This window comes from Pinus tabuliformis, chromosome 6 (genome assembly GCF_031772625.1).
Source record: "Pinus tabuliformis cultivar Carrire ecotype Pingquan chromosome 6, CPIR1, whole genome shotgun sequence".
NCBI classification, from domain to species: domain Eukaryota; kingdom Viridiplantae; phylum Streptophyta; class Pinopsida; order Pinales; family Pinaceae; genus Pinus; species Pinus tabuliformis.
The window spans coordinates 834,790,157-834,862,245 of record NC_142292.1 but is presented as its reverse complement, the minus strand read 5'-3'; the positions used below and the strand labels follow the sequence as shown (position 1 = coordinate 834,862,245).

The 72,089-nt window shown below is 35.9% G+C and overlaps 1 protein-coding gene across 1 annotated transcript; it reads left to right on the top strand.

Annotated features, from left to right (window-relative positions):
* Positions 1–15,680: 15,680 nt before the first annotated feature.
* Positions 15,681–42,979, top strand: LOC149261453 (NADP-dependent malic enzyme-like). The gene is made up of 19 exons (XM_089422275.1): positions 15,681–16,139; positions 17,416–17,536; positions 17,793–17,867; positions 18,678–18,829; positions 18,963–19,068; positions 19,804–19,869; positions 20,150–20,245; positions 20,349–20,420; positions 20,722–20,805; positions 21,005–21,103; positions 21,985–22,032; positions 22,149–22,202; positions 22,316–22,414; positions 22,601–22,690; positions 22,888–22,965; positions 23,139–23,213; positions 23,485–23,575; positions 23,699–23,827; positions 42,720–42,979. The coding sequence occupies exons 1-19, from the start codon at positions 15,988–15,990 to the stop codon at positions 42,806–42,808; spliced, it is 1,776 nt and encodes a 591-aa protein (XP_089278401.1). The 5' UTR covers positions 15,681–15,987; the 3' UTR covers positions 42,809–42,979.
* The last annotated feature ends 29,110 nt before the right edge of the window (positions 42,980–72,089 follow it).

Below are 72,089 nucleotides of genomic sequence, written 5' to 3'. Positions count from 1 at the left end.
AAGTGGACCACGCTGCGATAGGAAAGGGACCAAGATGTGTCAGAGTTCACAAAAGTTTTCCATACCCTTCACACGAACCTGGGTATCAGGGATTTTGAGCAACATTTGCTACTCAAGTACTATTGTTGTCTACACAAGTACATCCTAGACAAGATGGAGTTCTTGGACATCTCCTCGCTTGGCGCTACCTATCGATACATTGTCAAGATCGAGCAGAAATTTAAATAGAAGAAGCGAGACTTTGGATATGCAAATCTGAAGCAAGGGAAAGGTGCCTCGAAACCACAGAACAAATGACAAAGCCAAGGTGGGGTGATCCAGGACAACCCATCAAAGCCGCAAGCAAAGAACGACACCATAAAGACAAAGAAGGACATAGGGAAATGGTGTGATTTCCATAAGAGCCCCACTCACAACACAAGTGAGTGTCATGCCAAGCAGTCATTGGTGTTTGAGATGAAGGCTTCTGAATCAGATGCATGTTATGACTTTGAGTTAGAAACTGACAAGGGGAATGACAATGGGAAGCATATTATCGATGTGGACCCTAGTTCCACCATTGCCACCACCAAGATCCAGAAGGATGAGCCTGAATATCCTGAGGAGGGGGAGAGACTCTTCCACTCACAGATGTGGGTGAAGGGTTCTCTGTTGTAGTTCATTGTCGACAGTGGGAGCCAAAATAACCTCATTTTAGCAGAGGTCAGGAAGCGATTGGGCCTATCGACCACATCACACCCACAGTCATACACCATCGAATGACTTCACCAAGGGCAAGATCATCTCTCAACCAACAGTTTCGCCTTCCATACAACATCAAGCCCTTCATAGATGAGGTATTGTGTGATGTTACTACTCTTGAAGCTTGTGATGTATTATTAGGACACCCATACTTGTGGAAGTGACATGTTGTGTATGATTTTAGGCCTTGCATTGTTATTATTACTTTGGGAAATAAGTTGTATAGGATACTAGAGGTAGCACCGCCTACCACCATTTATTTGATCACAACGAAGCAATGCAGTGAGATCATTTCCTAGACCAGGAACTTTTTTTCCTTATGATTTTCCCTTAGGGAAAGAATAAGATTGTGGCCACAACCTTCAGACATGGATCCTCCACATGGCAGCAACAGATGGACAAGGTTGTGGTGGAGTATAGGGACATCTTCACCTCACCCACAGGGGTACCTCTATACTGTCAAGTCAAGAACTCCATTGATCTAACCTCGGGCACGTTGCTACCCAATGGACCGATCTATTGGAACTCTGTTGTGGAGAACAATGAAATCAAGAGTCAGATTCAGGAGATGTTGCAGAAAGGGCACATCAAGCCAAGTTCATCACCCTGTGGGAGCCCAATCATGTTGGTACAAAAGAAAGGACCTGGAGACTCTATATTGACTATCGTGTGTTGAACAAAATCATTGTCTAGAATAGGTATCCAATCCCACGAATTTATGACCTTTTGGACCAACTCAAGGGGGCCAAATATTATGACAAGATTGACTTGAAGTCCAGTTATCACCAGGTACCGATTGAACCCTCTGGTGTGTGGAAGATTACCTTCAAATCCAAGGAGGGCCTTTTTGAATGGATGATCACGCCTTTCGGGTTGACAGATTCCCCTGCAACCTTCATGATCCTGATGGACGACATCTTGTGACCCTTCACCAACTCATTCATGGTGGTGTATTTAGATGACATTCTAATTTTCATCTAGAGTTTGGAATATCAGTTCCACCATATTCAACAGGTCCTCCAAACCCTGCGACAACACAAGTTGTGTGCCAATTTGGAGAAATGCACCTTTGGTATGACCTAGGTTAAATATATAAGGTACATAATTGATGAGTAGGGTGTTCACGTGGACCCAGCCAAGATACAAGTCATTCAGGATTGGCCAACCCCAACCACTCTAACAGAGCCTTGTAACTTTCTGGGTCTTGCATACTTCTACCGCAGGTTTGTGTTGGGGTTCTCTCATATCACTTAGACTTTGAGTCAAGTCACCAAGGGAGGAGCGAAAGAAAAGCTCTTTTGTTCTGATTCCCAATAGAAGGTATTTGTCGAGTTGAAGCATCACCTCTGCTCTGCACCAATTCTCACATTACCATACCTGTAGTAACCATTTGAGATCAAGACAGATGCCTTAGACTATGCTATTGGTGCAGTTCTTACTCAGTAGGGGCATCTAGTGGCATATCATAGAGAGACACTTTCAGACACAGTTTGACAGCATCCCACCTATGAAAAAGGGATGTATTCCATTGGGAATTTATGTCGACAATGGAAGCATTACATTATGGGGGAGGAAACGTTCATCCACACAGACCACCGGCCCTTGCAGTTCATACAGACACAAGGGAAGTTGCAGAATGATTACCATCATAAATGGTTTGCATAGCTGCAATAATTCCATTTGAAAATTAAGTACAAGAAGGGTAGCACCAACAATGTTGTAGACTGCCTCAGTCAACCATCGGTCATTGCACTGACAACTATGCTCGACTCTTGTGGGAACGAGATTGCGGGGTGACTACATCTTTACAAGAGAAATCTAGAATTCGACAACACATAACAGACTCTCCTAGAAGGTAAGAAAGTTCCTAATTTTCACCTCCAGGATGCCCTGTTATGCCACCTGGGAAACTCTGTGTTCCTTCAAGTTAGTATGCTAAGATTATTTGGGAGGCATAGTATAGTCGGGTCACTGGAAATTTCGGGGTAGAGAAAACAGTGGTAGTACTGGAGAAGTATTTCTATTGGTTGAACCTTTGATAGGATGTTGGGAAGTACATCAGGTCTTGCACTGCCTACGCCATTTCCAAACTGGCCATTAAGAAGCAAGGCCTATATACTCCTCTGCCTACTCCTAGTCGACCTTGGGAATCCACCTCCATGGATTACATGTTGGGCCTTCCTTCTACTAAGCATGACAACGACTACGTTTTCGTGGTCGTCAAAAAGATTCTCTAAGATGGTCATTCTAGCAGCCTTTAAGAAGAGTATCATAGCAGAAGCCACTGCTAATCTCTTCTTTGAATTATTGTGGGTGCAGTTTGGGATCCCACAGTCCATTATCTCAGATTGGGACAGCAGGTTCTTGAGCACATTTTGGTCGAGTCCCTGGGCGATGTTGGATACCAATCTCACTAATTCCACGACTTTCCACCCCCAAACTGATGGCCAAATAGAGGTTGTCAACAGGATGATCGTACACATTTTGTGCATGTAGAATTCAAAGCATCCATGCACATTGGATGAAGGCCTCCCTTATGTCTAACACAACTATAACAAAGCTCTCCATAGCTCAACTAGCCACAACCCTTTTCAGGTGGGATTGGGATTCCAACCACTATGTCCCATTGATGTGGCCATACCATTTACAACTACTCAAGAAGATTCAGTTCATATCTAGTCCGAAGTTGATAGCGCTAACAACTTCATTGAGCACATTCATCACATCTGCCAACAAGTCCATGACATATTGTACAAAGCCAATGCTAAGTACAAGCAGTGACATGATCAACATCGGGTGCCACACAAGTTCCAGGTGGCGACAAAGTTTGGCTACATCTGCAGAAGGAACACCTTGCTGGGCTCCACTGCAAGCTTTGGCCGCTCCGATATGGGTCATACACCATCACCAAGGTTGTAGGGTACAATGCCTCTGACCTCAACATTCCACCATTCCTTGGCATGCACCTAGTATTTAATGTGGACTGCCTTCGGCCATACTTTCCACCATTGTTGGACACATCCAACATTGCAAAAGAAATCACACCAACGGAGTTCAATATAAACTACATGCAACAAGACACAATTGATTGGATCATGGACATGTAGATCAAGAACACTTGCCAATAGAGAATCCAACTATATCGAGTTTTCAAATCGGGCCAACTCCTTCACTAGGGACCAGGTTCAACAAAAATTTTCTCACCTCATGGAGGTTCTGCACGCACTGGGGACCATTGCTTCCTAAGGATGGAGGACTGATCCAGGTGTATATTGGTGGCCACCCGCCTATTCCACCTAGACCTCGAGTTAGCTTCATCAGTTTCCTTGTTTATAGCGACATTTACTATTTTTAGTTGTTTTTCGGGTCCTGAACTTTCGGGGTAGTTTTGACCCCCTAAACAACGTTTTTTTGAGTTTCACAATAGGCCCATAGCCATAGGAAAGGGCTTATGGAAAATCATGTAGTACTTGAAGAGATATTTCCAACGAGCTATCATACGCACCAAGCAAAGATCATATGACCAAGTTATGACCCCGGGAAGTTGGTTGCCCAACTAACCCCAACGGGGCCCACAAACTCTTGCCATTCCATTTCTTGGGGTTAGGGTTTTGGTTGTTTAGGGTTTTCCCTTGTTGTTTAATAATAAAAACCCCCTTGAAACTCATTGTAACATAGTTCAGAGGCATGTATCCGCCACATCTCTTCTCATAGATTAGCTACCATCGCCCAAGCTAGTTTATTTCCATTTCTATATGTAAGCATATTTAAGTTCTTTGATATTAATGAAATGAAGTTTTATTTCTGCTGCATCTCTGTGTTTATGTGTATATCTGTATTTTTTGTGTTCCTGCATAATTCTGGATCATTGAGCTCCATGCTAGGAATATTTACAATAATTTCACATATTCACATCATGAGATCATTATATCTTAGCCCACATGGCTTGATTGAAATAACATTGTAACAACCATTGGTTGATTTCCTATGTAAATAAAAAAAATAAGACCAAGGCCATGGGACACGTATTCCAAGCTGAATGTCGGGAAACAACATAGTGACAGGGATCACTGGTGATTAATAAATGGTTATGGAAATTGGCAAAGACATTGGCAAAGGATTCGAAAGGCAAAGAGGCGTTAATTGGCATTTATTTATGAAAATAATGGAAAATAGGAGAAAACAGAGATGAAAGGTCACATAATTGCATGAGGAGGAAATTGAAGGAAAATTAAGGAAAAATGAAGAAAATAGAGGCCTCAATGATAAAAAGGCTTCTGAAGATCAGTTCACGACTTTTGTTGGTTTAGATTTTGTCAGTTGAACCTTTTGTTAGTTTTAGCTTGGAGCTCTCTTCTATTATATCTCTTTCATACTCTTGCACACTTAGAGAAATCTTGGAGCATTCTTGGAGCACTCTAGTTTTCATTAGATTTGGAGAAAGAAGGCAAAGGAAAGAAAGAAAGCCTAAGGGAATAGTGGGATCAACAATTACAATGGGATTTCCATGGAAGTATCGAGTTACATGTATGATTGCCTTGCTAGTTTTGGAATGCATGGTACATGCATGTGGTTATTTGGTCATGATCTGTCGTTGGCATGGAGGATTGCTGGATTGACAATGTTTTTTCCTAGCCTTGCCATTTCGTGGATAGCCATGGTGTTGTGGGTTTTTCCACTTGTCGTGTCATATTGGTGCTCAAGTTCCTTATGGTTGTTGGTTGAGTTACTAGTTCTTGGAGCCATTGGTTGGAACAAATGCTCTGGAGCCCTATACCAACTTGGGTTGAGTTACTAGTCCTAGAACCTAGGTTGGAAAAACGCTCTGGAGCCAATGGTGGGTTGAGTTACTAGTTCTAGAACCTTGGTTGGAAAAATTATCTAGAGCCCTAAAAGGATGTGGGTTGAGTTATTAGTTCCTGTAGCCATGGTTGGGACAAACGATTTGGAGCCCAGATAGCTTGGGTAGAGACCAATCTGGTTGGTGTTAGTGATGTCTGACTGTGAGGTGGAATCAATGGTTGAGGGTTGGGGTGGTTTTGCCTCTAGAAGCCCTAGTTTGGTTTTGTTTGGTTTATTTCATGAGATCCCACATTCATGCTTGGAATATGGCTTGGGGTGATTGGCTGAAAGAGATTTGGTTCAACCCAATCTATGGTTGGGTGGTACGTGGAAGTCCCTGACTTGGTTAGATTTTGCATATGTTAATAAGAGCTCTTTTCCTCTTATATTTTCATGATTAATTGTACTTGTTATTACGTGGCTTTGATGGTTGTTCTAACATGATGTATATGTTGATTCATCTGTTGTTTATATGATGTATATTGGCTATGGCTCTTGTTGTGTTTTGATTTGTTGATGAATGGTTAATAAATGAATGAGCTAATATATGTTATTGCAACTATTTTGAGAGGGAATTAGACCTTCTTGATGATTCTTAGATAATTATCAGACCCCTAGTTTCACATATGCATTCATGACCTGTAGATTACATGTCCTCAAAATGTTTGACAAAATGACTGTCATGGTTAGGCTTGGTTAGGTCAAGTATTTGATTAAGTTTTGTATGAATTTCTTTGTATTAATGTCAATTATCATTTTGGAAAGTCTCACTGAGTACTGGGTAGTGGTCTAGAGGCTGACATGAAATTTAGGCTCAGAATCCGGGGCCACATGCTCTAAACTAGACATTTTAGGTTACAACTATTTGGATGCAGGCTTGTGCATGTGGTTGGAGGATTCCAACCACATGGAGGACATGTTTTGGGAGAATTTTGGGACCAAGTAAGAGATAAGGGTGTCCAACTCAGGTTTTGGCCACCTAGGGTGGTTACTCAGCCTCTAAATGACCTGTAGTCCCTATATGATGTTATGAGATGTTAGTTTGCCTTCTATAGTTGACCCCACTTTCTTAATGGGACCTAGGATGTCATGTCATGTCATAATAGATATTCCTCTCATGTTTACCCTAACAGGCTGATGAAACTAGGTAGATATCAGGGTGGTGCTTACAAAGTGATATCAGAGCTCTCAGGTTCAACACTTGGACTGGATGGGTGGAATGTGTTTGTCATGCATGCACGTCAGTTCTATATGTGTTCGTTATGCATGCATTGTGATTGTCATTGTTGTAAGTAGTGTCATCATGTAGAGGTTGATGATGTCAATGTTGATATAATTGACATGTTGATTTCATTATATATGTCTATGTGTGTTGTGCTAATATGGATTGATCTTGCAGATGCGATAGCCTCCCCTAAACTTCACTAAGGTATGTTGATTATGTTTATATTTAGTTTATCTAACATTGTATGATTGCAAGAAGTAGAGGATCAAATATGAAAAGCAAAATGGTGGACTACAGTTCATGTGATTCTCCCGACAGATCAGATGAACAACATGGTGATGAGTACTCCCTTGACATAGCAAACACATTGAGAAGTTTGAAAACAATGATCAGAAGTTGTAAGGCAGCTAATGACAAAACAATTCAGTCATATGAAAGACTTGATAGAGAACAAGAGAAATAAGCAGAGGTGAATGCAGTCATCCTTCAGAGTCTATCAGAATTGCAGAGGCAGGGATCACTTAGGATCAGTCATGGACAGGAGGAAAGGACCAATGGGGCATATGAAAGAAGGTCTCAATTAGGATAAATGTTTGACAGGGATGATACAATCAGAGATGGTAGGTTCTTGTATACACCTAACAAGAGGGGTAATGACCATGGGTTCTATTCTAGTTCTAGTTCAGAGAAATAGCATCATCATCACCATCACCATCCGAATAGGAGGAGTGAGAAGAAGTACTTACCAGAGGAATTCAAGAAAGCAAAGGATCCTACATTTGATAGAGAAATGAAGAAGTCACAGGATGAGTAAGCTTGGTTTATTGGGATGAATAAGTTTTTCTAGTTGCATGAATACTCAGAGAATATGAAGGCTAGGATAGCTACTTTCATTGTTATAGGAAAATCAAACATTTGGTGGGAAGATGTAAAGAATGTCAAAGGAATTTGGGAAGAGGAGTTAACTTGGAGTCAGTTTGAGAGACTTTTAGGAAGAAGTATCTATCTAAGAGATACTATGATGACATGGAAAAGGAGTTATATGGGTTAAGGGTGGGATCTATGCCCAATGAGGAGTATACTAACATATTTTTGGAGTTGTTGAGGTATGTACCTTATCTTAAGGAGGAGAAATAAAAGATTCAGAGATTCATTAGTGGGTTTCCAGAATCATTCAAGAACAAGATTGAGTTTGATGAGCCTAGATCGTTGGAGGAAGCCATCAGAAAGTTGAAGCACTGTTATGAGCAATCAAAGTGTACGATTGATTCTAAGCAAGATTGGAAAGGTAATGATAAGAATAAAGGAAAGTGTATTAATAAGAGAGGAAAACCACATGATATAGATGACAAGGAGAATGTAGCATTGCATAAGAAGTTCAATGCAACTGACAGAGGATAGGAACTTCAGCCTAAGGAGCAGAACAAGGGTGATGGTAGGAAACCTTTACAGTGTTGGACTTTGTGGCAAGGATCATCATAGGAAAGATTGTCCACAACATTAGGGTGGAAAACTGCAGATTTATAGTGCTCAAGAGGCACAAACAGTTGGGGATGTTGGACAGAGTATTCCTCATATTTACACAAATTTGATAACAGGAAGGATGATCATCAGGCATCTATTATTGAGATGGAAGATAAGCTTTGTGATCAAGTTCTTTCTATTTTGATTAACCCTGGATCTTACTATAGTTATATTAGTCTTGACCTGGTGGATAAGTATGGTTTGAATAAAGAAGTGCATGCAAAATCTTGATTAGTGTAGTTGGCTATAGGTACTAAGAAAAGAGTTCATCATTGGGTAAGAGCTATGCATTTGAGTTGAATGGTATGTATACATCAACACATCTCAATGTGCTTTAGTTGGGATCATACAATATGTTGTCAGGTATGGATTGGTTGTACATTCATAGGACTAAGGTGGATTGCTATTATAAGGCTATTGATTTCTTATATGACGACTAAGAGAAAAGAATCTTGTAGGGTGAGAAGAAGCCTACATCAGTGGGAATGGTTACAACTATGCAAGCGAGGCGCAGTGGTAGAAGAGGATGTGTATTGTTTGTGGTTCATATTTCCAGTGATAAAGGTAAGGATGTTGAGGATGCTGAGGTCTTGAAGAGGTACCCTGTTTTGTAGCAGTTTCAATATGTATTCCCAGCAAATATCTCAGAGTTAACGCCTCACAAGAAATTGGAATTTTATATTGAATTGATGCCTTGAGCAAAGCCATCATAAAAGGAACCATACAGGATGAGCACTCCAAAGATAGTGGAACTAAAGTTACAGTTGAAGGAAATTATTGACAAGGGATACATTAGGCTAACTGTGTCGTCTTGGGGGCACCAATATTGTTGGTAAAGAAGAAGGATGTTAATCTTATGTTGTGTATTGATTACAGGCAGTTGAACAAGGTGACGATTAAGAACAGGTACCTTTTGCTATGGATTGATGACTTGTTTGATCAGTTGAAGGGAGCAATAGTGTTCTCGAAGATTGACTTGAGAATAGGATATCATCAGGTATGCATCAACGAAGAGGACATCTACAAGATTGTTTTCCGGACCAGGTATGGGCATTATGAGTTTGTTGTGGTTTCTTTTAGTTTGACTAATTCTCTGGCTACTTTCATGTGTTTGATGAATAGTGTGTTGCGTCCTTATCTGGACAAGTTTGTGATTGTATTCATTGATGACATATTGATATATTTTAATAATAAGGAAGAACATGAAAAACATTTGGCAACAGTGTTGAAATTTCTAAGAGAGCATCAATTGTATTCCAAACTTAGTAAATGTAGTTTCTTTAAGAAAAAGGTTCATTATTTGGGGCATGTTGTTTCCAAGGAAGGTATAGCAGTGGAATCGAAAAAGATCAGAGCTATCATGGAGTGGGAAAATCCTAGGAATGTGGATGAGGTAAAATCATTTATGGGATTAGTAGGTTATTACAGGAGGTTCATTAGGAACTTTTCATGGATTGCATATCATATTACAACATTGCAAAGGAAATGAAAGAAATTTGAATGGGCAAAGGAATGTGCAACTAGTTTTGAGTAGTTGAAACAATTGCTTATAAATGCTCCAGTATTAAAGATTGTAGATCTAGATAAAGAATTTGTGGTATGTACAGATGCTTGCAAGAGAGGATTTGGTGCAGTCTTGATGCAGAAAGGATATGTAGTATGCTACGAGTCAAGGAAATTAAATGAGCATGAGTAGAACTATGTAACACACGATCTTGAGTTGGCATCTATCATCCATGTATTGAAGATGTGGAGACACTATATCCTTGGCAGGATGTTCATCTTGATGAGTGATCACAGTGGATTGAGATACTTGTTTGACGAACCTAATCTGAATGTCAGGCAAGCTAGGTGGTTGGCCACACTCTGTGAGCTCGAATTCGAGATTAGGTACATTAAGGGTAAAGAGAACAGGGTTGCAGATGCTCTTAGCAGAAGAATACATGTGAATCACATAGCAGCTATGATTTCATATGGGACAAATTTACAGGATCAGATCTTACAGACAGGAGAATACGATGAAAGGAACCAACAACTTAAGCATAGGTTACAATAGCAGGGTACATGTGAACAATATGTGGATTATCATCTCAAGGCATATGGTTTGGTCATATTTAAGGATAAGATATATGTGCTAGATAATAGCAAGCTCAAGAAGCTTATCTTGAGGGAATTCCATGTCAAGCCATATTCAGGTCACCCGAGATATCAAAATACATTGACGGTGGTTAATAAATTCTATCATTGGCCAAATTTGAAGAAAGAGGTGGCAGTTTGTTGCGAGGTGTTTGGATTGTCAACAAGTAAAAGCAGAGTGTAAGCATACAGGTGGTTTATTGCAACATATTCCAATTCCAAAATGAAAATGGGATATTATTTCCATGGACTTCATTACAAGTTTGTCGAGGACATCTAGACAACATGATTCTATTATGGTTGTGGTTGACAGGTTGAGTAAGGTAGCTCATTTCATTCTAGTGAAGTCTACGAATTTAGCTAGTGAGGTGGCATAGGTCTTCATGAGGGAGATAGTGAGGTTACATGGTATTCCTAGGAAGACTATGTCAGAAAAAGATTCAAAGTTCACTTCCAGGTTTTGGAAAGAGTTATTTACAAGTTTGGGTACAGATTTGGCCTTCAGTACAACTTATCATCCACAGATAGATGGACATATAGAGAGGGTCAATGAGATTTTGGAGGACATGTTGAGAATGTATGTTATGCATCAACAACGGAAGTGGGAAGAGTATCTTCCACTAGTAGATTTTGTGTATAACAATAGTTATCAAGATTATTTGAAGATGAGTCTGTTTGAGGCACTTTATGGGTGGAGTTGTAATACTCCTATTAGTTGGAGCGATCCAGTGAACATGGTGTTGATTGGACTGGACATGCTGGCAGAGATGGAATAGGAAATGTAGGTTATCAAGACAAATTTAAAGATAGCACAGGACCTGAAGAAGAGTTATGCAGATCAGCATAGAGTGTTGAAGGAGTTTTAGGTTGGGGAACATGTATACTTGCACATCAAGCCCAAGAAGAGCTCCTTGAGGATTAGATCATGTGCCAAACTAGCACCTCAGTATTGCAGGCCTTTCAAGATTGTTGAGAGGATTGGACATGAGTTAAAAGAATTAAATTTTTCATTTAGCTTTTTTATGAGGGGGGTTTCCGAAAACTCGTCATCGTTTTCTTGTCTAAATTATAATTTGAGTCGTTTTGTCAGTTTTACAACCACTTTTGTGAGACCGTAATAGACGTAGCCAAGTTGTTTTATCGTTTGTTCCAGACCATTTTCAAAATATGCATCCTATAATGCATGCCCTTTGCATGTCAAATTTTTTTTTGGATATCTTTTTTGACCTTTTTGGTCTTTTGATACTTTTTTATTACTAAAACCTTCATACTATGGTGGTCATTTTATGGTGTTTTTCTCATTTAAAAAAATAAAAAAATTGAAAAATCTCGTCATCTTTTTGGGGGTATTTTTGAAGTTTGATACTTTTTTGTCTTTTTAAAGTGTCTTTTCCATACGGAAATGACCGTAGCCGCTTTGTTTTATAGTGTTTTAAACAAAAAATTTCATGTTCCATCAACTATTTTGGGTTTCATAGCGTGACTTATTCGATTTTGATGAACTTTTTTACCTCTTTGGTCTTTTGAGACATTTTGTCTCTTACAAAACCCCATACGTACGGTTATAGTTTTTTGTATTTTACAAAAACCAAAAAAGGGGCCTTATTGGCAGCCTACCGACTTGCACTGCCTCTGATAGTGAAAGTCTGTGATGTTTTCCATATGTCATTTCTTAAAAAGTATGTGAAAGATGTTGATGTGATTGATTAGTCTGTATTGCAAGTGAAACCAGAAGGAGAATTCTAGCTAGAACCCTAGTGCATTTTGCAACAAAAGATGCTCATGCTCCAGAATCAAGCAATTGAGTAAGTTAAAGTGCAGTGGAAGCACTTTGGGCCCGATTAAGCTACATGGGAGATGGTTGATCAAATGTGGGCTATGTATTGTTCTCTATTAACTGGTAGAGCAGATGTATTTTGGTATATGTTTTGATGGTGCGTTTTTGGTTATATTTATGTATATGCATATGTATGTAAATACCACATCGAGTTGTGTTATAATGCTCCAATAAGTGGTATGGTGTTCATGATATGTTGGTTATGTCTTCAACAATATGATATGATGTAAATGCTGCAATGAGCTGTGTTATAAAGCTCCATAGGCAACATGTGTTTTTTTCTAGTTTATAAGTGTCATTAAACACCGAGGACAATGTTCTCCCAAGGGAGAGGGGTTTGTAATAGCCTCTGGTTGATTTCATATGTAAATAAATAAAAGTAAGACCAAGGTCTTGGGACACGTATTTCATGCTGAATGTCGGGAAAAAACATAGTTATGGGGATCACTGGTGATTAATAAATGACTATGGAAATTGAAAAAGACTTCAAAAAGGAAAAGCGACATTAATTGGAATTTATTTATGAAAATAATGGAAAAGAGGAGAAAAGGGAGATGAAAGGTCACATAATTGCATGAGGAGGAAATTGAAGGAAAATTAAGGAAAATTGAATAAAATAGAGGCCTCAATGATAAAAAGGCTTATGAGGATTAGTTCACAACTTTTGCTTGTTTAGCTTTTGTCAGTTGAACCTTTTGCCAGTTTTGTCTTGGAGATATCTTATATTATCTCTCTCTCATACTCTTGCACACTTAGAGAAATCTTGGAGCATGCTTGGATCAGTCTAGTTTTCATTGGATTTGGAGAAAGAAGGCAAAGGAAAGTGGGAAAGGATAAGGGAACAACGATATTAGTAGCTACAATGGGATTTCCTTGCAAGTATTGATTTTCATGTATGATTTCAATTCTAGTTTTGACATCCATGGTATATGCATATGATTATTTAGTTATGACTCGTCATTGGCATGGAGGATTTCCTAGATGGACAATGGTTTTTCCTAGCCTTTACATTTCTTGGATAACCTTGGTGTTATGGATTTTTCCACTTCTTGTTTCTAATTAGTGCTCAGGTTCCTTATGGTTTTGGGTTGAGTTACTAGTTCCTGGAGCCATTGGTTTGAACAAACACTCTGGAGCCCTAAAACAACTTGGGTTGAGTTACTAGTCCTAGAGCCTAGTTTGGACAAACACTTTGGAGTTGTTGGTGGGTTGAGTTACTAGTTATGGAGCCTTGGTTGGACAAATTCTCTTGAGCCCTGGAAGGTTGTGGGTTGAATTATTAGTTCCTGGACTTGCGGTTGGGACAAATGCTTTGGAGCCCTGGACAACTTGGGTATAGACCAATCTGGTTGGTGTTAGTGATGTCAGACCATGAGGTGGAATCATTGGTCGAGGGTTGAGGTGGTTTGGCCTTTAGAAGCCATGGTTTGGTTTTGTTTCGTTTATTCCATGAGATCCCACATTCATGCTTGGAATATGGCGCAGGGGTGATTGGATGAAAGAGAGATTTGGTTCAGCCCAATCTAAAGTCCTTGACTTGGTTGGATTTTGCATATGCTAATAATAGCTCTTTTCCTCTTGTATTTTTATGAGTAATTGTACTTATTATTATGTGGCTTTGATGGTTGTTCTAGCATGGTGTATATGTTCATTGTTGATTCCTTTTCTGGTTATATGCTGGTTATATGATGTATATTGGCTATGGCTCTTGATGTGTTTAGATTTGTTGATGAATTGTTAATGAATGCATGAGCTAATAGATGTTATTGCAGCTATTGTGAGTGGGCATTAGACCTTCTTAACGATTCTCAGATAAGAGTGTACATAACCATCCCTTAACTAATACATGGAAGTTTGGCGAGTAACCCTGAATCGAAATCCAATTATCATTTATCTAAGAATTTAGTGATGTCAAACCAACAATATTTCCTAAAAAATTCCCTTTGAATACTCTCTTGAGGAGTGCCAAAATCTCCTTTAAACCTACTTCCTCACTAATCACCATGGCTTCACCTTTAAGAGCTCTCAGAGGTTTATTTCGGGCCTTAGATGGGCTAAGAAAACTAAAGCTAACAAAGGGTGAAGGAGGCTTAGTAGCACCCAACTCTAAAAGAAATTGAAGATTGAGGTGGGAGACATGAATTTTCACTGCCTTTACTACCCTTGAAACACTCAACTTTGGGAGATGAAGTCTCATGATATAGTGAAGGAACATATGGCTCAAATCTATCCCGAATTAAATCCTAATGTGAGCAAAACATGTCCCCCAAACACAAAGTGCCCTCATTTTAGTTCACCTCATCGATTAGCATTTTGCTGAGATCTGCAATTAATGTTGCCAGTAAATCCTCTTGCTGCAAAAACCCTAATGCATGACACCTATGATTGGAAACATAGATTAGTGTAAAAGCCAACAACCACAATTATGGAGAGAAGGGAGAGAATCCCTTGAAAAATACAATCATCGCAGCTCAAAATGTTAGTTTTGCACACCCTGTACTTCCTTCTTACATGTCTGAAACAACGTTGAGCCCCAAAAATGTAGAGCTTATTATGGCTCCCTCTTTAATTATTTTGACAACTTATTATAATATTTATTTCCCTCATTTTATTTTTTTTGGACATTGGTGAATCAATAACTCACTGGAGTAATCTAGGTGAGGCCTAAGATCAAACCTAGTGGCTGCCATTATAACACCAAGAGTATATCCAATAACCCGTAAGCTAGATATATCAGGAATTTATGACTTAGCAAGAGTTGAGACACCACGAGGGTGGGGGAGCCTACTCCTCGAGCCTTATAACAAAGATGTTCCCTCATGGGATTTGAAACAAGGTAGAGGGGATAACATCCCATTGCACCAAGAACTTGATCGTCCAACACGGAGACAATATATAATTCCTTTATAATAATAATAAAGTTATTACCAAATTAAACACCAAATTAATGTATATAACCCTCTGGGTTGTGGTACAGATCCCCCTACTAGATTTATAAAGAAATACTTTTTCTTGGATTATATCTACAAAAACTTATATAAAATATAAATTAATATATATAATTCCTTTGTATAAAAATACATGTCTTTTTTTTAAATTTTCCCATTAATCTTTTTAAATTTTATTTATTTTAAAGCGGCATCTTTCATGGCACATTCCCTGGCCTCATTTTGGTAAGTTACTAATCAATGGTACTTTCGTAGAGAACCTAAGGTATACGCAAAATCTAGCAGTTACACCGACGCTGTTTATTGGCCAACCATATATGCACACGTCGCCATCCCGATACAGTTTTTTCCAACTAATAAGCAGCCCATTGGTCGCTAATCAAGCTTCAATTTGCTGACTAGGCCACGGTCTTTAAAGTTTATACGAGATTGAAAATATGCAACTTTTCCAATGGATGACCAGCGCACAGGTCTCTAACCAAGCTCAAATTTGCTGACTAGTCCACAATCTGTAAAGCTTATACAAACTGAAAATCGATTGACTGACCAGAGGTCTTCATATAAGCTCAGATTTGCTGATGGGTATTCAAACATCAGCGATACAACTTGAAGTGATGAAGGTTGCAGGGAATTTGAAGCATTGAACAACAATATCAATATCTTTGTGATATTTTTGAGGGCTTTCTTGTGTTCTGAAAGTTAAGAGCCCCTTTTGTTGGGAAGGCAGATTGGCAATGGAAAGCATATTGAAGGATGCCAGAAATGGACCCAGTGGCTTGGTGGTAGATAACAAATCCACAGTGCGAGGTGGTGTGCAAGATGTGTATGGGGAAGATCCTGCTATTGAAGATGAGTTAATCACTCCATGGAGTGTCTCTGTTGCCAGGTCAGTTTTGGTACAGAGAGTTGTGTGTTTCGACATGTTTTAGTTTTATGACTGAGTTCTACAGATAGGTAATTAGAATGAATGATAAGTCCAATTTTGTATGAATGGTGGGTGTTAGGTTTGAGTGTGTTGTGAGTCTGTTGTACTTTTATACAGTTTGATTATCGAACTTTGAAAGATCTGCTGCCACTATTATACTAGATATAAGTATTTCCTAAATGCCACAAATGGGCCAGTTACAACATGACTGGGAGACTTGAACCCACCCAGCTGCACTCAAGCTAAGATACTTTGAGTCTGATTGAGTGTTATTCTTTTGAACTCTTTATTCAGTAGAAATTCTCCTAATTTAATAGGACTTTGATCATGATCTTACCCAAGCTCTAAGAGAAAAGTTATGTTATCTGACCCTAGGATTGGGAAGGGTGGGGATGACCTTATACCTTCATTATCCTCAAGACCTTTACTTACCTTCATCAAAAAGGTTGAGGGTAAGGGTAAGATATTTCAGGACCAACCCAACCTGGTTGGACCTTTTGCAGCACCTGAACTTACTGGAAAGCAACGCCCCAGCCAGCAGAGAAGGTTGTTATCTTAGCTGACTGAAAGGAGGAGGAGATGGTTAAGATTAGGAAGATGTTGATTATGGTCTTGAACAGTATTGTTATTTATGCTTGGAAATCAAAAGCTTAATGTATTTGATCAGAGTGAAGATAATACACCAACAGGGTCTTGAGTGGTTGGTGAAGAGGGGGTGGTAATATTCCCTACACCCTCATCAGGGTTCAATTTCCCCTGGGGTGTTGTATGTTTTGTTGTAGCAGTTAACTCGGGCTGGACGTGGCTTTAGACATTCAATGTGACATCTCACCTCTTGAGAGGTTGTGGACTCTCACACTAGAGAGGAAGTGCCTTGTCAGTTCCGGAACGATCTGAAAACTTGATTATTTCCTCATCTTTATGGCTTAGAAATATTGGCTTATTGAACGAAGTTAAAGATCAAATGAAGAATTTTTCTTTTTAGTTCAGCGGTTAGTAAGTGTTCCAGAATGATCCTAAAACTAGATTATTTCCCCATCTTATTGCTTGGAAATATTGACTCATTGAACACAGTCAAGTTTGTTTTCAAATAAACTGATTTTCTTTTTGGTTCAGAAGTTAAAAAACGTTCCTGATTGTTGGGACGCTTTGGTTTATCTCTCTCTGGTTGAATTTGATGTTCCTAATTTGTATAAATAATCCGCCTGGGCCTTATTGTTTTCTTGTTTGTGAACAGTGGATCCACCTTATTGCGAGATCCTCGCTTTAACAAAGGATTAGCATTCACTGAGAAGGAGAGAGACACTCACTACCTGCGAGGTCTTTTACCGCCTACTTATATTTCACAAGCACTTCAAGTAATTTCCTCTCTGATCTGCATACATTTGGATATTTGTATGGAATGTTCTTTAGTTTCATATGTCCTCTTCTTGAAAGTAGCAAAATAAGTTTTATTGTGATTTAGATGGGTCAATTCTCTTTCCAAAGTATAGGAAGTGCAAGAATGCTCTTTTCTTTTCCTTATTCTTTTGTTACCATGTCACAGATGAAATTTATCTTCTTTAATGTTGAACGAACAGATTGGCTGCTGAACCTATTGTTACATTTCTACAGGAAAAAAAGGTTATGAATAACATTCGCCAATATCAAACTTCGTTGCAGAAATACATGGCACTGATGGACCTGGAGGTATTTCTATAGAAAGTTTCAAACTTTTCTTAAAACCAGAGTATGGTCAGAGACTCTCAGCATTTTTCTATTTTCCCTCTAATATCGCGAGAGGTTAGACTCAGTATTGTTGGTTGCAGTCTCTTCTGCGTCATCCGTGGCTCGTGGTTGTTATCTATTTGATCATGCAAGCTATCTTACTACAGTAGCATATCCCTCTGTTAGGCATTTTGTTTCACATTAATACTACTATTTTCTAAGTCACAATCACTTTATCTGCACAGGAATTTTATAATAGAATCAACTACTGAGGTCATTAAATAGAGAGAAGCAATTTATATTCTCATTTGAGATAATCCTTAAACCATGAGAAGCAAGTAGAATCATGAACATAGAGAAGTTTTTTCAATTAAAGATACAAACTGCAACTGAATGGGGTATGGGTATTATGAGTGATACATCATATATTTGATCCATGGCATCTAACTAGCTAAGCTTCACCAGTATTTACATATTAGGTGGATCACCAGAAATCTTGGATATTAATATCTGTGTACTCTATAAGGAAATTAACATGAATGATATCTATATTGTAATATAGTGGTTGACAGAGAAGCCATAAAATTGAGGTTTTAAGTTGCACTGTTTTCCATAGAGGAAAAAGCTATAGGAGGTAAACATTTCTATAATTTTTCATTAATTCTTTAAAGTTACTTTGAGCTCAACGTTTTTATATATATAAACAGCTTCTTAGCTAATACTGCTAGAAGAAAATTGCATGATTTGTTTTTTTGAGAGGATAGTTTACTGGGTGACAATTTCTCTTGGCAGGAACGGAATGAAAGGTTGTTTTATAAAGTCTTGGTGGATAATGTGGAAGAGTTACTTCCCATAGTTTACACTCCAACTGTTGGTGAATCTTGTCAAAAATACGGGTCAATCTTCAGGCGTCCACAGGGCCTTTACATCAGCTTGAAAGAGAAGTATATACATTGTATCCCTTTCCTTTTTAAGTCTCTTATGTCTAGGTCATCCATGCTCCAATTCCTTTTTATTAGGCTTATCCTTCACGTCCGTTTCGCTACATTGAAACTTATTAGGGTATGACTTTGGCAGAGGGAAGATCCTAGACGTTTTAAAGAATTGGAACGAAAGGAGTGTCAATGTTATAGTTGTCACTGATGGGGAACGCATTTTGGGACTTGGGGATCTTGGATGCCAGGTAACTTTCACAATTACCTAGATTTTCTTCGTTGTTCATTGCCTGCTATCCATGGGTTTTCTCTTTCTTTCTCCTTTACCTGTAACTCTATTACAAAGAAACACAAACTTCCCTCCATCTATTCTAAACTTTTCGCCTTTGTTAGCTTGTCATGCAAGTTGGAATCTGTAACAATGTGTTTGATCCATGATACCAAGGGATTCCCCATAATGTCGGTCTTCATGATACTTTTGAAAATAAGACATTTAATATGCAAAGAATGGGACAAAAACTATTATGTCTGCATTTAGTGTTGTCATTTTAAGTTAGGGTTCTCTATCTGTATTGTTAACATTATTTTCCCTACATTTTTGCTGGCTTTTAATGTAAAGCAAATGCTGGTATGTGTTTATTTCATGCTGCAAAGGTACTTGTTCCATGCTTTTCTCATTTTATTTTTACTGTTCTTTTTCTTCCTTTTATCTGCATATCTATGAAGGGATACAAGTAATAGAAAATAGTGTGTCAAAAAAACCAGTATTTGTGTGCATTTAGTCCTTGTCATTTAAACTTAGGGTGTTTATATTATTTTTCATCTTTCTCCATTTTCGCTTGTCTGCTGTTTTTATTAAAACCTATATTTTCCCATTAAGTGCCTGGTATTTTTACTAGAGTGTTTGATTTTCCTTTTATTCTTTCTCCATTTTATACTTGTTTGATGCTTGTCCTATCTACTTGACACGTTATTACTGACAGGGCATGGGCATACCTGTTGGGAAATTAGCTCTATACACTGCCCTTGGTGGAGTTCGTCCTTCATCGGTATGCAGCACAGGAATTTATAGTTTATTGTTTAGCAAACATAAACATTTACCTATGCATTTGGCTAAATTGGTATATTGATTCTTTTGTAGTAGTTTAGTCTACTAAACAGCTTATATGTGATATATTTTAGAGCTCCTTTATTTCTATTAAAATGAGGTATGCTTGTAACTGACAGAAGCAGGTTTTCTGACTTATTACTGCATGTATTTTATGTCTTGTAGTCAGTCAATTATTTTGTATTCTTATTCCTTTGACTACTCTACTGGTATGTGAACAGTGTCTTCCAATAACAATTGATGTTGGGACCAACAATGAAAATCTCTTAAATGATGAATTCTATATTGGTCTCCGACAAAAGCGCATTACTGGCCAGGTTTTCTTCTATTTGAATGAACTAGTGCTTGTTTAATTTATTTACTTCAGTTCTCAGAGAAAAAAATAACTTGCTGCTGATGATATGTTTCAATGTTTTGCAGGAATATTATGACTTCCTTCATGAGTTCATGTGTGCTGTCAAACAAAACTATGGAGAAAAAGTTCTTATCCAGGTCAGTTGCTGAACAGTTTTCTCCTTTGTCATGATTAGGTCACGATTGATTGTCATAGCATCGTGTCTAAACACATTTACTTTGTATGATAGCTACTTTTTTATCATTTTGCTGGAACTTTGACAAATACATACTTTGGAGCAGGAAAATTCTTGCTAGTTATTGCAACCATGCAGGAAAATTGAGATTTTACAATTTAATAAGCCAGTTTGTGATTGCAGTATATTTGCAATAGACCAAACAAACATCGTAAAACATGCACAATTTGTTGATTAAATGACAGCGTATGTTCTGATGACAGTTTGAAGACTTTGCCAATCACCATGCCTTTGAGTTGCTGGCAAAATACCGGACAACTCATCTAGTCTTCAATGATGATATTCAGGTTTGCCTACAATGACTGATCATTTTGGCTATTTTCAATGCAACCCACGTAACAAAGCCACAGCTTGTCAATGAACGAAACAGTATTTAATTACTGAGATTTAATGATGTCATTCATGTTTCTTTAAAGTTATGACTATGTTGAGATTAATGATGTGATTATCCAATTTCTGAACAAGTATGCATCTTTTTCATTTCAGGGAACAGCTGCAGTGGTTCTGGCAGGTTTGGTTGCTTCATTAAATGTGACTGGTGGCACGTTGGCTGATCATACCTTCCTCTTCCTAGGAGCCGGAGAGGTAAATCCAGTTGTTTGAGTCAACCATGCAAATGATGCAGAGATGAATTACTTTACATCAACTGAAAATAACGGTGACCTTATCTTCCAGGCTCGCATTCATAATTTCTAAGCCAGACACCAATGCCTCTTACCTGCAGAACTGGGTTTATGAGATTCTTTTGTCTTTCTGCTATGAAATTGAACAGCTTTGCTAATGTTGTCTTTCCAACCATTTCTGGCAGCAATATTATATCTTCTACACAGTTCACACCCGAAAGTTTCAGACAACATTATATCTTTCCAAAAAATTCAGTATTACATCTTCCCAACCAAACACAGTACTATAATAGAGTTTCTGTGGAGCATGGTGAAAACCAAATTTCTTTTAAGATGATGACTCTTTTTAAAGTGATTAGCTTCAGTTGTTGTAACTGTTTACTTTCAATTTCTTCTGATTTAGATTGGAGGTAGCTTCACAGTACTGGCTGCCCGGCTCCATTTCCACTGTCTAATCCTGCCTAAGCTAGTCTTCTTCTGACTTTTTTGAAGTTTGTTTATGTGTTCTATATCTTTATTTCAAGACCATATCTGGTGCTTCCCATCCTTTTCAACAAAAGTTACTTGCTGCTTCTTCCTACGAACTCTACTCTCTCAACACTAGTATAATTCAGTTAAATGAATTAAATCTGAAGAATTTATATAGCATTTTATAATTTCATGTCTTTGTTCTACATATTATAATTTATTCTAGCCTAGCAATCCTATGTGGATCCTTGTGTTGCATCCTTAAGGTGCGTACTTAAAATCAATTAGTATTTAAGAGAACTCACAATCAAATCAACTGAATGCAAATATTGATTGCTCTTCAAAGTTTCTGAACTATGGTGATAATCTTTCTAGGCAGGAACAGGTATTGCAGAGCTTATAGCACTCGAAATGACGAAACAGGTAATGAAGAACATCTGTTTCTTCTGTGAATGCTTGCTTTCTGAGCAGCTAATTTGTTATTTCCCCCCGTGAAATTATTCTCAAGGTTACACACTAAGATATTTCTACTCTTTCAGAGTAATATGACACTGGAAGAGGCTCGCGAGAAGATATGGATGGTTGACTCCAAGGTATTTTAAAATCTAACACAAATATAAAAATGTAAATCCAGATCACTGAATTATCCGTACATTGAGAGCACTTCTAGCAACTGATGTTTTAAGGAATCTCTCTTGTGTTACAGGGACTCATAGTGAAGTCAAGAATGGAATCCCTTCAACAATTCAAAAAGCCATGGGCACATGAACATGAAGCCTGCAAAGACCTCTTGGATGCCGTGAAGGTTCTATCTGAGTTTTTAAAAGATGCCTTTTGAATTCTTATTAATTGAAAGTTTTCTTTCCTAATTTGTCATAGAAATCCAGTATGATGTGAAACACTTTTTTGTTGGTTTCAAAAATTGATTTCATATACTTATGACTGGAGAACGCAAGCAAGTCTCAACATTTACTGGTTACATATGATTTAGGCAATCAAGCCAACAATATTGATTGGGTCATCAGGAGTTGGAAGTACTTTCACAAAAGAAGTAATTGAGGCTTTTTCCTCTTACTGTGAGGTATGATGACGTTTCCCCCTAATTACCTCAATCGAAGAAGGAAATGAGGGAATATGAACTGATATATCTAGCTGACTTGCTATTTCCACTCATTTGATACTGTGTTCTCAGTTAAATATATTTTTAGGACACATTAAAGGATCAAATTGTTGATTGAGAAAGGTCAATGCTGCTTAAATTGAACTGTTGCCTTGCAGAAACCTGTTATTCTGGCTCTCTCAAATCCAACTAGTCAGTCCGAATGCACTGCAGAGGAGGCATATACGTGGACTCAGGTATACGTCCATACTAATTGATGAATTCAGCTGAGAGTGACTCGAGTTAGTTATTGATATCTTAAATATGCTAGATTATTAAGCCTTGAGGGATTCATCATGGATGTTCATTTCCGTTAATCTTTAAGTCTAATAAATGAATTTCATTGGTACTCACAGAGATCTAATTGCAGGGGCGTGCAATTTTTGCCAGTGGAAGTCCATTTGATCCTGTTGTCCTGAATGGAAAGACTTTTACTCCTGGACAGGTTTTATGCATTTACACATTAGGTCTAGGGAGAGCGAAGGCTTGTTAGGCTTGATTATATTCACTGGAACTGGAATTTATATGTTGTGATTCTCTTTGTTGATGCTGGTAAAAGATGTTGGATAATGACATTTTCCCTGATACAGCAACCCAGTGCCTGGATTCTTTCCCTTAAAATTGGTATTTCCTTTAGTTTGATAGGAGAAAATGAAGAGCATTCAAGAAGTTTCTCCGAGTCTTCACACTTCTGTGTTTTCTTGTCTGCTTTACAGTCCAACAATGCATACATTTTTCCTGGCTTTGGCTTAGGAGTGGTCATGTCGGGAACGATTCGTGTACACGACGATATGATGTTGGCAGCTGGTACGGATTTATTATTGCCCTATTTTCTTTCTCCAGAATTTAAATTTTCCTGGGTTTGGATCAAGAATGCCTTCTCATGTTTAAAGCTTCGACGCCTATATTTTGAAATGTGCGGTGAAACAGCTGAGGCTTTGGCTGAGCAAGTCACTGAGGAGCATCTTGAGAAAGGGCTGGTTTACCCACCGTTCCGAAGTATCAGAAAAATATCCGCTCATATTGCAGCAAGAGTTGCAGAAAAATCATATGAACTCGGTATGCATCACTTGTCACTTACTCTAGGCAGTTGGTATTAAAATGCTGAAAGAATGTGAACTGAAATGGACAATTAGTGCAATTTAATTGGTTGTTACGTTGTCATATTGTTTTTCATTAGTTTACTGAAAAAACTGGGAAAGATGAGCCAGAGAGATAGGTTCGGATGTCACGAAGTTTTGAGGATTATTTATTTATTTATTTTTGAATTTTTAAAAATGTTTTTGTATTAAAAATTAAGATATTTTTTTCCAATATTATTTAATAATAAATATCTATAATTAACATTTAAAAATTAATAAAAAATATTTATATAAAATAAAAATTTAATATTTAATATATCTTTTATATAATCTATTTTGAATATTAATAATTTTATTTTATTCTTAATTAATAATATATTTAATTTAATTAAAAAATTACTCCAAGAATACTTTATTTCCATGAAGTAACATATTTAATTTAATAAACCATAAGAAGATTAATTGAAAGTTAGTAAATCTTTCCTTTACGGAATTAACACATATCTATTACAAGGTCACATAGCTAGCGGTTCCTGCAGGGTAATTCAATTATTGAATTTTGAAATGTATGAATTAACTATTGTATTTGAACAAGGGCTATTTTGTAGATATTTTTGTTTATTTTAAGTATCCTTAAATTAGAGGCCCATGTCACAAATGTTATCAAATGTATTATTATAATAAATGTACATAAACACATGTTATAAACGTTGACTAGGGCCAACTTAATTTTAAATATTAAATTAGTTTATTTATACGTAGGGCCCTAATAACGTGAAAGTGTTTATAAATAATGTTATAATATCAAATAATTGATATTAAATAATTTAACGTGAATTTTAGTAAATTAACCATTAGTTATACACGGTTTTCGATAATATGTACTTTGGCTGATTTGTACATAAACACAATAATATTATTAGATAGTGATAATATTAAAATATTATTGCTATTATATGTGTTTAAGTAAATTAACCATTAGTTATACATGGTTTAGGATATTATGTACTTTCGCTGATTTATGCCTAAACACAATAATATCATTAGATAGTGATAATATTATAATATTATTATCTCCATAGGCTATTATATGCATTTAAGTAAATATACATTTGTAAATCCAAGTTATAGTGGTTAAACTTCAAAATTTTAGGTGTTCTAGACGTTTTTGATGGTGCTGAATCCATTTCCACCATCAAAACATGATTAAAAACTGCCTTTACAAGATTTTTTGAAATTTTTTTTCTCTTCGTTAGACGACTCAGCCTCGTTAAACAACTCCTTAAAATAGTTAAAAACCGACCATAGACAATAATTATAATGATAAGATCATAAATGCAATTAAATAATAAAAATGACTAACTGCAATGGATAAAATCCAGCAGAGACGAGCGAATTTCTCTGAATGTACATCTACATTTAATGCTCAATATCATACACAGAATAGGAGGATATTTCCCAGGATTTGAGGTGGAGAGCCCAAGAAAAAACGAATTTAAAGCTACGAATTCAATCGGTGGGATCTGGTGTTTTTAATCCGATTCGACCGTATATTGATATTAAACCCATGGTCGAGAAATTCTATGGAAAAACGAAATTTATTTTCCCAATCCAATCGGTGGAATCTGGTTTTGTGGAATCTGGTTTTTTGAATCTGATTTGACTATATATGATGCTAAATCCATAGTCGAGAAATTCAAAAATTAATTGAAAGATTTTCTCCAGCATGGTTGTTGGGCTGATGCTAAAGGTGTTATTTTCTCCATAAAATTTTAAAATATATTATTTTTTTTAATATTAAATTATATAATATTAATTAATAGTAAAGTACATTTACTATCGTTACATAATAAAAGGTGGAAAAATTAAATTAATAGTATTTTAAATGAATTTAAATATAATTCAAAAATAATAAATTTTAATTTATAATGTTAAACTTTAAAAAAGTTTCATAAATTTTTAAGCAACTAAACTTTAATGTCAACATTGACCCTACTCCTATTATTAGGAGGAAAAATAATATATTTAACTTACATATTATTTTGAGTTGCATCTTTTCTTCCGGGAATAGACACATATTTATTATAATATATTTAGCTTACATATATTGTATTTGGTTTGCAATATTTTCTTTCTTTTAGAGAATCAATACATATATTATAATATATTTAGTTTATATATTGTTTTTGGTTTGGGATATTTTTAATTAGATATTCTTTATATAAATTTAAATATATAGAATAATTGTTATTGAGTTTTCACCTTTATTATATCAATTAAGAGTGTGTGAAGATTTATTATATATCAATTAAGAGAGTGAAGATTTACTAAATGTTATCTCAATCACAACCTTGAAAATTTGAGGAAGAAGAAGAGGATGTAAACCCTAGATGAATCGGTGTTAAAACCCTTTTGAATATCTTGGATGTACATAATTCTCACAAATCCATTTTCAACTTAGTTGAAGATTTTGCAATCTAAGTTTTAAATGAAGTGTATGTGCACACATGGTTTAGCAAGATCAAGTTAGGGAAACACATGTACAAGTAGGAGGATAAAATAAATGTGCCCCCACATTATTTGGATGGGGTGGCTTGTATATGGGGTGATAAATGGATGCCAAAAAACACTAGAGGGAACTTTGACAAGTTTGCAGATGCATCAATTGAGATTGTAGATCATAGTAGGGATAAACCTTAGGATATTCAACTTGTTCACCTGTTATAGAAAGCAATTGAGAACGTAGGTCATAAAGCAATTGAGAATGTAGATCATAACAAGGATAAACCTTATGATATTCAAATTGTTCATCTATTATAGAAAGAAATGATAACCAAAGAATATATAAAGAATTCCCATATCTGGGATTCAAAGTGGAAATATCTCTAAATCTAATGTTAAAGATCTACATCCAAAATTTCAAATAGGAAATTTGCAATAAAGCAAGTATATATGAACTTTAGACAAAGTTATTATTATATCTAAAGTGAATTCACTTTATAAATAATAAATGCATTGTAATGAACTTATGGTTGAAAGGAATGATTATTTTTCTACTCAAGTTCAATTTTCATTGAATTCAAATCTAATATAATAACTTCAACACTGTAGAAATCTTGTAGATTCACAAGCTCATGCAATTTACTAAAGCACATGACAAGAATCTACTTCTACTTTCAACCAGTGGAAGCCAATAGATCGATGAAAACAATAATAGCAAGAGGAAGACAAATCAATGGCACATAACACAATAAATATTCGGGGAAAGCCACAACTCAAAACCCCACTATCTGTATTGCATTAAATCAGAAATCCAAGATGATAATACAATGCTTGTTCTCACAAGAACAATCCCAACACTCAGTATGATCAATCTCCCAGCTCACAAGCAAGCTCAAGCCAAACCTTAACCTCTTCTGCTACTCTCCAAGCTCCCATTTCCTTGCCACCTTGGTTAAAGAGTTTGGATGAATAGTATATGCTTTGCTCATTGACCTTGAGCTTAACCTGCACAAGTATTTCCTATCCTCCACATGATGACTTCCTTTGGCCAATACTTAGCCAAATTTCCAAGCCACCAAGCTTCTAATTCTTTGCACAATTCCTGAGAGAATTAGCTTGTATTTAAAGAGAAATTCCTCAGTTCTCGAATGCATGCACTATCAGTGCAACTTAGAAAAATCTAAAACAAATAGTACATTGTCCCTGCATTGTAGTCTCAACTGGGTCTTTCTCAGAATCAACATGCATGAGTTTTTGATGAGGGAATCTTCAATTAAGTGGAGTAGCACTAGTTGAGTTCACTAATGCATCAACTCATACTGAATTCAGTAAACTGAGTTAACTAATTACAACTCATACTGAATTCATCGTGGACCCCTATAATATAGGGAGAACATATACATGACTTCAGAAAGACTTCCAATGCGAAATTCCTAAGCTAACTAAGTCAACTCACTCTAGTTAACTATTACAAGTTGCTATGAGAATAATTTTAATTCAAGGACAAATTAGAACATATACATGACTTCAAAAAGGCTTCCAACGCGAAATTCCTAAGTTAACTAAGTCAACTCACTCTAGTTAACTATTACAAATTCAACTCACTCTAGTTAACTATTACAAATTGCTATGAGAATCAGTTTAATTCAAGGACAAATTAAACTAGAATTTTTGGATTCTATTTTTATCATTTTTTTGTTGCTATTTTCAATAAACACTATTAAACTCTTAATTTTTATTTATAATTAACCCATATGAAAATTATAGTAAAAATCTAATATGAAATACTAGTTGGCCTAATAGAAACTTTAGCATAATAACTTAATGAAAATAGATTTTGATGTCCTAATTAGAAATGGGTCAACCAAATAATAGAAAATTTCGACATTAAGAATCCTTGAAAACTAAATAATAGAGATGTCAACAGAAGATAATGTAATCGTAACTATAATTAAAAATATGAAATAAATATACTATCAACTGGGCTTTTGATACAATAGACCTAAACCAATTTGCTATATCACTTTACTATGGAAATTTCAAAATGAAATCTAAAATTTGGAAACCAAACTAAATCCAAAATTCAAATTTTACAAAGTACTCACGGTAATAAGACTTTCAAAATCTTTATAGCAATGTCAAAAAAAATGAAATAGTAACAAAATATCACAAATTTAAGTTAAAATTGGATTTGTATTTTGAAATTAAATAATTAAAAATAGATATATGGTCAATTTCCAAAGCAATGCTTATATTGTTTTTTTTTAATAACTAAACTTCTCAATCAAGATGGTGGCCATACTGGTATTTTCCATTAACTTAAACCTTGGCATTTCTGAAAACCCTAATCGAGGCTAGGGTTTCATCTTCTACCTTCTCATCCCAGACTATTGCTCCATGACCGAATGTTGGAAAGGTAGCGCAACAGCCTAGCACCAAAAAGGTATATACTAACATCCCATTCCCCATCTTTTGACAGTTTCCTGTTCAGTCTAAAAAAGAGCTTGTCTACTACCTAGAGATATTATGCCTCTATCCTTCGAGCAATGGTCTTTGGGCGAGTCTCCAAAAGGTAATGCGAAGTTTGGCCTGTAAAATTCATATTATTGTGATAGGTCCCTATCAAATGTCAATTAGGGACCTTTCCAAAGGAAACAACTTGGACACCAGTAGTTATCAACAGGAAAGCGAGATATCACTGACTATGTCTGGTAGGAGCATTTTTCCCAGGCTATCATGCAAGATTTTGGAGCGGGAGGAGAAGGAATTGTGCCAAAGTTCGGGGATGGTAAAGCTAAACAAAAGTGGGCTTAAAAACATACAAAGGCTTTGGCGGCTATGAAGGAACTAACATTAGGTATAGATGTCAACATGGACAGAGTGGAATCCCTGTCCAAGAGAGCTCTGGTTGGAAAACTGAGTTACATTAAGATGTCATATATGCAGTTTCTCTCATGGACCAAGACGAACTAGAAGCCTCTGGTAGGCTACACATGGATAGTTAATATTTCGGTCAATAAATGGATACCTTTTCATTTCATATCAAAGGTTGACTTGGAGAAAATTCTCAGCAGATCTTGGGTAATAGGCAGAGGTTCGATATGGCTCCAGTGATAGTTAATATTTCGGTCAATAAATGGATACTTTTTCATTTCATATCAAAGGTTGACTTGGAGAAAATTCTCAGCAGATCTTGGGTAATAGGCAGAGGTTCGATATGGCTCCAGTGGTGGCACCTATCTTTCTGCCCAAGGACAAAACTAGAACCTTGTAAGCATTTGTGGGTTATGCTCTCGGGATTCCCACTCGAACTCTGGTCTAAATATATTCTTGAAGGTGGAAAACCCTTTGGGAAGGCTTATTTTCCTAGACGAAGCCTCACCGCATGCTGCGGATAAGTGAATGGCGTGGGTCCTTGTGGAAATGGACATCTCAGAAGGGTGGCTTGAAACACTGAAAATTTCTTGGGGGGAGAAAGTTATCATTCAACCCCTAGATTACTGGAAAATGCCCTTCAAGTGTTTAAAATGCAGAGGAGTTGGCCATTTCCTAAACTCCAGCGAAGCCCCTCCACGTCAGGGTCTTGGCATAAAAACCCTCTGTCAGGCTAGACCTCTTGTGCAATTGGGCTTCCAAAGGCGCACACATCCATAAGGAACCCTTGAGAATCACAAACAAACACAATACAACAAGGCTACTATCCAATCCCCGAGCCCGGAACCTCTGGATATGGAAAATAGAACCGACGTTGGCTTTCTTCCTCATTCAAAAGATCATGGAATGACAACAGAGGACTGGGCATCTAATGGAGCTTTGGTTGAAGGAGACGTTGCAAAAGCGGCGAAGGAAAACATATTCGGCCAAGATTATGGAGCAATACTTGGTGGAGACTCTTCTATATCTCTAAATCCCTCGGATGGCAACGAGGAAATGTCCTGTAAGTTTATTCCTAATACAACTAAGCTTATTGAAGAATTATTAGCTGAAGATTTTTTACTTATTGAAAAATTTGAAATGAATGCACTTAAATTCTCTTCTAGCTATCCTCCTCTACCTAAATCGAAACCTGCAAATTCTGTTGAGAATGTTGATTCATTCTATAACCCTAGTCCTGACAGAACTAAACCATATTCCCCTGGAATCTGTTATAGCCTGGGCCTCGTGCATAAAGGTCAACCTATGAAAATGCTCTTTAAATCCTTCCTAGCCTCTTCGGGTATAGTGCCATCTTTGTCATCGACCTCCGCACATTCTTTTACAGACTCTCCATCCCCTCCATCCCCTTCTATATCTGCGCCTCCAATCTCTTATAAAGATGCTTTAAAACTTTCTTATATCCCTCCGCACATTCTTTTACAAACTCTCCATCCCCTTCTATTTATGCTCCTCCATCCTCTTATAAAGATGCTTTAAAACTTTCCTATATCCCTTCGTTCTCTGAAAGCTCCCCAGCAGAACACTAAAAATGAGCCCTTATTCTCTTTTCAAAACATCACCATAAGAAAGAAAAATAAAATAAAAAAGCCCTCACTAGAGAAGATTCTTCTGAGCCTACTAGGGGTGGTTTAAGTCTCTCGCTTCTTGATGAAACAATCTCTTCTTTATGGGCCCTTAGAGCACTTATGCTCGACTCATCCCCCAAATAATGATTATCCTTTCTTTGAACATTTGTGGGGTAGGGGGACCCACAAAATTTTCCTTCCTCAAGAGATTAATTGACCTCCATTGCCCCTCCATTATTCTGCTACAAGAGACGATGGTATATGGTGAAAAGGCCACATAAACCTTCAAAATGTTGTGCTCGGGTTGGCATCCTTGTACCATGGACTCAAATGGCCTGTCGGGTAGTCTTCTATCTATATCAGACCTTAGGAAAGCCTCATTCAAAGCCTATTCATCTAATTTTGGTATCATCCTAGAAGGTTACTTCAGAGGCTTTCCACTCCCCATCGACCTAGTAAACTGTTATTGACCCCACAGTGACAAAGAAAGGATATGGGATTTGGTCCAAGCAAGTGGTCTTCTCGTGGATCATTCATTTCTCCTAGCACTTGAACTTTACTACTTCAGAAGGGGAATCATGGGGATCATGATCTCACCTTGATCCATTGATCCGTTACTTCTCATCAATGTTGCAAGATCATTCACTATGTGACATATTTCCCTTTCCTTTAGCTCCCACCTAGAGAAATGGTAGAACAGGGGTGGACGATATCAGAAAATGGCTTGACATATTTTTAATGGCAGACTGGCTGGACAAACATTTGGGGAGAATGAGATCTTGGATTGCATAAGACAAACTATTAGACCATCTCCCTATCTTCCTTGCATTGGATTTTGATCCTCACAAAGACAAATATCCCTTCAAATTCAACCATTCATGGTTGGAAGATGAATCTTTTAGAATTTTGTGAGATACACTTGGAAGAATGTCATGATTATCAATAACTCCTCTGCCATGGTTTCCTTGACTAGGAAACTTTCTGAACTAAGGAGGGTTGTAATGAAATGGGAAAAGAATAGGAAATTGGAGTTGCAAGAAGAATTGCTGACTATTGAAGCAAAATATGAGCACATCTCTCGAGACTTCCCATCACTACCTTTCTTGTAGATCTAACTCAGAGATTGAGCTTACCGAAGACCATAAAAGACAAGATCCTAAAAATGGAGCGAGAAACTTGGAGATTAAAAAGTAGGGTGACTTGGATTAAGAAGGGACATGCCAATGCAATTTTTTTTTCACAAATACACAAACTATAAAAGAAATATTAATTCCAGTTGGGAACTTCGAAATGATGATGGTAAGAAGGCCTCAAGCTTAAAGGATCTAAAAGCAACGACTTCATCCTATTTCTCCTCGCTCTTCAAAGACTCGGGGTCCTCCAATATTACTTCACAACTTCAACTCATCCAAGATTATCCTCGTTTTTTAGCCATTAGGAATCTACCCAGATTGGATGCCATGTCTCCCTTGAGAAAATTAAAGAGGTCATGAAACAATTCTCCAAAGACAAAAGTCCAGGTCCTAATGGACTGATGGTCAAACTTTTCCTCTTCTTTTTTCAACTTATGGGACTCGATTTCCAATCAATGGTGGAAGAGTTTAGAAAGCCTAGGAAAGTTTCAACTGACATCAATGCCACATATATAGCTCTGATTTCTAATAGCTCAAAGCCCAAAACCTTTCATGATTACAGGCCCATATCATTGTGCAATCTAGTCTACAAAATCACAAAGGTGATCTTAAATGAAATCAAGCAATATCTTGTAGAAAAATGTCACCAAATCAATTTGGGTTCTTAACTGGCAGGAAGATTCATGATGCCATTGACATAGCACATAAGGCCTTACACTCAATTAAAACAAAAAAAAATAGAAAGCTCTTGTACTCAAGATGGCCTAGACAAAGTTTTCGACAAAGCAAAACTAGATATATCTTAGACTTGTACTTCCTCAGTTAGGTTTAGGTTTGGAAGCCACAAACTAGATAATGGGTTGTGTGACTTCAACGAATTTCTCAATATTAATCAATGGTTCTCCCTCCAATAAATTTTCCAGCATTAGAGGCCTAAGGAAAGGATGCCTGTTGTCACCCCTCCTGTTTCTACTAGTGATGGAAGGATTGAGTCGCTTTCTTTTGAAAGAAAAGCAGGAAGGTAAAATAAAAGGTATAAAAATCTCCCAAAATCAATATATCACACATTTATTGTTTGTGGACAATGTCTTACTTATGGGATTGGGAACTATAGCAGAATGGCGAACATTTCTTAGAGTAATAAAAAAATTCTACAGCGCAGCTGGAATGGAGATAAGTCTAAATAAATCTTCCTTTCATCATTACTCTGTCATTACAAAACCCCTATTGGTTGTTCAGTGATTTATTCCCTTACAAAATAACTCCCTTGAAAATGGTATTAAATATTTTGGATATTTTTTAAAGCCAAATGATTACCATAAAGGGGACTGGAAGTGGTTGATTAGAAAAGTAGAATGAAAGATTAACTTGTGGTGCCACAATTGGTTGTCACTGGGAGGCAGAATGATACTTGTTAAAGCAATGTTGGAAAATATCCGTCTATTGGCTATCTGTAGCCAAGATTCCCTCTGTTATCCTTAAATCCATTAAGCAATTGATGTTCAGATTTTTATGGACTGAGAAAAACTGTAAGGAAGGAATCCATCTAGTTAACTGGTTAGCACTTTCTACCCCCAAAAACCTTGGTGGATGGGAATTCGAAAACCTGACCTAGTTTGCAAAAGCCTTGTCACTAAAGAATCTGTGGAGAGCCTTGTTTAGTGGGGGTCTATGGAGCCAGATCAAAAAAGGAAAATATTTAAAACTCATGTTAGTAGTTGACTGGATCAAAGGAGATGCCAAAAAATCGATCAAAGGAGGCTCCATTGTATGGAAAGCTGTCACCACATCCTTTCCCCTTCTTTAACTGTCTCTCTTGGAAAGTTGGGGATGACAACCAGGTAGTCCTCGGTAAGGACCCTTTCATCGGTGTTGCCCGCGTCTATAAGTTTTCTTCAAATTTAATTAGTTGTCTACATTCTAAAGGATTGTTTCACCTTCATAATATCAGATTTGGTGATGCCTCAATGCTCTCTAAAAAATATTGACTGGCCACATTTGAGTTGGGATTGGATGGTAATCTAGCAGAGGAATGGAAGAATTTTATATCAGAGATAACTTTGAATGGAGTTAGACTGTGCAGTTTTAATGACTCTAGTAGATTTAGAGCTGGATACATCCTCTGGGGAAGTAAAAGGTCAACTTGCCTATGAAGCAATTGTACACTCTGAGATGGAGCTTAATCATAGATGGTGGAACAACTATATTTGGAAATGGCACATCCCAACCAAAATAAAATGCTTCGCCTGGATAGCTCTCCACAATAAAATTTTAACCTAGGACAATATACAAAAAAGAGGATTTGTGGGGCCTAATAGTTGTAGCCTTTGTAGACAACATGAAGAAACTGTGGATCATATATTCACAAAATTATACACTACTTTGGAAATTTGGTTCACAGTTTTACAGGCTTTGGCAATTCACACAATTCTAAGGTGGTCCTCTCGTGAGGAATCACTATGCCCCTGGGCCAAGAAACCCAACTATCTTTGTACTCTTCCCATCTTCGTAGCTTCAGGATTTTGGCTTCTTAGTGTTGGGAAAAACACTGAGAGGGGGGGGGGGGGGGGGGGGGGGTGAATCAATATTTACAAATCAATAACTTTTTCCATTTTATAATCAGATTGATATATGCTACTTCAATGAAGAGAACTCGCATGTGCACACCACTGTTTTTAAGGCAACCAACATATATCCAGTGAACTTATGATTCAATTAATTCATCATATGTTGATCTTGCATCAATATTTTATTAAACATTAAATAGTAACCATGTGCAGTAATAACATAATAAACCATCACACATAAGCAACACACATGAACACCAGGATTTAAGGTGGAAACCCAATGCGGGAGAAAACCCATTTGTTGCTGTTGTCTCTGTCTTCTTTTAATATAAAGAAAATCTGTTTACAATCTTGTACTAGTGCAGATTCATACCAGTACGCAAGCACCCCCCTACAGATAGCTACAACCTTTTCTCATTCTCCAGCTTCTACTAGAAGAGAGCTACAATCCCCTAGCACCTATACTAGCCGATATGTTTACCAGTACATAGGCTTCGACCTACAGAAGGCTCCAACTTTCACTCGTTCTCCAACTGCTACTGGAAGGGAGCTCCAACCCCCTGGCTCTTGTACTGACCGATATGTTTACCAGTACGTAGGCGCCGACCTACAGAAGGCTACTAACTTCACTCTTTCTCTGGGGGCCATGTTTCATAAATTTTCAGACGGGATACTCCTGGTACACAACAACACAATATGTAGGACACGTTTCATCCAAGTTTGAAGCTCAAAATCAATCACCACTGCAATACAACCAATCACTGAAACTCATCAACACTGAAACAAATCACAATCAATCTATCTGAACAATCAGATCACTATCACCAGAACACAGAGTTGAACCTAGAACTCTTCATCAACAAACAGAACCAACTACAACTTCAAACATTATATGTCAGAATGTATACGCTACTTAGAAGAGCCAAACCTGCGTGTATACACGCCTTCACCAAGGTGAACCAGCGTATAGATCTGCAAATAATAACTTATAACTTTGTAGCTATTCCAGACTTCAGACATACCTAGATCATAACATTTAAAAAATAAAACATGTGTTAGCATTCAGATCTAGCCCAACCATTATTAGATCATACAATGATAAGTCATTTTAGGTCTCATGATCCAGATCCAACACTGTATCTAAATGTGCACAAGATATATCAGATCATATCATAACCATAACCCTTGCAACATAAAATATACCTCAGATAGAAGTATTCATGAAAACCCTTTCACTTGCACACTGAGCCCTTTGATCTTCTACTTTGTATATAGTTTTAGCCTTTCTCAATACCTCGGACCAAAACAACACATAGAGCCTGTGGTATTCTTAGAGGGGATCAAGTATCCGTTATTCCACTCAATATTGTGGGCTAATACCATGGTATGGACCCTTGCTATTCATTATCTTTAATTTTCCATCCCATACACGTTTTTCCTCTTGTGAAAGTGCGTGTATACGTATAAGCTCCTTTTGTTCTGTGTACCCGCTTGTATACGTGACTTCGACTAGGTGAACCAGCGTATACTTCTTAAAAAATTATTTTTCTTCAATCTTTGGAGTTTGATCTGTAATCTTTTGCTGTTACCTCTAAATTGACCTGTTGCACTGTGAACTGCATTCATACATCACTGATTCATTTCTGGGTATCATATATGTGAGTTGCCATCAAGGACAACACCTGTACCATAATGCCAACACTTAGAAACATAACTATTTTCAGAACTGACATAATTTCTATCCTTTTACAATCGTCAAAGATTGTTTCTCTCTTCAAAGAATATATCCCTGTGTAATCTAAATAAGCCTCTAAAAGACTAAATCTCCCAATGATACCACTCTATTCTCATATTATATTTTTTGATGGGGTTGCACAAGAGAACCTATGTGAAAGGGAGGGGTGGGGAGGGCGCTGATTAAATTGCCAGAGAACAGATCTGTCTGATATAGAATTAGTATTGGACTTGGGACAAATACCAAAGCAGAACTTATAGTAGGTTGGACTCTCATGGCAATAACAAAGCATAAAAACATTAAAAACATCCCAATACTGGGTGACTCAAAATGTGTAATCGATTGGTTGACAAGTGCATCACAATTAGAAGTTTTAAACCTAGCAGCTTGGAAACTCATAAATAGAGAAATAAGAGGATACTTAAGGAGATCAAATTTCAACACATCTATAGAGAATTTAGCAAATATGCAAACATGCTATCAAAACGTGCACTATTGCTAGATCCTAGGCACATTCTAATTGAAGAGCTTGAGGGAAGTCAAGTCCAAAGTACCTATTCGATGCCCATAGAATACTTGGATTAACTCAAAAATCTTCCAACAGAACAATGGACAGATTCACCTTACAATTTCCAGAACAAAGAAAATTTAATTTAAACAACTTTGAAGATTATCAAATTTCCAAGCTTCATAATTTTTCTCTACTTATACATCTTTTCAATTCCTTTCTTAAAATAGGATGATCATCTTTTTCAATGTAGGACAACGTTTTAGAGTTAATGCAATTATTAGGGATAACTATATGAATATTTTAGAACAACATCTTTTTTAACAAATTAATGCTCACATATAAGGTTGAATTTGTATAGACATTTTCATAACTCCATGCTGCTCTTAGTTCATAAATGAATTTTCAGACAACAACAAGAAATATGTACTTTAAAAAAAAATTCTTATGAATAACAAAAGAGTAAATTAATAATCCATTTTACCATACAAATTAAATTAACAATGATCCATATTAGTAATTATAATATTCCAAAACTCCATATTTAAAGTTAATTAATAAATATATAAAAACTTAATTCTTACAATAAACTCTTTATATATAAAAATATGAGATGTGAAATTTATATATAGTAAAAATAGTATCATTAAGAATTAGCCTAGATCTATGTTAACTCGAGATGAGAGACATTAAATCTCGGGAGGTGTAAATCTTTCCTCAATTTTTATAATGAAAAAAAATATTGTTTTTAACCTTAATCACTATAGATTTATCCTATCTTTGGATAAGCATCAAGGGTATCAGATCTCTTAAAGTGGAAATATTTTTTTAATTGCAAATATTGAGGAAAGATTTGCACCTCGAGATTTAATGCCTCTACGCTAATTCTTAATGATACTATTTTTACTATATATAAATTTCACATCTCATATTTCTATATATAAAGAGTTTATTGTAAGAATTAAGTTTTTATATATTTATTAATTAACTTTATATATGGAGTTTTGAAATATTATAATTACTAATATGGATCATTGTTAATTTAATTTGTATGGTAAAATGGATTATCTATGTTTTATATAGGTTCACACTTTTTATATATAGAAATATTCTTATTTTGAATTATATATCTATTAATCAAATTTAAACATTAAGTTTTGAGATATTACAGTTATAAAAATGAATGATCATTGCTTAATTTTTTAAATTGGATGTGCATATTATAATTTTTTTATTGATTTTTTCTATAATTTAATTAATAAAAACTAAATTACAATATAACAAATTGAATTATTATTTTTTGATTCAACACTTCACTATAATATCTCATTTAATGATATACTGCAATAACTCTCTATACTTGATTAATGTACGTGGATGCAATAACCTCTTTAAAAAATTGCAATCTCAATAAGTGATACTTCAAAATAAGAGTTACTAAATATAGATTATAGATGAAGTTTAAAAAATATATATACATTAAAAATGAATATAAATGTGAACATGCATAATAGTATAGTAACAACGAATGAGAAAAGAAAAAATGCTTCCCAATAATATTATTAGTTGCAAAGTTGTTTCTAAACACACTAGCAAAGGACTCCTGTACTAGGTTTAACCTACCCTTTTCACTACTATCTACTCTATTGACTATCACACAAGCTAATTCCAATAAAATAGTAATTTAAAATAAAGAATTAGATGAAGGAACTAATTTAAATATATTAACATTTGGCTTTTGATAAATCAATTTAGCTTTTTAATTGAAACACTTTACGTTTTTATTCTAAATATAGCATGGACTATATTAGACTATGAGAAATAGATGGATTTAAGGATCTATAATATGTGGTACTTTTATCTTGCCTACAAGTTTCATGCTTTTTTTCTAACTAGTTATTTACAATGTACTACTTACAAAAGCTTGATTAGCTAAGATTAGATTCATAGATGACTAGTGCCTTGTTAGTCAAAAGGACAAGACCGTTAAACATGTTTTTGGGATCGCAAAATAGCCACAAGTTGGTGGTAGCATGCTTAACAACATTCTTTCATGGTAACATACATTAGAGAGTTGTTTTCAAGGGGATTCCAAGTATTTGGTGCTATTGTTATCATGGTGCTTTGTCATTGTTGTTAAGAATTTGCTTTGCAATTCATTATGGAAAATGAGATGCAAGTGCATTTTTAAAAACTATGAAAGCTTAGTTTCCTCCTTTCATAGGACTTCGTGGGAAGAGCTATACTCCTAGTTACTAGCTAATCATTTTTTATCAATTAAGATGCAAAAAATGCTAGTGTACTTGCACATTTGGATCTTATCTTACTTGTTGTGGTGCTAGGAAGGACTCAATTTCTGATAGAGTCCTTTATACATACTCTTATGTGTGTAGTTGTCTCTCTCTATGCATTTTCTCTCTTGATATAAGAAGTATTTTCTTAAAAAAAGGATTGCTTTCATTAAAAGTCATTGGTGTGGGGTATTTATTCGACCAAAGTTTCCTATGGCTTGCACCTAACCCGAAGTGCTTGAAAGGACTCACTTGTATGGTTCGACAACCCAAGTAGGGAGAAAAATGTGGCTTTGGTGAGAATCATGAAACACCCTCATTTTACCATCTAACCAAGGCCTCCCTGATAATGTCCAAAAACTTAATACCTCAACATCAAATCTCTATTGTAAATGCTCTTAACCCTAGTTTAAGGGGCATGTCAAGAATATTTAGAAACCTTTTATTGATATCTACACTAGTTTGACTCGAAATAAAAAATTGAGGAGGATGCTCTCCTTTAACAACTAGATAATGGATTTAGGCCACACAATAAATCTCATGCACCAATATATATAGTGGAGTCCTCTCTCTTCCATGTCGTAATCACTATGTTTGTTTTTGATATCTTCAAGTTTTATGCCTTCACTAAAAGGAAAAGGATCCTTGTTATGCTTCTTCTTGGTGTTACACTAACATTTTTAATAAGAAACAATTTAAGTGATTGAACTTACACCTTAATATTCATGATTTATTGTCCATCAATATCCTTGGCCATAAACACATTCAATGTGAAGGTGTGATCTACAAGGAGGAATTTACATTGGAAGATTGTACCTTGAAGGATAATTTTATGTCATAGTCATTGGGGGAGTAAATGTGTCAATATTAAATGACTTTATTCCTAAAGGATTTGCTTGACTAATCATTGGTATAAATTCCTATCCTTTCACCAAGATGGTTGAGAACACACTATCAAAGGTTTGTACCCTAAAAGCATCTAGGTGGTTGACTCCAAGCATGTTCAAACTTTTGAAGAAGGACCACTTTGGCTTCATTTCTTGCTTGTACTATATGAAGGAAGATATTTATCAACAAATTCATGTTTGAGGCCTCTTCATTTTGCTTAAAAGATATAAGGTGATATTTCAAATAATGTTTATGGAACTTCCACTTAACGGAGACATGAAATATGTTATTGAAATTGACCCCTCTAAATGCCCCACCATAATTCGTCTCTATCGATATAAAGACTTTTAAAAGTTTGAAATGAAAGGGTTGTTGAGGAACCCATGGAAGCTAGGATCACCACTCCCTATAAGAGTCCTTTTCCTGCGCTTGTTGCCTTGAAGAGGAAAAAATATGGTTATTGCTACCTTTATAGAGTACAAAACGCTTAATTGAATCATTAATAAGAAATTAGTGTCCCATGCTTCACATTTATTATTTGAGTGATGAAGTGCATGACATTAGGTTCTTTTCTAAGATCATCCTTTCCTCTAGCTATTATCAAATATTTATATGCCCCAAGACTAAGAGTAGGTTACATTTAGGACTCACTAGTGCCATTACCAACTCTAAGTTATGTTGTTCATCCTATGTAGTGCTAATGAATCTAGGTGTGAGTTTGCTTAGACTCCCTTGTGATATCTTGGCCATTTTATCTTTGTAGTGGGTGTTTGCACTAAATCCTAGAAAGATTCAAGCCATTCGGGAAAGCTAAACTTCTCCACTATTTCTCTTATTCTTCCACTAACTGCAACTTAACAAAGAAGGATCACTTATGGGGTGAGGCACAACAAGCTTTTGATAGTTTGAGGGAATTCATGGTGTCTAAAACCAAGATTGAGAAATAGATGGTCCATCTTCTATTACCATGCCCTAGGGGCTTGTTTCAAATCCTATATGGATTTCTCCAATTGATCTACAAGCAAATCATCATTCTAAAAGCTAATGGGTTGCTCCATATAAATCTCCTTAGTAAGATCACTATATTTAAAGCCACTTTGACATCCATTTGATGTCCCACCATCTAAAATATCGGTGAGTTAACTAGAATTCATTTTTGCAATAGCGGAAAATGGTGCCCTCTTATTGAGGAAATCCCTTTTCTAGCAAGCAAGCCTTACGCCTTTCAACATCACTTTTAAATGTGAATTTGGTCTTATAGATTCATTTTCATTTCACAAATTTCTTTCCTTATGATCGAGAAACTAAATGCCATGTCTTATTCTTATTTAAATTATGATACTCAATTATAACAATCTCCCATTCAAGTTGACCATGTGCATTTGCATACATATCATAATGACATAACTCTAGCCCATATGCTATTAGAGTGACACTACCTCATTTATTCTGTTTCAAATCATTTATATTTCATATATAAATACTAGCTACCTTAATTATGTTAATTACCCATTTAAAAAGACAAATATCTTTTATTAAAATAATTCTTATATCAAAATTACTATTAACTAATTAATTATATTTTATAATTTTTTATTATAAAATAAAATAATTAATAATAATTTATAAAATTTTATTATAAAATACACTGATCTAAATTTTGAAAAATTTACCTAATAATTTATAATTTTTTATTATAAAATACAATAATATAAATTCAGAAAGATTTACCTGATATTTTTTAGGTTTCCAATGGTTTTGTATATTGAAATACAATCCATGATCTATATAAAAGCATTTTGTTAAGTTTAACTACGATCTTATTTGCTTCCTCGTGTTTAGCCAGACTGGTATTGGAATATAAATAAATAATTCACTAGCTTTAATAAACTATCTTATTTATCTCTCCATGTCTTTTAGTAAATTGATTTAAGACATGTTAAACTGATTTTAAGATAAATGGATTAAATATTTTTTTATATAAATATATTTTAAATTGATTTAAAAGTATAAAAAGAAGTTTTATATTATTTTTTAGATTATTTTAAAATATAAAAATAAATTTATTGATTTTAATAATGTTTAATATTACATAATTTGATATAAATATATTAATATTAAAATATATGTATAGTATTTTTTCATTTTAAGGAAATTTTATTGGAAAATTTAAGAGATATATTTTATTTTTAATAAATATATTGATATAAATTAATAATGTGTAATTTAGTGAGATTTTAATAGGAACACATTAAATACCCTACAAGAATTGATTGAGTTAATTGTTTACATTATCAACATGTAGAGCATTTTTAATATAAATTAATATGTTTTGAGTTTCACATTATAAACATGTGTATAGCATTTTTAATAAATAAATATATATATATAAATTTTAATATAAATTAATATGTTTTGAGTTAATCTTTCACATTATATTTTATGTATAGCATTTTTAATATATATATATAAATATAGATATAAAATAATATGTTTTTTTTGAGTTTAGTATTTGTTAACCTAGAACAAAACAAACCAAATACCCCACAACAATCATAATAATAATTGGTTGAGTAAATTCTTTACACTATAATAATAATAATTATAATTGATTCACTTAATTCTTTACACTATCATAATAATAATTATAATTGGTTGAGTTAATTCCATAAAAAGTATTATGGATTGATTTATGTAAATTTTATTTGAATTTTAATGATGTATTTTTTGTGTTTTAATCCAGGTCTAGCGACACGCCTCCCACGCCCTGCAAACTTGACGGCATTTGCGGAGAGTTGCATGTATAGCCCATTATATAGGAGTTATAGATAAGATAAAGATAAAGGACAGAGTTCCAAAGGTTTTCGAGTAGGGTTTATTTTTCTATGTGAGTGCTTTCGATGATTGGAATAACAAGGTTTCGACTTAAATAAATATTTTAAATATATTTTTTGAATGTAAATTTTATATTTAAATATTATTGAAATACAAGTATTAAAATAATTATGTGTTAATAAGTTTATGGTTAAGTTGGGTTTTATATTATTAGTTTGTATTATAATAATGTTTGTATTTAAGCGCGCTTGAGCCAGAGGAGTTCTGGGATGGGTGACCTCCTGGGAAGTCCTGGTTACCGGGTGCAAGCCCCGGAAGTGATGATTGATGCTATGTGATTCGTTCTCCACATTTCACTAGTTTCAATCCCACTTCTTCACCCCTGTGAGCATCACCCGATGCAATGAGTGCTAAGTGAACTATTCAAAAATCATGAGAAATTAGTCAGTTACGACTACCTCTCATGGAAATGGTCATACGTTTGAATGACTTACTTAACGCAGTTGAATCCCAAAAATGATATCTAATATAATGCACTGCGTAAATCCCCCATACTGTAAATCCCCCATACTGATAATTAAAAATTATTTTTTAAATATTTAATTGGATTATAATAAAATAGTTTTATTGCAACATTTGTATATATAATGTTATGTAGATAATTGCGTTACATATTTTATGTTATAATTTATAGATACGGTTGTAATTTATGGATATAGTTGTAATATTTATGGTTGTAATTTATAGATATAATTGCAATATTCATGCATAATGTTTAGATATTTGTATAGTGATTTTTTAATTCTTGAATTTGCAAGAAAATATCCAAAAACAAGTGTTACAGAGTAACATAGTCCTTACCATTCGAGTAGAAATTATGTTTTCAGACAAATTACAAATTGATATATGAAATGGAAAAACAACATCTCTAATTGTCAGTAATCTAATACTCTTACCTCACAACCAAAATCTCTAACCTCAACATACATATCTATATAACGTATATAACAAATTATACCTAAAAGAATTAAATTATATTAACAAATATAATTATGTTATTGTAGAAATTTTGTATAATATTATTAAGTAAATGCGTCTAAACCTAAAAACAAAATCGACATCCTCCCAACTGCTATTCACTGTGGGTGTGCCTCCACATCTAATGACAACGACATAAAGAATCAAATCAATGTAAGAATATTGTTGAAAAGCCCATAATCCATTTGCTCCACCTCCACAAGTGAACGAGGCGGTTGCTTCTTTTCGTCTTAATTAATATAAGAATCACCATAGTCCTCAATTCACCGACTTTCTGTTTTATACATAACCTCACAGAAAATCATATTTAAAACGATATAGAACCAAAAGAAAAATCATAAACGATGTAACAAAACTACACAAAAAGTTACATTAACGAACTCAACTAAAGGTTTATTACTTACCCAAGTGAGTGAATTTTATTGGTTTTTATTATTGATATTTAGAGTGTATTTGGAACTTAGGTTACCGGATCATCTAAATTATTGTAGTATGATGTATAACATAATAATTTGCACGGGTCAATGCTAAATTAATAGTAGTTATTAGGTAAATTGATTGGTATTTGCTACTTATTGGGAGTTACTTCTTAGTATTATATATGTTTTTCTCAACACTTATATACAAGTAAAACTATAAGTGTGTAGACATTTTTTGTTTGTTAGGTAATGTGAGACTTGAGATGACTAGCATGCCTAACTTGTGGCTTGAGTAGCCACAACCTAGGGGCATCTAAGCCATCAAAATCACTTGGATTTTTTCCCATGAAGTTTTGAACCAGTGACCTTTATACCATGGAGTGTCTTAACATAATACCCCGTTTGTTCTATGCCCCATGGGCTTTAAATGTGTAGACTAGTGATTACTACACACCAAAATTTATGCAAGTCCTTGTACTTAACTAAGTAATTAATTTATACAAAATTTATGCAAGTCCTTGTGCTTAACCAATCAATTAATTTATCCACTTCACATTTCAATTTATTAGTTCCGACCAAAGAAAAACTATAGGATTCGATTTGCATATTGACCATTACTAATTTAGCATTGACCAATGTAAGTATAATTTTTTGTGCAATTTTCCCAAAGCATAATTTCTATCTTATGTGGCAGGGACAAGTTGCCCTACAACACTCGTTAAGAGTAGAATACGTTAAAAAAATGAGATTAAAAGGAAATTGAGTTTATCTTAACTCTCCTTGTATAACAAATTTTATAAATTTGTACATTTTAAGGTGTTTTTAGATTGGTAAACTCTCAATTATATTATGAACATCATGACTGACAATATTCATTTTATTTTTTCAATTTGTTTTGGTGGAAAAATATTTTTTAATCAATCAAATTAAAATTATAAAATCTTTTAATATTTCAACTCTCTTCATTTTGTGATTTAATGAGACCCACCCGTAGACCCGACTCTCCATTAAAGAAATTTTGAGGTCTAAAACGGCCCTCTTAAGGAATATTATAAAATAAGTGGAAATAATAAAATAATATTAGATCACATTATCAAATTTTGGAGGTAAAAAAGGAAAAAACTATTTCTTTCAACTTATCTTCCTATGATTTTACTCAAATTTTTAGTGGGAGCACTTATTGGATGCAAATTTAATTGCTTATCCAAGGAGTACCCATGTTGCATACTTTTAATTCACTCTGCTACATGAAAAATGAGAAATACTTGAAAATCGTGATTGCAATAAGAATTTTCATGTATTTATCATTTTTTGTGTAGGAGGGTCCATCAAAAGTATGAAACTTGGGTACTTCTTAGATGATGAATTAAATTATGCATTCAACAAGGGCTCTTGCTCAAAATTTGAGTAAAACCATATGGAGATAAGTTAAAAATAAGAGTTGAAAAAAATAGTTTTTTTTTTTTTGTAACTCCAAAAAATGGTGAATTGTACCCCATGGTTGACATCATCATCTTGAATTTATTGATTCTTATAAAGTTGATTTGGTTGTATATTTTTGTTTTGAGGCCCATTTTTTACCTCAAAATTTCTCTAATACCAATGGATAGTACCAGTCCTTATTTATTGATTCTTATAAAGTTGATTTGGTTGTACATTTTTGTTTTGAGGCCCATTTTTTACCTCAAAATTTCTCTAATACTAATGGATAGTTCCAGTCCTTATGGCACTATCGATTCTTCAGATCTTAATTGACTTCTATGGCTTGAGTTTTTCTTTTTATCAATCTTAGTGTAGATGTGGTTTGTTCTGCACTCTATGGCAAGGTTTTTTTGTCATCATGAGTGGTTAGTTTCGTATCAATCCTGAGCCTTATTTTTTTTGGAGAGTGCATGGTTCTATGTACACTATTCAACAACTCTATGTTCTTTCATGGTGGATATGGGTCGGTCTTGGCTTACATTTCCCAAGTACATGTTGGTTTGGAGGCTATCTTTCAATGGTGTTCTGTTATTATACGACATGGTAGGTTGATTTTGGTGGTTATCTTCTTAGCACAAATGTTGTTTGTTGGTGGTGCACATTTTTCTATTTGTAGGTCTTATGTGGTTTACGGGCATTGGAAATTTTCTTTCTTTAGTTACATGGTTCAATTATGGCTATGCTCCCTTTCCATCTAGCTCGCATACTCCGCTGCCTTCGCCAATCGACTCATTGAATATGCTGTTGTATTTTTCTGTTCCGCTTTGTTTATATTGTTACTCCAACACATATATCTTCTCCATCATTTGCCTCATGATATGTGTTGTGGCACTTGTCTTTACTGTTATGTGGTTCCATTGTCCTTGTTGGCCATGTGGTTCATGTTTCTATCGTCCCTTATATGGTATTATTGCTATATTTCAGTGGCTAGAAAATATGTGTCTATTTCTTGGACCCTTACGAAGAGTATGTATTGTGATATTAATGCTTCAACTCTCTTAGATACTAGTGATATAATTCTCTTTTAGATATTAATATAATTATTTCCAACTTTATATATATATATATAAAATGTAAAATCTAAACATATTAATAATATTAATTTCAATATTTTTTTTTTCTATTTTAATAATTAATCCAAATTTTAAAATTTCTAACTCATCCTCAAATGTTTGTAGTGAAAGCAAGAAGCATATATTCATTCAATTTGAATAATTTAGGATATATATATAGTTACACTTTACTAAAACACATCTAATTTAAATAAAGTTGCATTTAATTTTCAATGATGAGTTATTCGATAAATGTTGTTGATTTAAATTTCATAACATTGAAAATGAATTTATAATTGTGAATCTCTACCTTTGTTTTTAATTTCTAATTAACTTTTAACCATCAATTATTCTTTTCATCATGAAAATCTGGTGCCCATTTAAATAGAAATTATTGTAAAATTGAAATTTTTAAAGGTGTTATAATTAAAGAATAATTTTTTTTGTTATATTTATTATTATAAGCTTAATGATATTGATATCAATGATAATGTTATAATTTTTATTAATCATTTAACGAAAATGTTTAATAATAAAAAAAACAATATCACTAATATATAATTAAAAAAGTAAGTATGCACGCAAGTGCATGGAACATTGGTTGTGCAGTTGGCTGCCACGCTCCCCACCAAGGATCGATCCCGATTTGTATCACTGTGCTGCAGCATTTATCAAGTTTCAATGTGGTTGTAATGTGATGTATTGAGATGTGACTGTTGTCAGCTTGCTATGACATGAATATATGTACAAAAAGATGGCCCATAAATGCTTCTTAAGGGAAGTAGCCCCTCCCATTTAAAAAATAAAAAAAGTAAGTATAAATTTAATTATATGATTTAAAATTGTAACAATAATTTTTATAGTAATAAAATATAAAACTTGCGGTTAATACCATTATACATATAATTCAAAATTTCATAAATATGAACATGAAAAGGGAAGAATGATTTCTCATGCTTACCATCCAAAATATATTATATCCTTTCAATTTATTTAGAATTATTAATTCTTGTATAAGTATAAATTTGGCAAAATGCCATATAACTTAATATATTTGCAATTTATTTACCAATGGGGTTGTATTCATTCGTTGGCTTGTTCACTTCTTTTAGGGAGGGAGCATGCTTGAAACTTCCAAAGCGTATGATGCTTAGTCAACAATCATCACATGCTAAAGTTACTCTATTTTTACTTGAATGACTTATATTTGAGCCAAGGCTTTAGTTGAGAATGTCCTACAACTATGCAGGCAAGACATAGGCTAAGCTAATACTATAAGATGACAACCTAAGCCAACACCAGAACTAAACACTTGAAGCCAAGTAGAATACCAACATCTAATTATAAATACTAGAAGGATTAAGAATTACCCATGTTGCAGTGACCTCTGTGCGTCGAGGGAAAATGACTACCAAGGGTCCCTGCATAGCAATTACATTGAGAGCAACCAAACTATGGTGGTCTGCACCTAGAAGATGGTTTAAACTCCTAGCGAACTTCCTTAGCCCCTTGACGTGTAGAACCAACACCCAATTCTCCTTCCACAACATACATACAACTCCACTCTATTATCCTTGCCCTCCATAGTCGCTGTCAGGGATGCCAAGCAGTTATACTCCCAAATTATTTTTACCAGTAGCCTCCAACTAACCTGGATTTCTCCCAAAAGGTAGGCTAGACCTCATTTTCTAGGACTCCAAGTTTTTTACCTGCAACATTGTGCCTCAGTTAGACTCGTCACCCTCCTTTCCTCCTTTGTATGCCACTTATCATTGCTGATGGGATATAATATGCTGGCAGGCATCTGTATGCATGGGGGTGGCCATGCCACCCCCTCTATTTAATGCAATCCCCTCCACAAAGTGGCAGGAACAACTCCCCAGTCCACCATTCTCCTTGATAGACACCCCCATTAGGGACCCTCTTGACCCAAAGTTAAAGTTAATATTACATTGAATTTGCTGAGGACTGGACTCTCTCCTTGAGGTAATTTTTTTTTCATGTTGTAAGGGCTAAAAAATCCTTGGAATACTATTTAGACTCCTAGTTATGTGGGCTTCCATTTGAAACTCTGAGGATCAATTCTAAGGTGTCTTTCTTTCCCATCTCCTAATTTTTAATGATGATGCTTGTTGCATTACTTGGAGGCCTTATTAGTCTCATTTCGCCTTGTGGGACACTTGCTATCTGGCGGGAATTTGATTTAGACATTATAATATATATCTCGTGGGAATTTAGTTTGGCCATCATAATATCTACATGCATATCTAGTTCCCACAATGATAAGAGTAGAGCTATACGTCAATGTTATGGGGACATTGTTGAAGGAGATGTCAAATCTGTTCATGTTGTCCTATGATGTTGAGGTATTGAATCTTTATAGGTAATCTAAGTCGATTAGAGCTTAGTTGATCGATTAACTAGTTGGGTAAGACAACTAGGAATGAACCGCAACAAGTTTGGTCAGGAATCATTGACTAGGGATAACATGTTGATTGGACAGTTAAAGTAAAGTCGATGATAAGATAAGTTGATAGTTGATTTGATAGGACAACTATCATGTTGACAAAAATTACATTAGTTGAATTCAATGGCAATTGAATAGCTAAAGAAAGCCGCTAATCGTTTGGAGTAATCGAAGGGATTGAAGTTGGACACACACATATTTCACAGAGTAGTGGTCAAATGAAATCAACTACAATTGGAACTTATCTAAAAATGATTACAGAGCTCGAGATTCCCAATATCTTTGCTAATGATATTTAGCCACTTGTACTAATTTGGGAAGTTTTGGATTAGGATTTTATGTGCCTATAAATGGACCATGGTGTAATATTGATGAGAGATGATGAGATAATGAATCTTCATGATCAATAGAGATCAAGTGATGTATGAGCACTTTGGTTTTAGGTGTGGACAAAGATCAACATTCATTGTAATCTGGTTGCAATATTTGTTTAGAATATAAGAGCGATGAAGCTCAAAGGTTGGGTGGTTTTCTCAGTTAAGTATTTCCAAGGTAAAATCTCGATGTGTTGTATGAATCTTTATGGTGTGCCATTGTTTATTTCATATTCTTTAATTTCTCTCATGTGCATTTAAAGGTTTATATTAATTGAGCTATTGGCCTAGTTTATATCTCTAGTCGAATTTGTATTTGGACTTCTAGTATCTAAAGTGTAAATCAAGGTGCCTTAAGCCAAGCATCTGATATTACAATTCATTTTGATTGTTGAGGGATGAATTTATTGTCAAAGGTTGAGGATCTTAAATCTAGATCCATTAAAGAACATCATTCTTTATTAGATCTGAGACAAGCTTGTTTAAGTGAGAGTATTGAGTCAAAATTCAATTAAAGAAGGATGGCTAGCAATACATGAATTGAGATTGAGAAGTTTAATGTCAGAATTTTGAGTTTTGGAAGCTTAATCTAGAAGATCTCCTTGTAGATCGAGAAATTTGGACCACTTTACATATTAGAATACCTTCGACTAACATGTCAATGAAGGAAAGTACAATTTGACTTTGTCTTGTAGATTTGATTGCTAAATCTCTTAGGGGAAAACACTACCAAGAAACCATGGAATACGTTGGGAAACTTATATAGTAAAAATCACTAGTCAGTAAGTTGTTTCTTTGAAAGAAACTCTATCTTATAAGGATGAGAGAGGGTGATTTAGTCATAGAACACCTAAATGCATTCAATATTGTGATAAATTAGTTATTTAGTGTGGATATCTCTATTACAAAACATGAAAAGTGTATAATCTTGTTGTATTCTTTTCCATACTCATGGGATGGTCTAGTCGTGGCTACTTGGAGTAATATGATCACACTGACTCTTGATGATGTGGTGGCATCTCTAATATTTTAAGGGATGAGGCAAAGGAACATGGAAGGATTGACTAGAGATGCATTGTTAGTAAGAGATTGGCTAGTTAACAAAGGAAAAGGAAAATTCTACAAAGGGATATCTAGGTCAAAAGTAAGATCTAATCTCTTGCTAATTCAACAAGAATATGTTGCAAAAGCATTAAAGAAAGGCATTAAAAAATAGACTATAATTTGATGATTTCTAAGTAGTGCAAGGGATTTGATAACCAATCCATTGAAGGGAGAACTTCTTCAGAAGGAGGGGATACATATTTAGCTTCAACAAGTACATTGTCAGATCATGAGGCATGGTTGATTGACTCAAGAGCCTCTTATCATATGACACCCCATAGGGAGTGGTTCAATGAATATGAAGAATATGATGGAGGGGATGTCTATTTGGGGGACGAGTCAATGATTAGGATGGTTGGTCAAGGTTGAGTTTGAGTAGTATTGAAGAATGGTTGGAGTAGAACATTTACAAGGGTACTATGTAACAACCCCATGGCCACCCTTTTGTAAATGTTTTTATAAGCATTGTTGTGTAAAACTTATGTGAATTTATGTAAATAGTAAAAATGGAAATGATGACTAGCCTAAGAGGGACACTAATTTAGAGTGTGGAGAAGAATGGGGAGGATTTATTGAGAATCCCGAGCCTAAGATCTAACTAACATGAGTACTTTTCCAAATTAAAATCCCACAAGAAGCACTATCAGGCATTAAAGCTTGTGTATGGGAGCCATTTTCGAGAAGGGAGATGAGGGATCATAGACGAGTTCACACATTTAAATCATGTATGGGCCACTAATATAGAAAAAGAACAAGGCCACACCCAAAATTAATGGTAGTGTATGACACTGAATAGAGGAAAACTTACACCACTCCTTGGCCAATAGACCTCGGTTAAACATGCCATGACAACTATGGGGTGTTGGGGAAAGAAAAAATAATTTGAGAATGAAGCTGACAGAGGAAGACATGAGAATGGAAGAAGAAGCACTGGAAAGAGTGCAAAAGGATGTTGGAAGGATGCAAGAATAATTTTAGTTGAAGTGTGTAGGTGGAGCAAGTGCTCTGGATTCCCGTGTGTCTCAAGTGGAGCCATTGTAAGGCTCTAGATTCTTTATCTTTTGATTTAGAAGTGGAGGCCAAATATCTAGATTACCACGGAGGCCTTGAGGTAGAATTGCTAGTGTGCTCTGAATTCCTACAAGAGATAGGTGGAGGCAATAGGTTCTGGATTCCTAATGTGTAAAGTGGGTGGAGAATCTTGGATTCTTGTAATGTTATTGAGGGTGGGGCACTATAAGTTCTAGATTCCCTGAACTAGTTGTGGGGTGGAGCTGCAATAACTCTAGATTCATTGAACTAGTTGTGGGGTGGAGCTATAGGTGTCTTAGATTCCCTGCTATTGGCTGTGTTTGGGTGGAGACACATTACACTCTGGATTCTTGGTGAATAAGTGGAGGTTTTATGGACTCTAGATTCCCATGTGAATGAGAAAATGATTGGTGTGTTTATCCCTTGAGAACTTCCCTTCACATGCTCTGAATTAGGCTCAGAGGTGGTTTGGTTGTGAGAATTTTTTTTGTGCGACTAGCATATGGTTGGGTGGAGAGTTGAAGCCCCAATTTCATTTTCCTACCATTAAGCCCTCAGATAAGTTACCTACATGTGTTAATGTGTAAATGAACTCCATGTAAATGTAAATTCTTGTTTCTTATGTGAAATTTGAATTCTTAGATGAATGCTTACCTTAATTGATGCAAGGCTACTTGTAAGACAATGTATGTATGGTTGCTGGTAATACTCTAGTGAACACTAGACAAGTGATGTCTTTATAGTACTGTCTTCCAGAGTCATCGCATTTATGTTTGATTGGAAGTGATGTCTTCTTATATGCTATTGCAATATATATATATAGATAGATAGATAGATAGATAGATAGATATATATGCTTATTGTTGCTTTTTATGTTTTATATATACATCAGTGATGAGGGATGTGTGGAATCCCTGTTTAAAATGCCAACATGCCTTGTATTGAAATGATCTGTGTTAAGAGGCCTGTGTTGTTGCATTGTTTGATGGAGTACACTTTTTTATCTATTTTTAATAGCATGGTTATGAAAATTTCATTTAAGCTTAGGAGAGATCACCATGCTTGACTAAATGTCGTAGGCATCTTGTATACACCTATATATATGTATCTAGATGTAAAGTTCAAAAGGACTCACGTCATGTGCATAATTCGAGGAAGTCAGAGAATGACGAAGGGTTGAGATGGATTTTGGTGCTATCAATTAGTGGGAAATTTGTCATTGATTTGGAGGTTTGGGGCATTTATCCTAGTAAACGCGGGGAGTAGTCTGAATGGCTAGGCATGAGCCAGGACCGAGCAACTTTGGGTGTTCAGTGTTTGGGTCCAAGAAGGGAAAGGAATTAGCAAGAATGTTCTAAAGGTCGAATGCCTAAAGATCTGAGTAATGGGTGGGGCCTAGTATAGTTTAGGGCCCAGTGTAAGTCGGGGCTTACAACGAATAATTCAAGCCCAAAGACCTGAATAACCCATTTGGGGCTTGTTTGGTGGGCCCTAATGAAGGTTAGGTGGCATATGTCTTGATGACAAGCATGGGGCACTATTTAGGGCTAGACCCAAATGACCTGCAACTTTCATGTTCGATGTTGTGTGTAGCATTGCTATGTAAAAAAGAGCCTTAGGGATGAATCCCATTATAATGGGGAATGCTTGCAAATCACAGGGAGGGTCGGTTTGGTGGAACCCCTATTCCGGGGTGATGTGGCGTGTAACAATCCTATTGATGACATGACATGTGTAAAGTTGGTGACACGGACCATCTTGGCGAGGTGGAGTTTCCACATGGGAGGCATGTGGGTGCCATGTGGTAGTTCCTCACTGACATGGTGAGGGTTTAGAGGCCAAACTTTAAATGGCCATAACTTTTGATCTAGGTGTTGTATTTTGACAAAATTTATATTGCAAGAAAGGTGTCGATGAGTCGAAATCAATGGTGGTATTCATTTTTAGTTTCAAGAAGATGAAAAATGAGGAGTTTTCTGACCCCATTTCCATGATAAGACTATCGAGGTTGGGTTATATGAAAGTAACACCTTTCACTCAACCTTGGAAGATACAAGGGGGTCGGAGGGAACATTATTAAGTGGTATTAGAGCATTAGGTTCAATACCGAACCTCTGAAGACGAGTTGGGGTTCTAGTACAGTGTGATAGAATGTAGGATTTGATTACAAATTATAATTATTATATTGATTAATGCTACTTAATGTTTGAGATTTATATATATGTGTAGTCGGTGTATTGATTTTGATATGAGTATCGCTTCTAATGGACTTGCTAACTTGAGATATGATGTTTCAAATATCTTGCACCAATAGACTGATAATGACAAGCCAAGGTGATGATTGATCTTGCTCATAAGAATACAATAAGGAATGAGAAACACGATGAAGCAACATAGCACTGATAGATCTCAACACGGGCATGAAGAAGAGTCAATGGAAAATAGGGGAGAGGCAGATTCTCCTGACTGGATGGATACATTGAGAAGCCTAAGGGTTGAGATAAGGAGTTGCAAGGATGACAAGGGTAAATGTCCTAGGTAAATGTAGGTTGAAGTGAATGTAGTCATATTGCGAAGCTTGTCATATTTGTAGAGACAAAAGCACTGTGAACTTGAATCTAGTTACAAGTTCAAGAAAATTTCTTCAAGCCATTGAAGACAAGAGGTGAGAATTTGTTAGGTCCCTATAATACTAGTGTATTCCCTTATTATTATTGTCATTGTAGCCCCTTATTATTTTTTTGCCCATGTTGTCCCCATATTTTTATTATTGTGCCCCATAGAAGATGATGCAGGAGCATTGACACGAAACTATCATTGTATTTTAGTAGACATAGGGGGTCTTGTGTTTTCAAGGAAGTTGGATTACTATGTATGTAATTATTAATGTTTTGAGTGGTTAAAGTAGGAATTAATTAGATATTGTGAGGATAATTGTAAATGCTCTCGAATGTAGGAGAACATGAGTAATTAATGATGATGAGAGAGTTAGAGATCAATTGTAACTCTTATTGGTCTCATGATTCGAGGAACTAGAGAGGACTCTTAAGGATAAGTAGGATTTAAAAGTGGATTTAGAAGAATTTCAGGAGTTAGAAGTTTTTGAGGCATCTCCATAGTTGCGATTGTGGTTAGAGTTGTCTTAGAGATAATAATTCCAGCAAAAGGAGTGATGGGTAGAATTGTTAGTTAGCGAGTGGTTCGAGGAGAGAACCATAGAAGTTTGTGTTACAAATTTGTATACATCGGAGGAAGCCTTTAGTGGTATTGTGAAGGTGAAAGAGTGTAAAGGCACGAGTGGAGTTAAGTTAAGGAGAGAATTGTGGCAGAACAACGAAGGAACAAAACCTTGAAGAAAGCCGAGTCCACAAAAGGACATTGAAGAAATGACACAAACCCAAAGTAAAGAACAGCAGGGGTAGGAAAGAAAAAATTCCTTTGATCGTAGTTGAAGTCCCATAGTAAATCTTGATCGTCGATCGCCAAAGTCAATGCTTACATCATAGTCAACTGCGGGATTAAGTGAGTGGATAAACTGCGTGCTAGTTAAAGGGTCACAGATCGTAGGATCTAAGAGCCTCATCATTCAACAGATATCGGGCCGTAAGTTGATTGAGCTTGAACTGTAAGGGTGGACCCGAACTTTTCTAAATTGAGGACTTATAATTCTCATCAGGTTCGAAAAGATGTTAAACGTCGCGTAGGTGTTCCACTCGATATCATTTGGACCATCGGATCAAGCAGATCTTGATTAATGGTTATAAAGCGTCGGGCAAGTTTGTTGATGGGAAGAAGCACATCCATCGAATCGAGAGAAAGATTGACGACGGAGATTGAGGCGATAAAGAAATTGGAAAATGCGGACCCGAAGACGTTATAGGCGCGGTTTCATTTTATTTGAAGTCCGGTTGTGATCGCATATCGCATGCGAGAGGCGATGAAGTTGCAGGATGGTTTGATGCGATATTGTGATAGCCGTTGATCTGGTGAATGAAATCAACGGTGGGGAAGGCAGTCACATATCACATGTCAAGAGTTTCGAAGGCATGTTCTAACAACGGAGAAAGATTGTGATTGCGATAAAGGAAAGCATCGGGTAATGTGCGAAGACTGAGGTAAAGGCGAACAGGTATGGTTTACGTGTGTTGTGGAATATTTATATTATGTAACCATTATAATAGAAATAAAGTGCCGATAGAAAGATAGATGAAGGGTTAGAGTATAGAAAGTCTAATGAAATGTTTCTGCATTTAGTTAAATGAAAGGGCCTTAACCTTAGCTTATGAAGGTTTGACCAAGCAGGTCTTTGTAATTCCTAGGACGAATGAGATTATGCATCTTTATATGCGTACTGTGGGTATAGCGGGGTTTTTCCCTGCACCAGAAGCCCACTATTGTTATTGTTGTGCCCTTACATTATTATTGTTATGTCGGCTTTGACTATATTGTGACCCCTTAGACTCCTATATATAGAAATGAGGTCTTGTCATTTGTATCATCCAAGAATTGTTCATTTGTATAATGTAAAGGAGCTTTCCCCCTCGAAGAGGCTGATTTTGAAGTCGTTGCTCACCTTTTCTTCTATTTTGTGAGTTGGTTGCATAACAATTGGTATCAGAGCTTTGGATTCTACGGTTTCGCTGCTTCAAATAGGTTATTGAGGCATTTTCGCTATAAATTTTTTTTCTACAATGTTTCAGAAGCTAAAATCAAAACCCATTTGAGCCAAAATCTTGATGAACCTCGGGTACAAATTTAAGATCTTGTCTCACTATATTTTCGGAGATATGATCCAAGGAAGTTAGGGTTTTTGAAGGCTCCCGAATTATATCTCAAACAGGTGACCTGGGGAAACTCGTCATAAGGGGATGGATGGTTTAAAGAAAGGCATGGAAGCTAAGATGGATGGTTTAGAAGTAAACATTGAAGATTTGAAGAAAGGCATGGAAGGTTTGAAAGGAGGTTTGATAAAGTTGCTACAAGAAATGCCTCCTAATGGCAAAAAGGTAGTAGAGGAAATTCATTATGAGAACAAAAGATATGTTAGTCATAATTTCATGGATTCTAACATTGGATTGAAGACCCACCATGTTCCAAAGATCGATATGAGGAAGTTTGATGGCAAGGATCTCGTAACATGGATACTACAGATGGAGCAATATTTCGATCTCCATAATGTGCAAAACACACAAAAGGTATGCATTGCGACTTTATATTTGGAACCCAATTAGTTTGTATGGTATCAATGGATTTTCTCTCGTAAACAAATTGTCACTTGGGAAATTTTTACGGAAGAAATGATATCACATTATGAGGATACAAAAAACAACACCTTTTTTAGCCAATTGATAAATCTCAAACAAAAAGGTTCAATAGTGGAGCACATTGAGGACTTCCAAAAATTGAATATAAGGGTAAAATATATTCTAGAGGAGAATAGGATTGATGTGTTCATAGGGACATTAAAGGATAACATCCAACATGAGGTCGCCTTTGGGAACCTGATTCATTGGAGAAGACATTCAGGTTGGCAAGAAAAATTAAAAGCAAAATTATGGCAACAAGGAAGCCTACCAATCACAACTATAAAGATGGAAGTGTTGTTTCCCCTATCCTTCCACAACCTACAAGGTTGACACCACAAAAATTGGAAGAAAAAATTGCAAAATGGCTATGTTACAGTTCTAATAGAAAATACACTAAAGGTCATAAGTGTGATGAGAAGAAATTATTTTACATAGATTGTGAAGAGGAACAAGAAACATCAAAAGAACAAATCCTAGAGAAAGAAGAAATGAATCCGACCATATCTTGTAATGCATTGGCTGGAATAACCACTCCTCAAACTATCAAGATAGAAGGACATATCAAGAAGAAAAGGTAATAGTGTTGATTGATTCGTGCAGTACCCATAATTTATTCATTGTAAGATAACGAAGGAATTGAATTTCTTCCTATATCTAGCACCAGAGTGTCAAGTGATGGTTGCAAATGGAAGAACCACAAATTTCTCTAGAAAGTGCCATAATATCAAGCTATCCATGGGAGAATATGTGTTGAATAGTCCAATGCTTTCCATTCCAATGGGTGGTGCTGATGTTGTACTAGGAGTCCAATGGTTACAATTTTTGGGTACGATAGCTTTTAATTTTCAAGAACTTTTCTTGAATTTTTTTTTTCATAAGGAAAGGAAGTTGAATTAAGGGGAATTGCAGGGAAACCGGGAAGCACAATCAACTCTAATGACATGAAAAATCTTCTAAAGAAGGAACAACGTGGAATAATTGCACAATTATGTTCGTTAGAGGTTCCCATGTCGGAATCATCTATTTCTCGAGATCTCCAAAAAGTCTTGGACAATCATTCCAAGGTATTTGAGACTCCCAAAGGCCTCCCACCTATTCATCGATTCATTTGATTCCAAGGAGTGTTCCTCCAAACATCAGGCCTTACAGTTGTCCCTATGCCCAAAAGAGTGAAATTGAATGTATGGTTACAGAAATGCTAGAGGCTGGTATACCTCAACCTAGTCAAAGTTCTTTCTCTGCTCCAGTAGTATTGGTGCACAAGAAGGATGGATCATGGCACATGTGTCCAGATTATAGGGAGATCAACAAGCTCACTATTAAAGATAAATATCCCATTCCTGTCATTGATGAATTATTGAATGAATTTCATGGAGAAACTTACGTCACCAAGTTGAACCTTTGTTCAGGATATCATCAAATCATAATGAAGACTAAAGACATTCCTAAAACAACATTTAGAACTCATGAGGGTCATTATGAATTTTTGGTCGAGCCTTTTGGCCTTACCAATGCACCTTCTACATTTCAAGGTTTGATGAATTCTATTTTCAAACCCTTCCTTAGAAAATGTGTGTTAGTATTTTTTGATGATATACTAATCTACAACAAGTCTTGGAAGGATCATGTTCAACATGTTGATAGAGTGCTCAAACTATTGGAGGAGAAACAATTATATGCAAAAACCTCCAAATGTTTCTTTGGAGTACAAGAGGTGGAATATTTGGGTCATAGTGTATCTCATGAAGGTGTTAAGGTAGGCCCTAGCAAAATCAAAGCCATTAAGGAATGGAAAATCCCCAAATCCATAAAACATATGAGAGGATTTCTCGGGTTGATAGGCTATTATCGCAAGTTTGTTAAGAATTATGAGAGAATAACAAAACCTCTAACAACATTACTAAAGAAAGATGCATTTTCTTGGACTCTAGAAGGAACGAAAGCCTTTGAACATCTTAAAGAGGAAATGTGCCAAGAACCAGTCTTTGATATGCCAGACTTCACAAAAACCTTTATTGTGGAATGTGATGCCTCAAGAAATGGGATTGGTGTTGTTTTAATGCAAGAATAAAGACCCATTGCTTTCGAAAGTCATCCAATCAAAGGAAAGTATTTACACAAAGCTATTTATGAGAAGGAAATGCTGGCAATACTACATGCACTTAAGAAATGACGACCTTACCTAATGGGAAGACACTTCAAGGTAAAAATAGATCATGATAGTCTTAAATAATTTTTAGAACAAAGATTTCTTTAGAAGAGCAGCAAAAATGGGTCACAAAGATGTTCAGTTATGACTTTGAAATAATTTACAAAAAGGGAAAGAAAAATGTTGTTGCAGAAGCACTCTCAAGAAAGGACAAGGATGTGGAAGCATTGCTTTGCGCCATTTCTATTATCCAACCAAATTGGATAAACAGAGCAAGGGACGAATGGAATAATGACGAAGAAGTGTGGCACTCATTCAAAAGTTACTACAAGACCCCAGTACATCTGATACATTTAGCTGGAAAAATGATTCGTTATGGTACAAACATCACTTATACCTCTATAATAATTCCCAACTCAAACAAAATATTCTTATGGAATTGCACACCTCTTCCTTAGGAGGGCACTAAGGATTTTTAAAAACTTACCACAGGGTTAAGAAGGATTTTTTTTGGGATGGCCATAAATATGATATTCAAAAGTTTGTGGCAGAATGTTTGATTTGCCAACAAAATATAGTTGAAACAATTAAGACCCCAGGTCTATTACAACCTTTATCCATTACAAGTCAACATTGGGAAGAGGTTTTAATGGATTTTATCACAGGTTTACCCAAGTCTTAAGGGGAGAGTGTCATCATGGTGGTAGTCGATATACTTACCAAGTATGCACACTTTTGTGCATTATCTCATCGCTTTAAATCGAGTACAATTGCTACTGCATTTATGGGAACAATTCAAAAGACACATGGGAACCCAAAGTTATTGTAAGCTACATAGATCCCATTTTGACTGGAAATTTTTGGACAAAATTATTTTCTTGTCTGGGTACTTAGTTAGCTCATAGCTCATCTTATCATCCTCAATATGATGGGCAAACTAAGATAGTGAATAAATGTTTGGAAGGATATCTTCATTTCATTGTATCTGATAAAAAGACACAATGGGTCAAATGGTTTCCTCTCGCTGAATGGTGGTATAACACTTCCTTCCATACTAAAGAAAAAATGACCCCATTTATGGCACTTTATGGTTATCATTCACCATCCATCACATCATATTTAAGAGAAAATTCTAAGGTTCAAGTAGTGGAAGATCACATCGAGCATTAACAACAATTTCTCCAACTCTTAAAGGATAACCTCACTTTGGCACATAATAGAATGAAAGAAAAGGCATATCAGCATTGTAGCGAAGGAAGTTTTGATGTAGGTGACTGGGTATTTCTATGGCTACAACCATACAAACAAATTTCCCACAAACAAGCTAAGAAGGATAATTAATTATCACCAAAGTATTATGGTCTGTACAAGGTGTTGCAAAAGATTGGTACTATGGCATACAAATTGGAGCTTCCTACAACTTCCCAAGTGCACCTAATTTTCCATGTTTCATGATCAAAGAAGGTTATAGGTGACAAGATCCTCGTTCAAACAATATTGCCAAAGCTTGATGAGGAAGGAGAAATCATATTAGAACCTGAATCAGTCACAGAAACAAGAACTTGACAGCTATGAAATTGATCAATTTCAGATAATCCCATAAAGTGGAAGAAATTGACCACTGAAGATTCCACACGAGAGGATGAGAATTTTATACAAAAGAATTCAGAACTACTCAAGCGTTGAGGACAACACTTTCTGAAGGAGAGGGGTATGTTAGGGCCCTATAATACTAGTGTATATCCTTATTATTATTGTCATTGTAGCCCCTTATTGTTATTGTTGTGCCCATGTTATCCCCATATTGTTATTATTGTGCCCCATAGAAGCCCACTATTGTTATTGTTGTGCCCTTACATTATTATTTTTATGTCAACTTTGACTATATTGTGACCCCTTAGACTCCTATATATAGAAAGGAGGTCTTGTCATTTGTATCATCTAAGAATTGCTCATTTGTGTAATGTAAAGGAGGTTGCCCCCTCGAAGAGGCTGATTTTGAAGTCGTTGCTCTATCTTTTTTTCTATTTTGTGAGTTGGTTGCATAACAGAATTGATGGTGCAGAAGGCAGTTGATCTAGAAAGAGGCATAAGTAGGGAAGTGAAGGCACAATAAGGGGTTGAACTCCTCTAAGTACTCCAGAGAGTAGGACAGGCTCCCAAGAATAGTTACCTAGTTCTTAAATGAGGAAATAAGATCAGCAAAGGAGGAGGAGAAATGAATATGTGCCAAAAGAGTTCAAGAAGGAAAAGCCCTCTACATTTGATGGAGAGGTGAAGAAGGCTAAAGATGAAAGGAATGGACTTTAGGGTTGAAGAAGTATTTCCAAGTCCACAATTAATTTGAGAACATTAAAGTAAGAGTAGCCATCTTAAATATGAAAATCAAGGTAGATATTTGGTGGGAAGATTTAAGGAATGTGAAGTACATCATAGAAAAGGAGTTGACTTGGGAAAGGTTTGGAAGGCACTTTAGAGAGAAATATCTATCTAAGGAGTATTATGATAAGAAGGCCAAAGAGTTCTACGAACTCAAGCTCAAACATATGACAAATGAATATTATAATACTAGGTTCTTAAATCTATTAAGATATGTTCCCTACATCAAGGATGGAAATACAAAGATACATCATTATATCAACGAGCTACCTTAAATATTCAGGGAAAAAATAAAGTTGAGGAGACTATGAATAAATTGAAGCACTATTATGAGCAATCAAAGCACAAGTTATAGTTCAGAATAGATTGGAAGGTGAAGGGAAAGCCCAACTTTAAAGGGAAAGGAATGAATCTTGCAAGGGAAAGACAAAAGATGATTGCTCATGCCAAAGGAGGATATCAATAGAGAGTTGTTGCTGCAAATAAAGAGCAATTCATGAAACCCATAAGAGCTAAAATTGAGAAACTCAGGATAGGGCTTATGTAATGTTGGACATGTGGGTAGAACCACTGTCAAAAGGATTGCCCTCAGTGAAAGAAAACTAGCCCAAGAGCATATAATGTACAAGAAGAAGAGATCGTGAACGACATGACTGGGTGTGCACTGTGCATATATGCAGTTGTGGAAAGCATACAGGTGGATCATCATACCTCAATAATCGAAATGAAGGTAAGATCAATGACTAGTCCATTTCTGTTTTGATAAATCCAGGATCACACTACATTTACGTAAGTCCACAAGTGACCGATAAGAGTTCCTTACCTAGGACATTGCACAAGGAGCCTTGACTGGTTCAATTGGCCATTGGGACCAAGAAGCAAGTGCAATACGCTTTCCATTCGTGCATGATCCTCCTAAGTGACATGCCCAGTGTAATTAATTTAAACTTGTTGCCCTTAGGATCATACGACATGCTCATTAGGATGGATTTGTTGGCGCAACACCAAACAAAGATTGATTGCTATAACAAGTTGATGAATGCATTAGTAATAGCGAGGAAAAGAACATGTTGCAGGGGGAGATCAAGTCAGTGTCAATGAGACTAGTAATGGCACTGCATCTCAAGCATTGTGGTTGCAATGATTGTAACCTATTTTATGTTCACATCTCCAATGAATTAGAAGGAAAAAACGATGACATGAGGAGCATCCAATTATAAAGCAATTTGCCGATGTTTTTCTAGAGGTGATCGCAGGGCTTCCACCACATAGGGAGGTCAATTTCTCTATTGAACTCATGCCTAAGACTTCTCCTGTGTCCAAATATCCTTACAAAATGAGCATGTACGAGTTAATTGAGTTGAAGCTGAAGCTGAAGGAAATGTTTGATAAAGGGAACATTAGGTCGAGTATATCACCGTGGGGAGTTCTTGTGTTATTTGTGAAAAAAAATAACAATATTTTGAGATTGTGTGTTGATTATTGACAGATCAACAAATCCACCATTAAGAATAGATATCCATTGTTGCAGATCAATGATATATTTGATCAACAAAAGGGGGTAGAAGTGTTGTCAAAAATTGATTTAAGATCAGGGTACCATTAGGCGTGTATCAAAGAATATAACATACACAAAATGACATTTCAAACCAAGTATGGGAACTGCGAATTTGTGATTGTACCATTTAGGCTTACAAATTCTCCTGCTATTTTCATGTGCATGATGAATAATGTCTTGAGCCCTTATTTAGACAAATTCTTGCTAGTTTTTGTGGATGCCATCTTGGTGTATTCTAAGAATGAGGAAGAGCATGATAAACACCTCACAATTGTTCTACAATTGTCATTATGGGAATTTTGAGGTCTAAAATGGGACTCCTAAGAAAAATGTACAACCAAAATAAAATTTATAAGAACCAACATGATTCAAGATGATGATGTCAACCATGGGGGATGATTCACCATTTTTGGAGTAAAAAAGTAAAAATATTAAAAAATAATAAAATAATAAAGCTACTTTTCAACTCGTATTTTCAACTTATCTCTCTAAGGCTTTACTCAAATTTCAAGTGGGAGTACTCGTTGGATGCAAAATTTAATTCCTCATCCAATGAGTACCCATGTTGCATAATTTTGATGGATTCCGCTACATGAAAAATGAGAAATACATAAGAACAAATGTGATTGGACTCATGTTTTTCATGTATTTCTCATTTTTCGTGTAGTAGGGTCCATCGAAAGTATGCAACATGGGTACTCGTTGGATGAGAAATCAAATTTTTCATTCAACGAGTGTTGTCACTCAAAATTTGTGTAAATCCATAGCGAGATAAATTAAAAATATGAGTTGAAAAAAATATTATTTTAGTTTTTTCGTCTAAATTTGGATGATGTAATGTAGTCTTATTTTATTATTTCCACTATTATTTTATAATTTCCTTAGGAGGCCCATTTTATACCTCAAAATTCCCCTAATGTGAGAAAACATAAGCTCTATTCCAAACTAAGCAAATGTGAGTTCTATCAAACTCAAATTTAGTCTTTGGGGCATATCGTCCCAAAAGAGGGTGTGGCAATTGACACAAAAAAGTTAAGGCGAGCATGGAGTGGCCTACTCCTCATAATGTGTCTAAGGTAAGATCTTTCATGGATTTAGCAGGTTACTATTGAAGGTTTATTTGAAATGTCTCTAAGATTGGTTACACAATCATTGTGTTACAAAGAAAAGGGGTTAAATTCCAATGGACAACTAAATATGCTGAGATATTTGAACAACTGAAGCATTTGGTTACACATGCACTAGTGCTAAGGATTGTTGACTCAGGCAAATACTTTGTGGTATGCATGGATGCCAACAAGGAAGGACTTGGTGGAGTTTTGATGTAGGAAGGCTAAGCGGTCTATTATGAGTCTAAAGAGTTAAATAAACATGAACAAAATTATGTCACCCATGATTTAGAATTGGAAACCATAGTTCATGCATTGAAAATGTGGAGGCATTATCTTATGGAAAGGAATTTTACATTGAAGATAGACCATGGGGGACTGAAGTATTTGTTTGACCAACCAAAGTTGAATGCTAGGTAGGAAATATGGTTGGAACTAATCAATGAATTCAAATTCAAAATGAAATATATCAAGGGGGAGGAGAACAAGTTAGTTGATTCACTTAGCAGGAGGCTACAATTATCTCATATAGATGCTACGAGTTCTTGTGAATTCAACATTCAAGAAAATATTAAGGAGGCCGAACAACAAGATGAGCAATATCGACAACTTAATGAGCTCTTACAACAAAAACATGAAGGGACATTGAGAAAGGATTACTCCATCACCAAAGGTGGACTATTGAAGTTTAAAGGAAGATGGTACATACCTAGTATGGATGATTTGAAGAAGCTCATTATGGATGGGCATCACAAAAGGTCATATTTCACTCACCTGGGATACCAAAAGATGATAATCGCTATAAAGAAGTCATATTATTAGCCGAACATGAAGAAAGAGGTGGCTAAGTATATAGCCAAGTGCTTAGAATTCCAATAGGTAAAGGTGGAGTGCAAGCATCTAGTAGGATTACTACAACCAATTTCCATCCCAAAGTGGAAGTGGGAAGTCATATCCATGGATTTTTTGTTGGGTTGCCAAAGACTACTAAGCAACATGATGCCAATATGGTTGTAGTGGACAAGTTGAGAAAAAATACTCACTTTGTGTCTGTTAAGTCTACCCATAAAGTAAACTATATTTCCCAAGTTTTCATAAAATAAATAGTAAGACTACATGGGGTACCAAAGAAAAATATTTCTGATTGGGATACTAAATTTACTTCAAAATTTTGGAGAGAGTTGTTTACTGATTTGGAAACAAAAATAACCTTTAGTAAAACATACCATCCACAAAAAATGGGCAGACTGAGAGGGTCAATAGAGTGTTGGAGGACATGCTTAGAATGTATGTCATGCACTAGTCAAGATGGTCAGAAGAGTTCCTTCCTTTAGTGGAGTTTTCCTACAATAACAGGAAACAAGAATCCTTGAAAATGAGTCCATTTGAGGCTCTCTATGGGAGAAAATGCAACACTCCTTTCAGCTAGAGTGGTCCAGTGAAAAAAGTGCACATTGGACCAGATATGCTAAATGAAATAGAGAAACAAGTTACAACCATCAAGCAAAATCTAAAGGCAACTCAAGGTTGTAAAAAGAGCTATGGAGACTAACACAATGTGCATAAAGAATTTAAAGTGGGAGACCATATCTCAGAGTTATACCAAAGAGAAATTTTTGAGGAGTGGATCATGTGCCAAGCTGGCACCACGATTTTGTGTTCCTTTCCAAATTTTAGAGAGAATAGGTCCAATGGCATATATATTGGCTTTACCACCTATAGTGACTGCTCATGATGTTTTCCATGTTTCTCTACTTAAAATATATGTACATGATTCCAATCAAATGATTGATTGGTATATGTTATACTAGGTAGAACCAAAGGGAGAGTTCCATCCAGAACCACTATGTATTCTAGACTAGAGATAAATTGAGCTCCAAAATTGAGTCAAAGAACAAGTCAAGGTGAAGTGGAGACACTTTAGATCAGAGGAAGCTAGATGTGATCCAAATTTATGAAGGAACATAATGAAATATAGATTTAAAAAAAAAACACATAAATACATTGAAACAAAACTTCAATTTATGAATAGCAAATGCTGAAAATTGTTTACATGTAGAATGGAAACAATCTAGCTTGGGTGATGGTAGTTTATCTCTGAGAAGAGATGTGACAGCTACATGCCTTATGAATTGTGTTACAATGAAGTTCGAAGGCATTTTTATCATGAATAAATAGTGAGAAACCCTAAACATTTAAAATACCAACCCTAGGAGATGAAGCGCCAAAAAGTATGGGCCCTAATGGGGTTAATTGAAATGTCAACTTTTAGGGGTCGTAACTTTGGCATACAATCTCCATTTGGCACTCATGATAGCCTGTTAGAAAGGTCTATTTGAGGACAGCAAATTTCGGCTGCAAGGGTTTGCTGGGGACTCACACTTGCTTGTTTCCCCAAAAAACATCGTTTAGGGTCTCAAAATGGCTCCAGAAGTTTAGGACCCAAAAAACTGCCAAAATAAGAAAACTACCGAAATAGGAAACTAAGCCGGAAAATAGGAAAATGAAAGGAAACAATGTTGGGGGTCCAAGTGGAATAGGTGGGTGAACATCAATATCCACCTGGATTAACATGGGAGATGGATGATTAGATGAGGGTTTTATACCCTTTTTTGTTTGTTGGTAAAGCAAATACAAATGTAATTGTAAATAGAGATATGTATGTGAAAATCTCGTTGTATATTGTGTGGGTTTTCAAATATAGAAAATAGAAGATGATGTCCCTATAATGGGGTGGGGTTTGTAACAAGCCCATGGCCATCCTTTTGTAAATTTTTTTATAAGAATTGTTGTGTAAAACCAAAGTGAACTAATGTAAATAATAAAAAAAGAAATGATGGCTGAGAGGGAAATTGATTTAGAGTCTGTGGAGGAGAAGAGGGAGGATTTGATCTAGGTGGATATTGGTGGCCACCTTTCTATTCCACTTGGACCCCCACCATTGTTTCTTTCACTTTTCTTGATGGTAGCATAGTTTAGTATTTTTGGCAAATTTTTGGATCTTGAAATTCTAGAGTCATTTTGAGTCGCTAAACAACCTTTTTTTTTAGAAAATGGGAAAACCAAGAGCTTGTGGTAGGTGTTTGTAGTTGAAACCTGCAGTCCTTAGATAGATATTTCTATCGAGGTATCGTATGTGTTAAACAAATATTGTATGACAAAGTTAATACCTTGATAAGTTGACGTACCAATTTACTCCAATGGGGCCCACAGATTTTTGGCACTTCATCTCCTAGGCTCCATAGAGTGTTGGAGTGCTTCCTCTCCTTCAAACCCTACGACAACAAAAACTATGTGCCAACTTGGAGAAATGCACATTTGGCATGAGCTAGGTCCAATATCTAGGCTACATCATTGATGAGAAAGGCGTGCATGTGTATTTGACCGGGATTTCCCAGCCTCGACCACTCTAATAGAGTGTTGCAACTTTTTGGGCCTTGCCAATTTTTATCGGAGGTTCATGTCGAGATTCTTTCATATCACTTGGCCTTTGAATTAGGTTACCAAGGGTGAAGAGAAAGCACCATTTTTTTTGTCCAAGTCCCAACATAAGGCATTCATTGAGCTGAAGCCCCACCTCTACTCTACACCTATACTCACATTTCCAGACCTGCAACAACCATTTGAAATTCAGATATACGCCTTTGAATATGCTATTGCAATTCTCACCCAACAGGGGGCATTGGGTGGCCTATCATTGTGAGACACTTTCAGATGAAGTTTGGAAACATCCCACCTATGATAAAGAGATGTATTCTATTGTGTAGGTAATTCGACAATGGAAACATTAAATTCTGGGGAAGGATACAATCATCCACACAGATAACCGACCTCTTCAGTTGATCCAAACACAAGGGAAGTTACAGAATGATCGACATCAGAAGTGGTCTACATGTCTGCAATAATTCCACTTGAACATTAAATATAAGAAGAGAAACACCAATCATGTTACAGATTGCCTCAATTGGTCCGCAGTTGCAATACTGACTACTGTTCTCAACTTTTGTGGCTATGAGACCTCCTTATGGCCGCAATTGTACAAAAATGATCAAGAGTTTTCCACCACATACCAAATGATAGTGTATGGAAAGGAAGTTCCATATTTCCACCTCTAGGACGCATTATTATGCTACTTGGGCCACCTTTGTGTTCCTTCAAGCGAGCATGCCAAGTTGATTTCAGAGGTGAACTACAGTTGGGCCACGGGACATTTTGGTGTGGAGAAAATCGGGGCCATATTATAGAAGTATTTTTATTGGCCAAAAATCTAACAAGATGTTGGAAAATATATCAGATCTTGCATTGCCTATGCCATTGCCAAGCCAACAATAAAGAAGAAAGGCTTGTACGCTCCTCTGCCTACTCATAGCTAGCCTTAGGAATCCATCTCCATGGACTATTTGTTGGGCCTCCCTTTTATCAAGAATGATAATGAATGTGGACCTTACACCATCACCAAGGTTGTGGGAGGAAGTTAGTTTGAGCTCAACATTCCCCCATTCCTTGGCATACACCCAATGTTCAATGTGGATCACCTTTGACCATACTTTCCACCATTGTTGGAGACATCATACATTGCAGAACAACTAACACCAACAGAGATAAAACCAGATTACATGGAACATACCACAACTGATCATATCATGGACACTTAGACTAAGAATACTTGCCAACAAAAAATCTAATTATATTGGGTTGTCAAAATTGGCCAACTCTTGCACCAAGGCAAGTGGCTCACTAGGGACTAAGTTCAACAGAAGTTTCCCATCTCATGGAAGCACTCAACTCAATGGGGACCATTGCTTCTTAAGGGGGGAGGACTGATCCATGTGGATATTGGTGGCCACCCACCTATTCCACATGAATTCTGACCATTGTTTCTTTCAGTTTCCTTAATGGTATCGCAATTTACTACTTTTGGCGGTTTTTTGGGTCGTGAACTTTCAAAGCCATTTTGAGGCCCTAAACAAAGTTTTTTGGAAAAAAGACAATTCTTTCCTATGGTTGGTGTTTGCAGTCTAAATTTTTAGTCCTTGGATAAATATTTCTAATGAGGTATCGTACACATCAAACATAGATTGTATGCCAAAGTTACGACCCCGAGAAGTTGATGTACCAATTTACCCCAACGAGGCCCACATGCATTTGACACTTCATCTCCTAGGGTTAAGTTTTTGAATTGTACGGTTTTCAATTGTTTCTCAATAGTAAATGAGCCTATGAGCCTCATTGTAAGACAATTTAGATGGCATGTAGCTACCACATCTCTTCTCAGAGATAAGATACCATCACCTGAACTAGTTTATTTCCATTCTGAATGTAAACAATTTTCAGTAATTTGTTATGAATGAATTGAAGTTTTGTTTTCACTGTAACTCTATGTTTCTGTTTATATTTGTATTTCATTTTGTTCATTCATAAATATGGATCAAGATTGCTTGAGAAGCCCGATCCTACAATCTAACTAGCTTGAGTACTTTTTCAAATTAAAATCCCACAAGTGACATTGTCAGGCATTAAAGCCTGCATATGGGAGTCATTACTGAGAAGAGAGATGAGGGATTACAAAAGAGGCATGTATTAAAATCCAATATGGTTTTCTGTAGCAAAAAAATCATAAGGACACACCCAAAATTAATTGTAGTGTATGGCACTGAAAATAGGGCAATTGACACCACTCCATGGACAACAAAACTTGGTTAGATACACCATGGAAATCGTGGGGTGTTGGGAAGGAAAATAAAAAATATGTGAGAATTAGGATGAGAGGGGAAGAGGAGAGAATAAGAGAAGGGGGGTTCTAGTGAGAGTGTGAGAGCAGGATATAAGGAGGTAAGAATAATTGCAATTGAAGAGTGCAAGTGGATCAAGAGCTCTGGATTCCTGTGTGTCTCAAGTGGAGCCATTGTAAGGATCTATATTCCTAATATTTTGATTTACAAGTGGAGGCAAAATCTCTGAATTCCCATGGAGGCTTCCAGGTGGAATTTTTAGTGTGCTCTGGATTCTTGCAAGCGATAGGTGGAGGCACTAGGTTCTAGATTTATGATGTGAAAAGTGGGTGGAGAAGTTTGTACCTCTGGATACTTTTAGTGTTATTGAGGGTGGGGCACTATAAGTTATGGATTCCCTAAACTAGTTGTGGGGTGGAGCTGCAACAACTTTGGATTACCTAAACTAGTTGTGTGGTGTAGCTATAGGTGTCCTAGATTCCCTATTATTGACTATGTTTGGGTGGATATAAATTACACTTTGGATTCCTAGTGGATAGGTGGAGGTTTTTTGGAATCTATATTCCCATGTGAATGAGTAAATTACTGGTGTGTGTATCTCGTAAGCACTTCCTTTCACATGCTTTGAATTAGGCTCAGGGGTGGCTGGCTATAAGAAAGATTTGCTGTGAAACCAAACTATGGTTTGGTGGAGAGTTTAAGTCCCAATCCCAATTGTCATTCATCAAATACTCAGATAAGTTACCTACTTGTGTTAATATGTAAATGAAATCCATGTAAATGTAAATTCTTATTGCATATGTGAAATGTGAATGCTTGGGTGGATGTTTACCTTACTGGTTGTGAGGCTAATTGTATGCCTATAATTGCAATATATATATGTGTGTGTGTGTGTGTGTTCTTATTGGTGATTATTATGTTTTATATATACATTAATGATGAGGGATGTGTGGAATCCCTTTTTAAAAGGCCAATAAGCCTTGTATTGAAATGATCTGTGTTAAGAGGCTTGTGTTGTTGAATTGTTTGACAAAGTGCACCTTTGTATCTAACTATAATAGCATGGTTGTGCTAATTTCGTTTAAGCTAAATAGAGATCGCGATTCTCGACTAAGTGTTGCGAGCATCTTATACACACACACAGATTTGTGCGTGTGTGTATCTAGGCATAAAGTTTAGAAGGACTCATGTCGTGTCCATAACTCGGGGAAGAACAAGAATAACAAAGGGTCGAGATAGATTTTGGCACCGTTAATTAGCTGGAAATTTTCCTTTGATTAGGGGGTTCGGGACATTTCTTCTGGTAAACACGACGATCAACCCAAATGGCCAGGTGTGGGCTAGGCCCAAACAAATTTGGGTGTTCAAGGTTCAGGACCAAGAAGGGCAAGGAATTTGAAGAAATTTTTAGAAGGATGAACACCCAAATACCCAAGTAGTTAGTGGGCCCCAGTATAGCTCAGGGCCTCAACTTATTCGAGGCCCAATGTAAGTTGGGGCTTATAGAAGAAGTATTGATAATTCGAGCCTGAATACCCAAAAAACCCATTCTGGTCCAGTTCGGTGGGACTCAAGGTTAGGTGACATATGCAACGATGGAAAACCATGGGCTGGATTTTGGGGCTAGACTTGAACGATCTAAGGGTTCAGTGTTCAATTTTGTTTGTAGCATCATTATGTAAAAAGGGCCTGAGAGCCGAATCCCATTTTAATGGGGAATGACTGTAAATCACACGAGGGGTCAGTCCGATGGAACTCCTAGTTTCGGGTGATGTAGCATGTGCCAATCCCATTTATGATGTCACATGTGGAAAGGTGGTGACGTGGACCACTTTTGGGAGGTGGATTTTCCACATGGGCACCATATGGGTGCCACATGGAAATACCTTGTTGACATGGAGAGGGTTTAGTGGCCAAATTTTAAATGGCCATAACTTTTTATCCGAGTGTTTGATTTCAACAAAATTTATATTGTGGGAAAGCTCTTGACAAGATGAACACAATGGCGGTATTCATTTTTAGTTTCAAGAAGATAAAAAATGAGGAGTTTTGTGACCCCATTTCTATGATAGGGCTA

What these genes read in the sequence shown, in the direction of transcription:
- LOC149261453 (XM_089422275.1), top strand. Translation starts at nt 15,988, where the DNA reads ATGGAAAGCATATTGAAGGATGCCAGAAATGGACCCAGTGGCTTGGTG. An exon ending in GAGAAAAAGTTCTTATCCAG is followed by an intron (nt 20,421 to 20,721) that starts GTCAGTTGCTGA and finishes TTCTGATGACAG; the next exon opens with TTTGAAGACTTTGCCAATCA. An exon ending in CGATATGATGTTGGCAGCTG is followed by an intron (nt 23,576 to 23,698) that starts GTACGGATTTAT and finishes GCGGTGAAACAG; the next exon opens with CTGAGGCTTTGGCTGAGCAA.